This window comes from Borostomias antarcticus (genome assembly GCF_949987555.1).
Source record: "Borostomias antarcticus genome assembly, chromosome: 20".
NCBI lineage: Eukaryota > Metazoa > Chordata > Actinopteri > Stomiiformes > Stomiidae > Borostomias > Borostomias antarcticus.
This window is the reverse complement of record NC_140253.1, coordinates 16,854,317-16,926,405: the sequence shown is the minus strand read 5'-3', so window position 1 is coordinate 16,926,405 and position 72,089 is coordinate 16,854,317. Positions and strand designations below refer to the sequence as shown.

General features: G+C 44.1%; 2 pseudogenes across 2 annotated transcripts; one reads left to right on the top strand and one right to left on the bottom strand.

The window, feature by feature from the left end:
• Positions 1-23,300: 23,300 nt before the first annotated feature.
• On the top strand, positions 23,301-23,900 carry LOC311322616 (N-acetyllactosaminide alpha-1,3-galactosyltransferase-like; annotated as a pseudogene). Its single transcript has one exon. The product of its transcript is annotated as an N-acetyllactosaminide alpha-1,3-galactosyltransferase-like (transcript).
• A 33,128-nt stretch (positions 23,901-57,028) lies between these two features.
• LOC311322615 (N-acetyllactosaminide alpha-1,3-galactosyltransferase-like) lies at positions 57,029-57,652 on the bottom strand (annotated as a pseudogene). Its single transcript has one exon. The product of its transcript is annotated as an N-acetyllactosaminide alpha-1,3-galactosyltransferase-like (transcript).
• Between the last annotated feature and the right edge of the window lie 14,437 nt (positions 57,653-72,089).

Below are 72,089 nucleotides of genomic sequence, written 5' to 3'. Positions count from 1 at the left end.
CACCTGAACACAGGACCACACCGTGTCAGCTGTGGATGTCATAGTATTAAGTTAACACACACACACACACACACGTACACACAGACACACATCAGTCCACATCCGGCTTAGGCCTGGACCTGGGCCCAGTCCCCCTTCCCCTCACCCTAACCCGGGTCCGTATCCTTTTCCCACCCCCACCCTACCCCCGACCCCTGCCTCTACCTGGACCCAGGCACACTCACACACACACAGACATACACCAGTCCTGGGCTCAGATCCCCTTCCCCTCACCCTAACCCGGGTCCGTATCCTTTTCCTACCCCCTCCCTACCCCCGACCCCTGCCTCTATCTGGGCCCAGGCACACTCACACACACGCAGACATACACCAGTGTTTGAAATACAATAAAATGTATGCCAAGCACATCCACCATGCTGGTGCAGGACAAAATGACATCTGATAAAGTAAGGTTGAGGTCCGCACACAGCTACTCCACAGGGCTATTTATTGGGTAAAAGGTGACAACGTTTCGACCCGTGTGGGTCTTCGTCAGGTGATGTTTGTCACTGCCCCAGCCCCTTAAATAGGGTTCCCCTAATTGACACCATGTGTTTTCAAGGTCACCCCTAGGGGTCAAAGTTCATAGTGCAACTATGTACAAATTTGAATGGTTCAGTGTACAAACATTTAGGACTGGTGTATGCATTAGTTAACAGTACAGATAAGGTTTTCTATACACTTCACAAGGTAATGTGAGAAATGACTCATATTAGTTAATCACATTCACAATCGGCCATGCTGTTCCTCTATTCACATTCACAATAAGTGGTCATGCTGTTCGCCTGGAGGTCCAGGGGCTTGTCGTTCTTCATCGCCTGTTTTATGGAGCACACAAGAAGATAGAGGGGTTAGTTCTAGAGGAAGGGAACCACATCATAGAGAAGATAGAGGGGTTAGTTCTAGAGGAAGGGAACTACATCATAGAGAAGATAGAGGGGTTAGTTCTAGAGGAAGGGAACTACATCATAGAGAAGATAGAGGGGTAAGTTCTAGAGCAAGGGAACTACATCATAGAGAAGATAGAGGGGTTAGTTCTAGAGGAAGGGAACTACATCATAGAGAAGATAGAGGGGTTAGTTCTAGAGGAAGGGAACTACATCATAATCCTCATTGAGGCCTCCAGGTTGGCGAGTGCGGAGGGTGTAAATCCAAAATGTCTCCCGCTGTGGAGGAGTGTGGATATCCCCTCCCCTACGCGGAAGATTAACCTTTTCTATCCCTACATACCTCAGTGATGATACAGGATGGTTCAGTCTGTTAAAGTGGACAGCCACCGGGCTCTTGGGGTTTCGGGTCCTGATGTTAGAGCGATGCTCACTGATCCTGGTCTTGAGTGCTCTGCTGGTTTGACCCACATAGGCCAGAGAACAGGGACACCAGAGCATGTAAATCACATTAGTTGTCGAGCAAGTGATAGTTCCTTTGATTTGAACTTTTTTCCCTGTATGGGGGTGGTTCAATGTCTCGCATTTGGTTGTGGATCCGCATTGTGCACAGGAGTTGCATTTGAAATTACCTGATGGGACACTATCAAGGAAGGTCCGAGGTGGAGGAGGATTATGTTCTGATCTCACAATCATGGACTTGATGTTCGGCGCTCTCTTGTACACCACCTGCGGTGGTCCATCAAAGACTGATTTAAAGGCATTGTCCGAGCTGATGATATGCCAGTGTGTGTGTAGGATATTGTTGAATTCCTTACCTAGGGGTGAGTATGTCAGGAAGCACTTGGGTCTTTTCACCATGTCACTGTTCTTTCTAGTGGAGTTGAGACACTGAAGTTGGGAGGTGTGTCCGACTCTGTCTTGGGCATCCTGTATCCATGGTGCTGGATAGCCTCTCTGTGTAAAATTTTGGGACATTTGTTGGCATTGTTGTGCGAATGTGTCTGCTGCTGCATATTCGTCTCACTCGGTTGAACTGACTAATGGGGAGACTCTTTTTCAAAGGTGTTGGGTGATACGAGTCACATCGGAGATGAGTGTTTCTATCTGTTGGTTTTCTAAATAGATCTGTGGTGAGCATACCATTCTCCTTGTTGATTTTGATGTCAAGGAAGTCAATCTCTTTCTGGTTAGCCGTCATGGTAAAGCGGAGGTTCTCATTACAGCTGTTGAGGTACTGATGAAAGGCTTGGAGCTCGGTCTGGCCAGCTGTGAATATGAGACTAATGTCACCGATAAATCTCTTATAGAATCTAATGTGCTCATAGAAAGGATTACTTGGATTGAGTATTGTCATCATCATCATCATCTTCATCCGCTTATCCGGGGTCGGGTCGCGGAGGCAGCAGCTCCAGATTGAGTATTGTCTCATTCTCAAATTTAACCAACAAATATATTGGCTAGTTGGGGGGCCATTTTTGCTCCCATTGCACAGCCTTGAATAAAAAGTAGTTGTGCTTTAACACCAAATCTGTAAGTGTGGAGATGCAGTCAGTGCTGGGGTAAGAACCCTCTGGGCGTTGGTTCAGAAAAAACTCAAAGGCTTCTAGAGCCCCCTGGTGGGGTATGTTGGTGTAGAGGGATTCAACATCGAGGGTCACCAAGATGTCACTCTCACTTTCTGGTCCAGTTTCTTTCAGCTTCTTTAGGAAGTCCCCTGAGTCCTGAATATATGATCCAAGTCCCATTACCACGGCTTTCAGGTGGTGATCTACAAAGGAGGATATGTTTTCTGTTAGTGAGCCATTACTGGAGACTATTGGGTGTCCTTTTGGGTTCTGAAGTGTCTTGTGTACTTTGGGGAGGGTGTAAAGACATGCAATTCGTGGGTGGTTTACCTTCATGTAGTCGTGCTCCCATTTTGTCAGCTCTCCTTTCTCACAGAGGGCTTCCAATGTTCCATGGATGGTTTCTGGAAATCTCTAGTGGGATTTTTTGAGAGAGGCTGGTAGAAATGCTGGTCTGCTAGTTGCCGTTCAATTTCCTTCTCATAATCTCCGACAGATTGAATGACTATTGCTCCGCCTTTGTCAGCAGGTTTTATCACGATTGAGTTGTCAGATTTCAGTTCACTGAGGGCTTTTCTTTCAGCCTGCGTCATGTTGTTCAGAACCCGATATTCTCTTTTCTTTTTCAGGGTTCTATTTACATCACTCTCCACCAACCGGCAGTATGTATCTAAGGATGCATTTCTCCCCTTGTAGGGTATGAATTTGGACTTAGGTCGAAATACCTTATTTGCAGTCGTAGAAGTCACGGGGGTGTTGTCTAGGTCGTCGCCATTTTCCACAGGGTCGTCTGTGTTTGTTGGACATTCTGCGTTCTCCTTTGGCTTGAAGAATTCAGCTAATCTAAGGGATCTAAAGAATTTTTGTATATCAATATGAGTTTGAAAATCATTGCATTCCGCTGTGGGTACAAAGCACAAGCCCTTACTAAGTGCTGAGATTTCTATCCCCGAGACTGGCCTGGGTGAGAGGTTGATTACCGCATCCGGCTGTGCGTCACAGGGCGGGAAGTGTAATCTCTTCTTCTGTCCTCTCCTGCATCTCTTCCGCGTTGGTTCCGGTGGTGGACGCGGCCCCCGCCCCTGACCCTGGGTAGGTCCCTGTCTAAAAAATGGTAGTCGGTTGGTTGTGAGCGCATTGGACCATCCATTATTCTTACTTTAAACGCACCATGCGTTGTCTTCTGACACACACAAATAAACCTAATAATTCTCTCATCATTAGGTGACACACAATTATAACCCAGCATTACGCTCAAAACTGGGGACGTACAGTACGGACCATTATAACCCAGCAATACGCTCAAAACTGGGACATACGAACACATAACCCCAACGATTCGCTCAAGGTTAGGGTGAGATACTGTACTTCAATGTATCTCCAACTAACATAAACACAGTACCCTTCAATTCTCTCAGAGAAGGATGGGATACTTCAATGTATCTGCAACACATTAATAATTTGATTTAGCAGATGTGAGACGACTCCCTTACCTCCCAGAAGTATCACTTTAGTTCTTAGATCTGGTTGATTGAAACCGGTCCCACGGCGAGCCGGCGCCCACGGGGCAAATGATGAGAGGAAATAAAGCTTACCTCTCTTTTGGCTGGCCAGACCAAACTTTGCCCAGTGTTCGCCGACGCACCGAAGTGACAATTAATCAATTAATTCACCAGACCCTGCTCGCAGCGCCAAAAATGTAGTATATTTCGTTTCTGGTTGTAAGGAAGAAGACTCAGATCCGTCAATGCCAGTTTCAATACTTTTATTGAATCTCTGGCATCAAAAATCACACTGCAGTTGTGATGAGTTCACACGCCAATGGTCTAGGATGAACTAACTTAACACAGCGCATCGCTCTTGGTTATACAAAAAGAGGTGTTACCAAAAATGGTCCTGTTCTTCGTTACCTTGTCTAAAGTTAGACAGTTAAATGTCTCAGTTAAACAGATCCTATATGCCATGTCTGTGTGACGGTGTGTGTGTTGTGAGTTGCCTTTGAAATTCAACGCTCTGCTGTGAGACAACTAATCCTATAATCAGAAACTTGACGCCTAGTGAATATATAGATTTCACTAAAAGCCACTAAATGTCATATAGGTGGCAATAGTGAATAAATGGATTTTACTAAAAGGCACTTACTGTCATAGTTTAGATAAGAAGCACTTAGTAAATATATAGGTGGTGCCAGTCTGCCACAGTAACACACTGGAAAATCCCCAGTGTCTTAAAGACATCCTAGGCCTGTCTGTAGTTTTCCATCCCTCCAGTATGTGTGTGCATTTAAAATTCACTATATAACTTGTGATTATACTGGTCAAAATATACTACATTCCCCCCTCTGGGACCAACTGGGGTCCCAGCACAAAAACAACTGAAGGGAAACCCAATTCATCACACAAATATACTACAAATCACTGAAAATAAACATAGAAAATCCCTGAGCTGCAGTCTCTCCGCTCACACATACACTAAGACAAGCCATATAAAAAAACTAAATCATATAAAAAGACACAAGCTACAATACTACAAGATAACTCATAAATGTCAAAATAGGCAGACACCACATAAGATGCAGAAGACGTCCCAAGAAGCAGGCAAGAGTGAAAAAAACAATTATAATCATTTCAATATCACTTCAATATTTAATGGAAAAAGTCTCTTGCGACCCCCATAACCAACCATCCATCCAGGGCGATCACCGTACAAAGTCTGCAACTGGGCACACCTTCATGCATCAACAAAATAAAACAAACAATTAAACAAAAACAAACGAAAGTCCAGGAGATGTTGTCTTCATGTCTTGACATACCATTACCTAGAGGTCAGAGGTTACTAGCACATGACCTCACCGTAGGAGAACAGTATTGTCCACTGTCTCATTCAATCATTGATAGAGGATAGAGAGTAGAGATAGATAGAGATGAAATAGAAGGGGACTGGGGGCATAATCCAACTGTAGGAGACGGCCTTGCCGTCGGGCTACTAAATCCAATCTTCGCCTCACCCAAGATGAGGACTTGCCTTCAGAAAAGTTCATCAATACATTCAAATAGCACACTGTTGCTGCATGATCCTTTCTCTTTTGAATAGCAAAGTCAATGTTTCCTCTGTGTGAAGTTCAATAACGGCATCCTTCAAACTTGAGTATTATGGACTGTTGAAACTGAGTGGTGCGAAGTCAATTGCTTTAAATGTTCCAGGTGAGTGTCCAAGTTTATCACAGTTATTTGGTCCTTTCATCTTCTTCAACCAGGCTCTCTTTAGCTTTGCACAGTTTTCCCCACTGAATTGAGTGTTCATTACTATCAATGTGCTGTCTTTGGCCTTGGAGCACATATAGCAATTTTCTTTCTTGTTAGTTTGCCCTGTATAGTTCAACCATTGATACCAGACGTTTTTCATTGCTTATTTCATCAGTATATCTGTTATGCGATGAGATGCTCGTCTTGTAGTAGAAGGAGTTTTCCTTGAAACAGTCTCATTTGAGTCTTTCCCCTTAAGCACTCTTCTAGTTGATATTTTCCCTATTTGGCTTCCCAGTGTTTGAGCTTGTTCCTCTTCAATACTTCCACCTCCACTCACATAGTCATCCTCATCCTCCGCAAGTTCACCTTCAATTATTCTATCAGTGTCTCTATGAGTAGCAGTCTCTATCACTTCTGTCTTCATTGCTGGGGTTTCAGTTTCGTCAGTTGTAATGTCAATCTTCATTGATATTATTGGAATCTCTGTAGTTTCTTGAGTTATACCAGGAGTTTCTGATTCAAGTACAGTCCTAAGAGTAACTGTCTTTGTCTTAGTCTTAAGTATGGCTGTAGTCATAAGTCCAGAAGTCATTGACTCAGGTACTGGCATTGTGTCCCTGGTCGTAGTTGGCTCAGGTTCTGATGTCATCAGTCTAATCATAGTGAGGTTAAGCTCTGAGGTTATTAGCCTTGTCGTAGTCATTTCACTCTCTGGCGTCATTCTATCTGTAGTCTGTTCAGGTCTTGGAGTCATTCCTTTTTGTGTTATCCTGAAGGTCACACGATGAGGTACGTGTCCTCCTATATCGAAGTATGTTGGGTCATAGTAGATACAGGTATACACCGCTTCATCTTCTTTCTTAACATCATGCATCACAAGTGAACAGTCCTGTTCATCCTCATTTCGAAGGACCTTTGTTATATTCTTTTGTTGGAGGTTTGAGTCTTCATCTTGCTGGCTCTTGGAGTTTACTATAGCCACAGTCTCAGCTTCTTTATTTTTCCATATGGCAGGATCTGTATCCTTCTTGGCTCCTTTAGGACATTGGCATGGGAGTATGGCTGTACTTCCAAGTGTCCCTCTAACAATAGTCTTTGAGTCGAGCTGGCTTAACCCTCTTACGAACTGGTCTATGGCTTTCTGGTTGGGCTGGATCTGGATGGTTCTCTGGCTCCCTGAATTCCGTAGGTGAAGCATCAATGTGGTTTGGATCAGAGTTTGGCTGTTCTGAAGATCCTGGCTTTGATTGTTTTGAAGAGTCTGGTTCTGGTTGTCTTGGTGAGCTTGGTTCTGGTGCTTCTCGTAGGTCAATGGTTTTGAATCTTTCACATTGTTTGTCGTTTGAGACATGGTTCCCAGGGTCATCTGTAACACACATCCCATCATCATCAACCAGTTCATTGTGGTCTTCCAGGTCATGGCTTTCATCCTGGAGATCTTCCTTATTTCCTCTGTCTTGTAGACTCTCCCTTGGTTCTTGTGTGCTCAACTCTGTGGCGTCCTGTTCCGGTGTGGGCGTATCCTCTTCTTCCTCTGGGGCTTTCACGCAGTTGTTTAGATGATGCCAGATGGGGGATCCTTTGACCTGGACTGCTGTTCCAGTAGTGCGGACGACTTCGAATGGGCCTTCCCTACGGGCGTTGAACCATTTCCTCCGGTACACTTTCAAGAACACAGTCCCCTGGTTATATGGATTGGATTTTCTCCTTTTCAGCTCCTCCTTCTCCACCTGTTTCTGTTTTTGGGTGACATAAGAAGAAATACTCCCATAGAGGTTAGTTATATACATCACATAGGCTTGCATGTCATCTTTCAAAAGGGATAGGCTTAGGCCTTTCCCACTGGTGCGCAAACCTGGGGCTGTCATGCCTCTCCCCGTAACACATTCATGTGGGATCATGCGTAACCCATGGAGTTCACTAAAACGACAACCCCATTAATGCAAGCGGTAATGCCTCAGCCCAGTCCTGTGTGTTGACAGATTTTAGTAAGGCGGTTTTTAAGCACCCCATTCATGCGTTCACAGATGCCCTGACTCTGAGGGTGATAAACACTTCCAAAATGCTGCTTAATCCCTAACTTTTGCAAGATAAGCTTTCTCCACAAACTCCTTGCCATTGTCTGAGGAAATTCGATCAGGGATTCCCCAGCGGGGTATCACCTCACGGCATAGGAACTTAGCAACTGATTGTGCATCTTTTCTTTTAGTTGGGCATGCTTCTACCCATCTGCTGAATCTGTCAACCACAACCAACATATATCTTTTACCACCCACAGGGTGGATCATGTCCACATACTCAAGGACCAGTTCTTTCATTGGTCCATTTGGTGTTGGAATGTGGCCTGGAGGAGTCAATATTCCTCTTCTAATGTTGTTTTTCAGATAGATTGTGCATCTACTTATAACATGATCAATTTGGTCCAGTAGATACGGTGCCCAGAAACCATATTCTTTTGTGATCTTTCTGCTGACTTCCCCCCTCGCTACATGGGCCTGGCCATGAGCCTCCTGAATCAGCAGGCATAAAAGGTCTGGTGGTGCCACCGCTAGCAGCTACATTGCCCTGTAGCAAGGCGCGAAGCCCATTTCCACCTCCGAATAGGCTACAGAATAGTAAGCAATGGGCTGGGGACTGGTTCCAGTTCCCGTTGGTTGAGCCAGGACAGCGCAGGCGTGCTTACCCCCAGTAGATGTGGAAATGTACAACACAAAGTTCTTGGAATAATCTGGTAGTGCCAACGCTGGGGCTTCTTGTAATTTGTGTTTAATTGTCTCAAAAGCCAAGTTCCCTTCCTTTGTCCAGACAAGATTAGAATGTAGTTTGTCACATCCTGCTTCCTTAATCATTACTCTTAGGGGTCATGTAATCTTTGTGTAATCATCCCCCCAAGCTGAGCTATATTGTGTGATGCCAATGAATGTCATCATCTCCCTCACTGTTCTGGGTTTTGGAGCCTTTCTAATAGCCTCTTAATGCTCATCTGAGATGCTCCAGTCTTCCTGATCCTGATTGAAAATGTGTGGGCTATGTTCGTACCCTGATCTTTGTATGTGAATGCAGATAAACCCTGACTCTCTGTACTAAGGGGAAAACTAAAGAATGCCCCACACAAATCTATCACTGTGAAGTACTTAGCTTCCGGGGGTATCTCTGCTAATAGGACATGTGGATCCGGGACTTTGTAAAGGAAAAATCTTACTTGGTTTAGTTTAGATTTCAAAGAACACGCTGAGTGGTCGGTCAAGCTGGTTTCAAACAAAGACAATATGTTACGATTTGCAATTCGGACTCGAGCACAGGAAGTGAATCCGGGCACGAGTGAGTCATTTGGGGACGAGGTCGATAGGTTATACCGTGAAAAAGGAAGTGACAAGGTTTCAGGATGAAGAGGACAGGGAAGTAATGTCACACACGAAGAATTTGTAGTTTTAACAGACTGATCTATGAGAACGAACTACAAAGTTAGAACAGTCAAGTAGGAAAACAAAACACTTTGGTGAGACTTGAATTTCATTCACAATTTCCACGGTTTTGTGGGTTTAACATCCACAACTATAAAAAATGAAAGAAAGAATCAACAATGTGGATAATCAAATTATGAAATATCATAATAAATTCAAAAATCTAATTCTACACATATGGAAAGGAAGTAACCTATTCTCCACTAGGTGGAGCATAATAAAGATTAATAAACTCAAGATAATTTTCTTTCCACATGCAAACCATGTACCAAAACTTCTCACAAAATGTGGCATAAGCAAGGTAAAAAGATAACATGATTACTAATCTAATACTCATGAATGTGAAATGTGTGAGTGGGAAAAAACCTCTTTCTTTGTTTTAGAGGAAAACCCTTAAATTAAAATTATAAACATCAGATTATGTATCAAAATATTCCAAATCCCCAATGTCAATGGGACAGACATCATTAAGGTCTTGAATTGAATTAATAGTAAATGTAACTTTTTCTATAATCATTAAGGCAGCATAGGCATATCTGTAACAGCAGTTAAACACTTAAAAACTTAATAAAAATGATACCTATAGATCTGAGAATATTTCCAGAACTTGAAAAAGCATTCCATTTAGGAACATTTAAGATCTGAATACCTTTCTTGTTTGCTTCATGGAACTCAATGTAGCATTTGGATCTGAACTAAAGGAACAGCAGATATAGCCAATATTATCTCTAAGGGAAGTCTATTTTGTAGCACAACCTTTTTCATGTAATTTACCTCTTTAGCCAAGGCTGAAATTACTTTGTATGATGCGTCTGTGTCTTTTCAAGACAGTTGAGAGAAAGAATATACCGAAAACAAATTTGAGATAGCTGTATGGTGTCTAGTTTGATTGCTGATGAATTACCTGCATTTGAGTGTGATCAACCTTCTTAATCCTGTGAATTAAATAAGCAAGATAACATCTATATTACACTGTTGCAATTTTAAGTTGAATAAGCCATTTCCCTATAGCTCAAAAATACACCATTTGGAATTGCGCTCTGAACTTTAATTTCACATCTCATAAATAGGCTTAGATCATTAATTTGTCCTAATCTGTGTGTTTATCTGAAAATCTCAATACATGCTGTGACATATTGAAGAGGTCACTTCAAATTGTTTAAATCGCTTTTGAAATTCAGCCCTATGGGTGCAATTCTGTTAGGCTTAAACGCCAATCAACAATTTTATATTTTAATCCAGAAATAGTAGAATTCCTCTAAGGAACTGTGGTACAAGCTAACCTAGTATTCAGTGTATGATTATCTACTTGGCTTGAATATTGTGAGTATGAATTACCCTTGGTCTGGCTATTTCAGAAAACTGCGTAATCCTTGAATAGAGCAGTGAGAGAAATTATTAGGTTTATGATTCTCATTAACCTCTGGTGTTAATTTGTTTAGAATAGCCTCTTCAATCCCTGTATAAGAGTTACCTAGTCTATCTATTTTTTCATGAAAATGACAAGCAAAGGATTGTCCAGGAGTGTAGGAAATATAAGTAGCTAAACCTTGCCAGTCATAATGTAATTATCTGCTTGGGTTAAAGGAATTGGGTAAAATATAGGTGCAGAGGTACTAAGAGGTATATAATTTTCAAATCCAATAGTTAGAGTAGTTCATTTTAGATGCAAAATCGGATTATAGCCTACTAATAGTTTCATTTGGATGTGTCTTTTCATGTGCAATTTACTTGGTTGATGTAGTTAGGTGCAGAGCAGTTAAACGCAGTTAAACACGGTACCCTGAGGATAGTCTGGAACAGATCTACAAATGTCAACTCCATAATTATGAATTTTCAATACCTGTATACCCACTCTAAACCAAACTTCAGTCACAGTTAAAACAGTAGAACCTGGAAACCGTTTGTTGCTTTCAAATCTTAAATATGCAGAATGTAGTATCTTCCATCCATCTTCGTCTACCGTATAGACCCAACAGTCAAGTGGAGTGCAACGTTCAAATAGGACAAACGAATACTGGGGTGTGTAGATCTTGTTTTTTCCTTCGTTCAATGGCTTCAGTTTCAGGAGAGAAATGCTTTGAGTAACTTTGGTGCCCTAGTGAGTGTGGGGTGTATGTTTATGAGATCATGGCTGTGGAGTTTGTCCACGTTGCCATAACGATCCTGGGAAGGAGGTGACAAGCAAGGTCACTTCTTTCAATAGCTCCTCTTTAGAGGAAGCCACAGTGTGGTGGCCCATGGTGTTGGCCCTTGAAGTTGCATCTGTGGTGGCCCACTGCTCCTTGGTCTGGGACGCCCCGGCAACGGCTCTCATGGACCCACAAAGTCCTCTCTGCTACGTCTGGGTCGTCAGCAGGATCTGGTACAGGCCCAGCCAACGAGCACTGTGGTTTCAGGTCTCGGATCACAACCCACCGGCCTGGTTGGAGATGATGCCGGAAGCCCTCTCTGGTGTCCGCCGATGGTCGCCTTCCCTTAGTGAGGATTTCATACGGGGAGCAGAGTCTTGCAGGTCGGCAATGTCTTTGAGAGACATGGGAGGAGAGACCTGTGAATCCACAGATGAGAGACAGCATAGACAAAACAGGAGAGCAAGAGGAGAGCGCCGCAGCTTTAGCAGCGGAGTTAGCAACCATACTACCTATGGACACAGGATCAGAGGTTTCAACAGGAGCTTGGCCTTTGCCCACTACTATACTAGATCATAAAAAATATTACACATTAAGTTTACCAGTTAACGTGATAAAATCCACTGTCCCTTTTACAGAAAATAACTGAATGAATGACCTCATGTAGAGCCAGTCCTCTGGTCTCGTGTGGTCTCCCTGTTCTGCATAAAACAGTGAACTATGGTGTAAAGCAACATCTGTTAACATCCTTCACTACCCCTGTTTTTTGAAACATGATCTGGTCAGTGTGCTAATTTGAAAACATAATGAAAGCATGGAAGATGCAGTATAGGTTATGCTAATTATGAAATGAGCATTCATTCAAAATCAGGGTGAGAGAGGAGAATATCTGAGAGGTTTGAGCGTGGCTTATTGATTTCCTCTGTAGTATATTTTTATACTGTATCATACTGTATTACATCAATACATTTGTATTACTCTCATGTAGTAATCATTTTAAGAATAAGGAACAAACTAAACTAGGAACTATTAACTTAAGGAGTTTAACATGTGAGCAAAGCAGGTATCCTGTCCTGAGTCAGCATTCCTTTGCCTTTGTCTTTGAGTCAGCATGACCTCGGATGAAGAAGTCAGTTAGCCTACAGTTTGTAATATGATCCTAGGAAGACACAGGAAGGACACAAGCAGCCCCTTTGTCCGGAGGGGGGCAAAGACCAGCTGACACCATTGACCATTTAGAATATCAGTTGACCGTTTGTGACCATGTTTATATCCCTTGTATGCAAATTTGTTTGTCATGTGAGACCTGGCCTGAAGCCAGGACATATGAACTCGGCCCCTCCCTGTGAACCTTAGTGATGCCGAAGATTCGACCCTGTGAGGCATGCTCAATAAATTGACGATTCAACGTATTTGGCCTCCTGAAGTTCTGTTCCACAAGAAGATGATGCATTCGAAATACACTGCACCTCCACTATGTCGACACAGTCATGTCTCTCCGCCTTCTGGAGGAGGAAGCAGAGTTAAGAACAGTGAATCTTTGAAATCTAATGAATCTAATGAAACAGACTCTAGTAGTAGTAGTGAAGAAGAGAGTGAGGAGTCTGACTCGAATGAAGATGATACAACGTGGACCGAGGAAGTACCAGTGGAAGTAGAATTGAAGGAAATGAGGAAGTAGAATTGAAGGAAATTAGGAAGTTGAATTGAAGGTAATGAGGAAGTTGAATTGAAGGTAATGAGGAAGTAGGCTAGTTGAAGGAAATGAGGAAGTAGTTGAAGGAACAAGATGCAGAGCTGAAGAAGAGACTCTCACAAACCCAGATATTGGATGGACAATGGAATGTAATGGAGAAGAAATAAGTTGTTTTGCAGAATGAACAATCACAGTTTCAATAACAACAACAACAACCAATGATGCAATCTTCACTCCCGTTCCCTGTTTTCCAGCAGCCTCAGACATGGAGAGGTGTGGAAAAGGCTTATTATTCATTCTGAAGAATTCAAAACCAATTCAACGTTAAAAAAAAAAAAGAAAAAAAAAGGGGGGGTGAAGAGGAAGTCGAGCATGTCATTGGACAGGTATCATCAGCTCCAAGCAATGCCAAGAGTCATGTCATCAGAGGATGATGAGTTACAAGCTCAACCTAGAGGGTTAAGACCAGCCAGGAAGAAGAAAAAACCCAGATGGCAGGAGGACTATGTCACCTAGTCCACAGGTGTGTCTTCACTGTCAGGAGGTGCAATGGGAAAATCTAGAGATTAGAGGAGGAATTCTGGTCTGTCTACCCCTGTTTGGATGAGTCACCGAGATCAATCACAGAAAGAAGATGAATGGAGAGCAAAGTTGAAAGTGGAAATGGCTATTCATAGCCAGAAGAAAAGACAGCTGAACTCCATTGAAGCTGAGTAGAGGAGTACAGTCTTAATATCGTTTGATAGTACAGTGCCTATTACCATCAAGTGGATAAAGAACAGAGTGGGACTGATGATGATGACAGTCCCCCAGATCGACGTGTGCAGTTGAAGGAAAGGAGAAGTCAAGCAGGAAGTAAGCATGGCTTGAAGGTCAAGGAGGGATCTGTGCTGTGAAATACAACGTCTGATGGACAGTGATGCAGGAGTCTACAGGTGCATGAAGAAAGTAAACAACAAGGAAATTAGTGACAGTGACAGCGATAACCTTGACGGTGCAGAAGAACAGAGAGTTGAACCCCACAGTACAAACCACTACAAGAGTGTTGACGGAAGATGTCTGGAATGGAGACATGGAGAACATGAACTAATTAAGTGGCGTCAGCGATCTATAACACAAGTATTTCTTATGTTTCTAGAATCCATTTTTGAGAAGAGTGATAACGGGACTTTTCACCTACGTTGTCACTTATGAGCCTGAGTTCATTCCTGAAGTTGAAGTGATAAGGAATATTTTTTTTTATATCTGTGACATTTTGGAGAAACACTTGTCTCCAGAAGATTATTAAAGAAGCAAGCTAGTTGAATATGGACTCTGGAGTATGAACCATCTTTTTGTTCAGAAAAACAAAAACAAAAAGTCATGTGTGTTATTGATGTTTTGATGTTTAATTATTGTGTTCCTGTTTAGAAAGAATGTGTGATGCGAAATATTGAAAGAGGGATGAATGTTCAGGTGGATTAGTTTATTACAGGAATTTGTTATGATAGTAGGAGTATTCAGTTATGGTTTCATACAACATCCGTTTAGATAATTGGTTTACAAAGCTGTTTAGTCAATTCAAATGGTTTGGATTCTTGATGAAGTTGGTTACAGTCTGGTATATGGAAAGCTTTGATTTTTAGGATTGCTCTAGCTCTTTCTCTGATATTGACTTATTGTGTGATTCTGACGAGTTATGGTTTAACGGATAGTGAGAAGTTTAACTGGACAGATTATTGTTACATCACCAGGTGAAGGTTTTTAGAGACTATGATGAAAGAGATATAGAGCCTTTGAGTCTTAAGAGCGATGTTGAGAATGTTTCTGAGGATGATCTTTTAGGTATTGGTGCGAACTCAAAAGTCTGACAGGTTTTGAATAGATGATTCAGTTTAGGTTATGTTTCTTACTTTGATTTAGGAGTTTATATGTCTCAATAGTCAATGAATGGCCATAAGCTGTTCGTTTATGCATTCTACATCTAACATGAGGTTACTTGATGTATTCCTTCCATTCCTTGTATGCAAATTTGTTTGTCATGTGAGACCTGGCCTGAAGCCAGGACATATGAACTCGGCCCCTCCCTGTGAACCTTAGTGATGCCGAAGATTCGACCCTGTGAGGCATGCTCAATAAATTGACGATTCAACGTATTTGGCCTCCTGAAGTTCTGTTCCACAAGAAGATGATGCATTCGAAATACACTGCACCTCCACTATGTCGACACAGTCATGTCTCTCCGCCTTCTGGAGGAGGAAGCAGAGTTAAGAACAGTGAATCTTTGAATTGCACGGTCAACAGCACATTCTGATAAAGCAGCAGCCTTGCTGTGTGCAGGTGTGATGTTTCTCCCTGTAAAAGAAGAATAGACACAGTATGCAGGACATGGACAAAACAGCGTGCACAGTGCTACTAGGTCTGAAACATAGCGCCAGTGGTAGCTGCCACTGATTTCAAGTAGGACACGAGTCCTCTTAACAGAGTCAAGTCTTTTTTTTCTTCTTTTTTTTAGTCAGAAATACTTAAGCAGGGTGCGTCTCTGTTTAAGCGTCGTTAGAGCCAGTCGGGCTCGTCAGTCAATGTAATTTTGTCAAGGGGAGCTAGCTTTTGTCCAATGAGGGTTATGTCTGCAAAATCAGGGATAGACTCTGCAGTAGCCTACAGTCCCAAGCAGTGCATTACTCAAATAAAATAACACTAAAATGAACTCGCTTCATTTACAATTAACAAAATATTAATTATCTAAAACTTCCCTCTTCTGCATTTGAGGACAGAGTATTGGGCACGCTTCGGACGAAATGGTCTCTTGGGTTTGACAATCTTCCTATGTCATACTTATCTGTCGCTCATGGTGAGTCGGTGACATGGCGTTGGCCCAGCATCCCACGAACCACAGGTGTCGCCCATCTGTAGGGAAGCAGGCCGGTAACCTCCATCTCCACCTCCAGTCCCGTGCCCGTCTCCTGGTTCGGCATTCATCCGTCACTCCCGGAACGACAGTTGTCTGTAAAAACACTCAGAAAGCACTCCAAACTGATGAATGTGCATCTGAAAACTATAACCATGAGATATTTAACAGCAACATAAAAAAATATATAATTGGGTTGTTAGGTAGTGCTCTATGCAGATTAAGGTATTGACAAATATGAACTTCCTCGAGAGAAGTCGACTCCCAGGTGTGGCACGTCAACCTAACTTGGTCGGACAAAGAGGAGAGAGAGTTATTCATTAACTGTTGTTTCAAAATCTTTTTATAATCGGCGTTCGCTTGGTCCATGTCACTGTGTGCGGCGAAGGCTGATTCTAACCGTTCCCAAAACTTCTCGAACTGTTCATTGGAATTTTGTTTGCAATATGTGAAACGGTCCCAGTCCATTGTTTTTAGGGAAACGAGTTTTGATTCTGTTCAACAGCGCAGCGTTTTGGTCAGCAAAATTGGCATGAGAAAAAGGCAACGTTATATCAAACGGATCTTTTACATCCACCCATTTCAACCTAAGTACTTGTCGCATGATCATGGCGATTTCCTCCGCGTGAGGCTCATACATTCGAACTAAACTGTTCTAAAGATTCTCGAACTCGTCAATGTTTTTGGTTGGATCGGCAAGGTTTCGCGTAGCCAGCTGCATCATCTGCTTGAGACGGGCGGGGAGTAGGATTTGGGCAGCGTACCATTGGGGCTTGAATTTGCGGTCCCTCCAGACTATCTCTAGCCAGTTCCAAATTGAACTTTGCCTCAGATATGGCTCTAGCCAATTCTTCCTTCCTGATCTGTTCTTGTTTAGTGTAATATCTCGTAGAAAGGGGCGCACTTAATTCGTATTGCGGAGGCGCCTGCATGGGCGGGGAAGAAGGATCGGTTGGCGCAGAGGCAATACTGGGAGGGGATACGGCAGAGAGAGAAGGGACATGGCTAATAATGGCGGGAGCATTGAAAGGGGGAAGAACAACAGCCTGGTTGGGTGGTGTGTCAACGAGTCGAGGGGGAAGAATCTATGTCAGAGTGACTCGATGGGGGAAGCGGCGGAGACGCTGTCTGCTGTACAGTTTCTTTGTCTTTTTTTTCTGACCTCAAAAACCCTTCCCGCACTACTGACTCCCAAATTTTAAACGCAGCCCGATCGATAGCATTACAACTTTTTTTCCCCAACTTAGTTTTCTCAAACGCTTCTAGTTGAGCCCTAATGTTGGCCAAGGCTTTAACGCTAAGCGTACTCGATGGAGACGGAAAACTGCTATGCTTATTCCATAGCGGAATCTGCCAACAGGCACTAGCAGAATGCTTTAGAGCAACAATCTTAGCTGGACCAGACAATTTGAGAATATCAAGCGGTAAGCTAGCAGTGGAACCCATAATGCACAAGAATACAAACTAAAATAGCAATGAAAAGCTCAAAACTCAAACGGACAGCAGGAAATAGAACAAAATAATACAATTTCGAAAGAAACAAAGACACATTAAACACCTACGTAACTCACCCAGCATCCGGTCCTTTGTTCTCCCTCTGGCTCGATGGCGGATCACGGGAGAGCGGAGGAGTTTTTTTTTTCTTCTTCTTTGTCCCCCAGACGACCAGCTACCGGAAACCTAGCAGTTACGATTTATGGCAGTCGAAACATTGTTGAAAATATAAACAATACCTACCTGGATAATAGGCGCGCTTAACAAACCATACAAGACAAGACCCGAAGCTCAAACAGTAAACAACAAAACGAACAACCCCGTGCAGGGACACAGAACACAAAGGACGAACAAAGGCCTACATTAAAACAAGCAAAAAAGCATTTGCCTGCCCGGCTGAAACACTGCCCCTTGGTTGGAAGATAAACTCGTTAGGCTACACCAACCACCCGGGATAAATTGGGTCAGGACGCTTCTCCAAGAAACGCGGATTGGACAACACCAAATCACTCCCTGTAGCTACCTTCGTTGAGAAAACCCAACGGCTTGCGGTTTGAATTATACCCGCGACCGGCCAAAGGGGAAGCCCGTTTCTGTGCCAATTTTGGCGCATTGACTCAAACTCAACCGTTCTAAACTACAGCCAATAAACAATCTAAACTGTACATCAACTGCAAGGGAGCAAATGAGTCACAAGACCAAAATCACACTTCTTCTGAAAAGCAAAACCCCTCGGTAAACGAAACAAGAACGAAGTCAAAGAACAATACAATATCACCAATCATACATCGCTATTGTTGAGTTACAACTCCTTAGATCGCCACCACCTACTCCCCCCCCCGGGGAGTTTGTTTTCAACAATACGCCAGAACAACAACACAATCCGAAATGAAAACAAGGCAAATACAACTCAAAACCATAAGAGGGTTCGTTCAAAACGTACCTGTGAGTTCAGGAAGCCAGTGAAAGAACTGGGGAAATAATCTCAGCGTGCGCTCTGGCGCAAGAGAGAAAATTGATTTTCCAAATACCCACTATGGATCCGACACGTCTGCCGACAAGTTCATCCACTCGGATCCCGAAGCAAAACAGGCAGTTCTCCCTTTTCGTCATCCGCGTCGCCAACTGTAATGGATTTTAACTGATCTAGTCAAAAAGGATTTACCAAGATTCGCTGAAACAGGTTAAGTCTGGTTTATTGAGAAAACATACGAGCGCAAGGACTTCCGGACAACGCACATGAGTGGTTTATCCAAAGAAGTGCCGCCTCCTGGTCAGCGTGGCCTTATATTCAAGCAAAACACAGGTATGGCACTTCCAGGATGTGATTGGCTAACCCATTGTACGTCATATTAAATGGCAGGCGTCATCAACAGTGGTCGAGAATACAGTCACGTGACATGAGAAAAGGCGGTCATTTCTTGAAGAGACAAAGGGACAAAGGATGATTATTCTGGAGTAGACAACGTCTAGGTGTGTTGACCTCCTGGAGGTCATCCTGTCATGAATTAGGTTAGCACAGCTATGTGAAAGGTTGAGGGAGGTAGTGAAATACAAAAGGAGGTGATGAAACTACAATTTCTATGACAGTACATAAACATAACAAAATAAATTATAGAAAAGAGTTTTGATAAATTGGAGTGATGTCTTTTTTTTTGTTTTTTTTTCAAGAATATGTCCAATTAGTTAAAGGCCATGAACCAGAATGTAGTGTGTTGGTTTGACCTTCTTAGGCTGGATATTAATTCCGTTGGAGTCACAACACCTCTGAAAACTAGTTAGCAAAGCAGATCCGAGCATATTAGGTTAATATGACAATAATACAGTGAATTGAGTGTGAAGTTAGCCTCATCTAACACAACTTTAATTGGCAGTCATCTCAAATTATTCAAATACTTGCGGTTCCAACCGGTGTGGCATTTATCCGGCAGTCCCAGAACGCCAGTTGTCTGTAAAACTCAGAACCAATGAATGTGCATCTGAAATCAGCTATAACAATGAGATCTTAAAAAAACAATTACAATTAGGTTGTTAGACAGTGCTGTATGCAGATTGAGATATTGGCAAATATGAATGATTTTACCCCGTCACGTACACCCTCACTCACCCTAGATCTCCCTATCTGTCCCATCTAGTCAGAATCCACCACCCTGTGGAGCACTGACATTAGACTCCTGCATTCTAGCGTATAGTCTCTACACTCCCTCTGGAAATGCCCTTCTGCTTTTATTGAAATAATAACGGCTAGTAGGGGTGTCATAACCTGGAGGGGGCAAAGCTTGAGAACCAAAGAGGTTTGAGGGAAGGGGGCTCTAAAGGGAGGTGACACAAGGGATATGGCAATCATATGGTCAACAGGAGAATAAACACCAGGGGGAGATGTGAACTGTGACGCCTGAGGTGGTGTGAGCTGCAGCAGAGTAACAGACTTTCTTTGATGAAGGTATTTCTGACGCCACTAGTTCCAGATTTAATGAGCAGCTTTCCCATGCAGCAAGATAAAACCAATCCTATGGCAGTCTATAATTTCTACTTTATTCTAGTTAATTCAAAATGATCAAGCTGTCCTCTTAACTTAACCCTAACATTGTTTCCATAGTTTAAAAGAAAGAAAATAAAACCCCATGAGTACAAAATAGAGTTTAAAGCAATTTGTAAAAATTACAACAAATAAGACTAGACACGTTCACTCACAATCACTGCTGTGCTGAGAGATTATTATTTTATTTTTTTTCTGTAATTTTTTTTTCTCTTCCCTTCTCCAACAAAATGGCACACTCAGGAGCCAAGAGAGTTGTAGAACCAAAATAGTGGACCCTCAAAATGGAGGACCACGAGGGAAAACAGGAAGTCTCTTTTTTTTTCACACAAGCAGCAAAACCGGAAGTTAACCACGTGTGCACAAAGTTAGAAGGAAGTACTAACACGTGGGCTAATCAACATGTGGATGAACTAGCTAGCACGTGGAAGCTAGCATTGAAACAATAGAACAACGAAAACCATAGCTAACAGAGAAGATAGCTAGCTTGGAGCAGAACAAAAAGCTAGCATAGAAGATAGCTAGTTAGAGCAGATCAAGAACAGTAGCTTAGCCAGAGTGCAGCCAGCATGAAAATAAATCACAGAAACGTACACAAACCAAAACCAGCATAAAATAAAACACCCAGCATAAACATGGGTTTAACAGTAAACAAAACAAAAACCAGGATCTCAAATCCCAATACAAGATCAACAAATACAGATATACCTTGGTGTAGACTCAAACATACAATGGATCCAATAGACATAGAAGCCTCAGCTTCACATAAACCACAAAAGACGCAGGACGCAGCAAACAGCCAAATGTAGCCTACCCGCCGACGAAAGACACCGTCTACCACGAACACACACACATCCAAGTCTACAAACAAAACAAAACAAGGCCTTCACGACTTACCTAGCAAACCACCCGGGGATTTCAAATAAACTCTCAAAGTGTAACAGCCATCTCCGTGTTGTGCTCTTCACAACAGGAGTAGAAAAACAAAAACAACAAGCCTCAGATAACAAAGCTCCATCGAGTCGCGGCAACCCCCACAACGCGGAACACAAACCAAAAATTCAAAAGAGAAGGCTTTTCGAGAGTATGAATTCTGTGTAGTACTTCACAACGTTGCAAATGCTTCGCTAACAAAAACCCAACCCTGGTTAAGTTATATAGATTTTTAAGAGAGCATGCGGCTCAAAAAACCGACTTTAAGCAACCAGGACACACGTGTGCAACAACCGGTGCGAATAAACCTATTGTCCAAGTTATCACAGCTGAACAAATAAAGGGACCACTCTCAACTAGATTCAAACAACGTACCAGATTTCAGCAAGTTCCAGACTGACCAGGGCCCCGGGTAAACCCCACCAGCTACGATAGCGTCCCGAGGTTGAACTCCCGCGTCCTTGAGAAAGCACGCCACGCGTCCGTGTGATCAGCCCAAACAAGTCGAAAACCGAGCAGCCGTCCCACAGAACTCGTCGCCAAAATTGTTAAGGAAAAATCTTACTTGGTTTAGTTTAGATTTCAAAGAACACGCGAGTGGTCGGTCAAGCTGGTTTTAAACAAAGGCAATAGTTTTATTCTGTTACGACTCTGCAGAGTCGGACTCTAGCACAGGAAGTGAATCCAGGCAGAGTGAGTCCGATTTGGACGAGATCGATAGGTTATATAGTGAAAAAGGAAGTGACATAGTTTCAAGATGAAGAGGACAGGGAAGTGATGTCACACAGGGAAGAATTCGTAGTTTTAACAGACTGATCTATGAGAACGAACTACAGAGTTAGAACAACATTCAAGTAGGAAAACAGAACACTTTGTTGAGACTTGAAATTCATTCACAAGAAGGCCGCAAATGAAGCCTGAGCTAAATTCTCCCTTGTGTTCAGTCACCTTTTCACCTATTCAATGTTTCGCTTTCACACACACACACACACACGTGAAATACATATATATCAGTGGAGCTACAGTAGTGAGAGAAAGAGAGAGAGATAGAGAAGGGGAGGGATACAGTAAGTTGTGAGCACACACACACACACCCATATACTGTAAGCATAAAGATTAGTTTGGAGGATGCGTGTGTGTATGTTTGTGTGTGTGTGTGTGTGTGTGTGTGTGTCCTGTACTCATGTGTGTGTCCTATAATCTGAATTCCGTACTCCAGACTGTAAAATGATAGGCTGTATATATTATGTTTTTTTAAATTCTGTTTCTGTGGGAGAGACTCACTGCCTCTGTTCTGACTGTGATTGATTCTGGTTCAGGTTTGGAAATAGTTATTGAGGCTCAGGCCCCGTAGACGCCTGACGGTGGCCACGGTTACAGCCTGAACACAGGGGTGCACCACGAAACCAATGAAGGAATCGTAGCTGACGTGTGATGCAGTAACACAAGTCACGCTCACTTGAAATCAAGAGCGGCCGGATCCGCACTAGCTCCCATAGGGGGAAAAAAGAGGAGAGGAGAGGAATAAAGCCTGTAAGGTCAAGCTTAGAGTACAGGTTATGGTTTGTTATTAAAACTGTAAATTCAGGATTAGATGTTAAGGTTACAGTAGAGGTTTGGGTTAGGGTTAGGTATATTCGCCTGTAAGGTTAGGGTTAGAGCAAAGGTTAGGGTTAGGCTTAGGTATATTAGTGTGTAAATTTAGGGTCAGAGCAGGGGTTTGGGTTAGGTTTAGGTATAAAGACCTGTAAGGTTAGGATTAGAGCGAAGGATTGGGTTGAGTTTAGATATAAAAGCCTGTAAGGTTAAGGTCTGGATTACAATTAAGGTTTAGGTTAAGCTGATATATTAATTTAAAAGACTTGGTCACTAAGCCTTACATTATGACTATGCTAACTGAAATATTAATGGCCTGCTATGAATTTTAGGGGCAATAAGGTCTACAGATTATTATAACAACTAAATATTGGAACACAATCATCAGTAGTTACCCAGACGTCAACCGGTGTTTCGGCCAAACAACTATACTCCCTCGGCCTGGGCAGGCCCACCAGGAGTGATCAAGTCCCAGTGTGTGTTCCTCAGGGTCAATTACACAGTTTTAGGCTTAAAAGGTGTATTGAGAGCAATATTTTAATCTATTTTGATGTGAAACCTGAAAAGGGATTATCTCATATGGTTATACTAACGTTTTAGAGGCTATTGACAAGTAAGGATTAAACAATTAAAATATAATATTGAATATACTTACCAGGTCCAATGGTCCTCATGACTGGCTCCTGGTTCCCTCATGTGTGATGAGAGGTTGGGTCTGGTCCACTGGTCTTCCTGACTGGCTCCTGGATCTCCACGTGTGATGAGAGGTTGGATCTTCAGTGGCATCCCAATGTCCATTCGATGGTTTGAGAAGATGAACTGGTGTCCTTTTGTAGTGGCCCCGGGACGCATGCTGAAGGTTATGAATATCCAGAGGCACGCCCGCTGGCAGGACGTCTCCATGATGCGCATGAGGGCCATCGCCGACGCCATCGACTCCCACATCCAACACAGCAGCAGCCATGTCTTCTGCTTGGACGTCGACCAGTTGTTTGTGGGGAGGTTCGGCTCGGAGGCGCTGGGGACGTCGGTGGCGTTGCTCCATGCCTAATACTACCACGAGCCACGGACAGCGTTCACTTACGACCGAAACCCCGGCTCCAGGGCCTACATGAAGAACGAGGACGAGGACCTCTACTACCACGCGGCCGTGTTCGGGGGCACGTGGCGGAGCGTACGATGGCTGGCGGAGAGCTGCCACCAGACCATCATGGAGGACAAGAGCAGAGGGGTGGAGGCGCCGTGACATGACGAGAGTCACCTCAACAAGTACCTATGGCTCAACAAGCCCAGCAAGCTGCTGTCGCCCGAGTACTGCTGGGCCAGCGAGATCGGCCAGCGCAGCGACATCCGGGTCACACGTCTGCTCTGGGCAGAGAAGAAGTATGACAGCCTCAGGGATAATCTGGAGTAGGGCATTCAGGACTACTGAATTCTACTAGTCATCCACTACTCCGCCAAAGTAGCCGATAGTCGATTAATACAGGGTTTATCACGATTGTTTTTTTAACCCAATAACAACAGTCATAACCTTTTTTTAAATGTAGAATTAAAAAACGCTGAAACGACGAAGATGAACTATCCACAGCAGTGCCCAATGGCACAAAAAACTATAAACATAATTAGGGGGATTTTTCAATTTTATTTTAGAAAATGACCGGCAATGCACAAGGTCAACTAGTGGTTTGATAGTCGACTATTTGACTATCGACTAGTCTGTGAAGCCCCTACTCTGGAGCCACATTTGACTACTCATGGTTGGTGCCTCCCATGCAAATTTAGAAATAAGTGATACCAATTTACAATTAGTAGCCGAATAATACAAAACCACTGATAACATCGGGTTGAATAAACAGATCTGAGACCAGCTGAATTAAGTCTAAATTGTTTGGGAAGCATTAAAATAGCCTGTCCGACACAAACATGCTGGTGGAATAAAGAGGTTAGTGAAGGTTAGCAGGCTGCCACTGGAAATTTTCTTCTCTACGAGGCCCAGCGCCAACTTGTAAAGATTTGACAATTCAAGATTTGAGTGAAGTATAAGAGGTGCGATTCAGGAATACAATATCCACAAGAAAAAATAAGAATGGACCGACTGTGACGCAATCATAGCTAACACAGTTATAGTTAACGCAGTTATAACTAATGCAGTCATAGCTAACACAGTCATAGCTAACACAGTCATAGTTAACGCAGTTATAACTAATGCAGTCATAGCTAACACAGTCATAGCTAACGCAGTCATAGCTAATGCAAGTGGTTTGCCTGTATGTTTTATCCGCAGTGAGAAGTTCTCCCACGATCAGAAGAGCAATATTGAGATACTCCACATTCGCCACAGTTTCTTATCTCAAACTCAGCATTTTCATCATTTTGTGAAAAAATGGCTCTGGACTAGCATTTGTAGTCCAGGAGCCATTGTAATGAACTAGCCCTGGTCCAGGTGGGTATACTATTCGGGGCTATACCCCGGTACACCGCCCTGCCAGGAACCATTCATTGTGCCTTAGACTTTTGTCACTCTGTCTACATTACTGCATCTACAGACAATATAATTTCGTTACTTTCAGTGAAGACATTTTTCAAAAGATGAAAGCGTTTTCTCTGTGGTGGCTACAGTTGTACCAGCCCATCTTTTATATAAAAAGCAACACTTTGCACTTAAATAGCACATATCCACTGATATCCACTAGCCTAGCATGGCAACACTGATCATGTGATTTCTCTCCACTAGACAAACAGCATGTGAGATCACGTGATCAGGGTGTTGAAGCCAGGCTAGTGGATAACATAATAGCTGAGTGGATATTGGTGGATATTTGCTATTTAAGTGCAAAATGTCGCTTTTCAGGGTCTGGGGCTCAAGTTCCACAAGGATGGATACAGTGAGTGTTGAGTGGTCCTGGTAGGGTCTCGCAGTAGGGATCATACCTATGGATCAACTACCTCATCAGATATTACTGTATACTAAGATCATATGCAATGTGCTCAACTGGCTTGGATGAAGGCATTCCTGACTGGCATAGTAATTATATTGATCTATTGAGAAAACATGAGAAGATTTCACCAGAGAGTTTCTATGACTATCTGTGTTTTGGGAAATAAATGTTATGTACTGACATAACGTTTCGGGTAGAGCTAGTTCCCTGCATCTACTGTAGGCTAGATAGATAGATAGATAGATAGATAGATAGATAGATAGATAGATAGACAGACAGACAGACAGACAGACAGACAGACAGACAGACAGACAGACAGACAGACAGACAGACAGACAGACAAATAGGTGTGTGATGGTTGGTGTGATTTTTTTAAAGCCTGGTCCTAGAAACAACTGGACCTTAGCTTTGCTTTGCCTATGCCATGTATGCAATGTGAATGTTTTTTGTTGTTGTTTTTCTTCAAATTTTTAAGTAAATATAGTTTAATATTTTTTATAAAATATATAATCTATAACATTATTTGTGTAGTTATAAAGTAGGCTTCTTTATATTGTATCTATATTCTACACTCTACACTTTATATTGTATAGATTGTATTTCTTGTGTAGTTGTTAATTGGTGATTGGTGTATTGTAACTACTGTATCTGTAACTTGAGCACATCATGGAGCAGGCAGCAACATTTCACTGTGATTGAACACTGTACTGTGATTGAACACTGTACTGTGATTGAATAATGTACTGTGATTGTGCACTGTACTGTGATTGAATAATGTACTGTGATTGTGCACTGTACTGTGATTGAACACTGTACTGTGATTGAATAATGTACTGTGATTGAATACTGTACTGTGATTGTACACTGTACTGTGATTGAATAATGTACTGTGATTGTACACTGCACTGATTGAACACTGTACTTTGATTGTACACTGTACTGTATACTTCCATGTGACATACAGTATGAAGATGTGCATCTCTCCATCATCACACCGTTACTAACTTATCTAAAGTTAGTAACTGCCATAGAATAGCAAGCTCATCTTAAATTATTAACTGCCATAGCCTGAAGAGAACATTAGCTAGGACAATGATTTATGTTTTTATCCATCTCCTTTTATGTAAAGTACCGTGCTAATAACGTAATAAAATTACATTGATTTGTATGAATTGTGCTATATAAATAAAATTACATTGACATTACAGTACTGTATAATACATTTACTCCATGATTAACATTGTTCGTTTCAAGTCCTGGGTTTCTGAATTCAACAAGAATTCCTCACACCTCCCCGCTGTCTGTGCTGAGGGAGTCGGAGGAGCAGGCTCGCTGGGGGCAGGTGAGGTTCAGGTAGCCCAGCTCGGCGGGCCCAGCCCGGGACAGAGAGGGCGCCAGGGTGGAGACGGTAGATGGGTCAGCGGTGTCCTCTGTGGTTCTGGCCTTGCTTCTGTAGATGATGTCCAAAAGGTTCGTTATGTCCTCAGACCCAGGAACCACCCTGTCAACCACAGGACACGTTCTTCAGGGTGGGGTTCTATTGTTAAACACGGTAGGTATTGTTCCTAGCTTGAGTGGATGGTACAGAAAAGCATAAAATAAGGTCCCTTCATGAACATACTGTAAGTGCATCTGTTTTTAAAGGTAGGACAGATAGATACCAAAGAGGAGTTTCTCTACCTGGGGCTGGGTGTTAGCAGGGGATTCTCCATGTGGAACATTCTCTGCAGTTCCTGGTGAAACACAAGCACAAACATAGCATATTTTAAACCAGGGCTCCTTCACCATAAACACTGGCAGTAATATCCTCTGAGCAACTTTTAGGTTCTTATTGATGATTGTTGTATTGTTTGTGTTGTACTGTCTACTATGTCGTATTGTTGTATAGGACTGTCCACCATGTATTGTCTTGTTGTTTTGTACACTGAATGTTTGTTGTATTTTTTGTAATATGCCCCATTCTTTTTCAGAGCTGCAATAACATCTGCCCAGGGACTGCAGTTGAAAACTAGCCACGCTGGCTAACACTGGCACATTTACAGAAATGTCCATTAATGTGCACTGTCCCTGTCATTTTAAAGCAATAAAGTAAAGTTAATATTGGGAGAACAAAACAAGTTAAGTTCTGTTCATCTGTAAACTGACAGTTTCTGTGGGAAGAAACTGGAACAAGCTAGCAGCACCACCTACACACACACCGACACACACACCGACACACACACCGACACACACAACAAGATGTGGTCACAGTACCTCAGTATTGCGCAACGATTGATGGTTACGCAAATTGCGCTCCAGCGCTGCAATCTGATTGGACATCTGAAGCGTAGCATCCTGTAGTTGCCTGTTCTCCTCTTCCAGGAAGTTGGCCCTGGAACCGTGCACACAAGAACAGATTATACACACTGACCAAGGGATTAGCTCAATAGTCATGGGTGTGTGTGTGTGTGTATAGGCTGTGTGTGTGTTTGTGTGAGTGTGTACAGTATGTGCAGTGTATGGTATGTGCTACAGTAAGTAAAGCTCTGCCTCTGCTGTCATTGGCAGCCGCCATATATGATGAAGACGCTGCTACTTGTACCCTTGAAGAATGTCTGAAAATGAATGTATATTAATTGGTGCATGACCTTGTGAATGTATATTAATTGGTGCATGACCTTGTGAATGTATATTAATTGGTGCATGACCTTGTGAATGTATATTAATTGGTGCATTACCTTGTGAATGTATATTAATTGCACCTTCAGTATTTGTATCCCTCTATGTTTTTCTCTGTGTCTGTCTGTGTGTGTGTGCATCTGTGTGTGTGTGTGAGAATGTGTCTGTGTGCGTGTTTGTGTGAGTGTGTGTTTGTGTGTGTGCACATCTGTGTTTGTGAGAGTGAGTGTGTGTGTATGTGTGTGTGAGTGAGTGTGTGTGTGTGTGTGTGTGAGAGAGTGTGTGTGAGTGTGCACTGTGTGTGTGTGTGTGTGTGTGTGTGTGTGTGTGTGTAGGTGTCTGTGAGTGTGTGTGTACTGTATATGTGTGTGTGTGTGTGTCTGCTGAGTGTTACCTGCGTTGAGCATTGCTGGCAGCAAACACACTGTCCTTGCGGAGCTCCTCCTCCTGGCTGAGCTGCAGGAGGAGGCTCCTGGTCTCCCGGAGCAGCTTCTCGTTCTCCTCATGCATGCTCCTCACCGTCCGGCGCTCCTGGGAGAAACCAACATGGCGTCCTTAACTAGCACCATCGCCCTCAACCCGGCCTTTCTCAAACATGTTCTACACAAACAGGGCTGTCATGGGGTTTAAAGAAGTGTGTGTACTCTAGCATGTTACCAGTACAGTTTTTACATTAGTGTGTTTAAAGAAGTGTGTATACAGTAGGACCCCACTCATCCGAACTTCAGAGATCCGAACCTCCCGGTCTACCGGACAGGCTTAAAAAACGTTTTTTTTTTTAGCCTGCTGTCTGGTTACTGGTGGTATTTTCATTACAGTACTGTATCCTACTGTGAATAAAAACAGAACTATATGTAGACCTACATGTTGCCTGTAGGCTGTAGCCTACTGTCACGTTTCATTTCTTTGTTACTCTAATGTCCAGCGCAAAACGCAAACGAGTCTGCTGCGCGAGAGCTGCATTCCTTGGTAGCCAGAAAGCGCGTCAGCAACCTGAAGCAGAGGAGCAACGAGTCATTTTTCGTTCCCAGTTAATGGACTTCAGGAACACAGACGTGTTGTGAGCATGTAGATTAGCCTACTAGACCTACTGTATTTGTTAAATAATAGCCTACAGCCTAGGCCACGTTAGCCTACATCGGTTGTTTTAGCGACTTTCTTTTAGGCTACAATAGCCTAAGACACGACAACTTGTCTGTCATTTTATTTATTTATTTATTGATGATCATTTGCTCTAATTGTTCTAATGTTGGGTTGTTTTTAGGCTATACCATTTTGTTCTGCGAATACAGTAGCCTATCGATGCAGCGTACGCCTCATTTGAGAATAAAGTACTGTATTTTATCAAAGCACGCACTCAAGTGGAAATTCGGTTATTTTATTATAGGCTACTGTAGGTCTATTATAGGCTAGGCTATATGAGTTTAGTTGGCTATTTGATTACAATTTTGATGCATCTTCACAAGTAATTAAGGTTATTTATTGGTCTATTATGAGTCTATATGAAACAAGTATACCACTTATTGAATTTGGTGCATTTTAACCTAAGTTTCAGTCATCCGGACATTTCAGAGATACGAACGACCTTCGGTCCCGTTGGGTTCGGATAAGTGGAGTCCTACTGTACTAGTATGTTACCAGTAGTTTTTACATGAGTCAGCGTTTCCGCTGGTAAGGTTTTGCGCACCGCCACGGCAAGATCCTTGCCGCCACACCAAACATTTGATACAAAAAACAATAATACAAATTAGGCTATATATAAATAAAACTTTCTAAATATTTCTGCCTAAATGCGCTTTCAAAACCACTGTCGCGCCCACATTAGGACTATTTATTTTCAATAAAGAGCCTATAGGCCGCGCGCTCTTTGCCGCTCCATGCTGCTCCTTTCTGAGGTGATCGGAAGACTCGGCGCGTGAAGGGATTTTTTCTTCAGTGAGCGGCATGAGGTTATAACGAAAGATAGGTAGGCTATTGCTGCTCAAATATTACCATAGTGTTAACCAGTGTTTGACTTGGGCCAAACACTGGTGCTGGCACCTAGGCCTACTCCTCAAAATGCCTAGCCTACTGTCTAAAATGCATTTATGTTAGTAATCTAAGTGCCGTTATAGCTACAGTTAGACGTGCCGACAGCTCCTGCCCATCTCAAGCACGTTGGCAAAGCCTTTGGTTTTATAATTCCCTGATGACAACTAGCGGATCCTATAACCATATATATCAATACAATTTTCCAGACAGACATACGACGATTTTTGAAGAGTTAGAGAGAGGAGAATGATGAGACCAGTCAGGTAGGCTAGGTTATTGAAGAGGAAGAGGGAGGAGAATGATGAGACCAGTCTGGTAGGCTAGGTTGTTGAAGAGGAAGAGAGAGGAGAATGATGAGACCAGTCAGGTAGGCTAGGTTATTGAAGAGGAAGAGAGAGGAGAATGATGAGACCAGTCAGGTAGGCTAGGTTATTGAAGAGGAAGAGAGAGGAGAATGATGAGACCAGTCAGGTAGGCTAGGTTATTGAAGAGGAAGAGAGAGGAGAATGATGAGACCAGTCAGGTAGGCTAGGTTATTGAAGAGGAAGAGAGGAGAATGATGAGACCAGTCAGGTAGGCTAGGTTATTGAAGAGGAAGAGAGAGGAGAATGATGAGACCAGTCAGGTAGGCTAGGTTATTGAAGAGGAAGAGAGAGGAGAATGATGAGACCAGTCAGGTAGGCTAGGTTATTGAAGAGGAAGAGAGGAGAATGATGAGACCAGTCAGGTAGGCTAGGTTATTGAAGAGGAAGAGAGAGGAGAATGATGAGACCAGTCAGGTAGGCTAGGTTATTGAAGAGGAAGAGAGAAGAGAATGATGAGACCAGTCAGGTAGGCTAGGTTATTGAAGAGGAAGGGAGAGGAGAATGATGAGACCAGTCAGGTAGGCTAGGTTATTGAAGAGGAAGAGAGAGGAAATGGTTAAGACCAGTCAGGTAGGCTAGGTTATTGAAGAGGAAGAGAGAGGAGAATGATGAGACCAGTCAGGTAGGCTATTGAAGAGGAAGAGAGAGGAGAATGATGAGACCAGTCAGGTAGGCTAGGTTATTGAAGAGGAAGAGAGAGGAGAATGATGAGACCAGTCAGGTAGGCTAGGTTATTGAAGAGGAAGAGAGAGGAGAATGATGAGACCAGTCAGGTAGGCTAGGTTATTGCCGGCTAGCCATGATTAACACCGGGGGATTAAGGAACAAGGCACGCTACCTGTAGGCTAACAGTTTTCCCCGCTTCCCAGGGACCAGTAAACTCTGTTTGGGCAAGAGGAAGAAGCCTCATGCAGTTGTCTGATCGGACAAGTAAAAAATGAATATGATAAATAGGCCTTGTGTTGCTAACGTTAAGTAACGTTATCTGAAAATACAGTTTGAACCGAAGCGGAGCCTGCTCCATTTGAGCTACACGCTGCCAGGGTTGCCAGATTGGTGTGATGTTTTCCAGCCCAATGAGTGCTCAAAATCCACCCAATGTGATAAAAAACCGGCCAAATATTATAGTATATAATATATAGCAGTGCATGCTAAGAAAAATGCCTTTCAGTTGAAATACCGAAAATAATAATAACTCGTGGTAAACTGCAACACACGCCTACACATATGTCACACACGCAGCCTACGACAGAGAGAAAGATGCGTAATCCCATCAAATAGTCAAAGAAATGTGACAGCGGCTGGTGATTTGGTCCGCAACTCGGCAAACCCCGAAATGCGCTAGGGGGCAAAATAACAAAAAAAAACTTTTTTTTTCGTTCTTTGTTTTTTTGTGTATTACCAAAGTTGAAGTTGTGAAAAACCTACTTACTATAACAGACAACAGTTTTAGGTTCACGAAATACGTTTAATTAGTCTGCAAACTAAGCTCGTTTTTAGCTGATTTCGAGCCGGGCTTGGGGGCGGGCAGATCGATTAGCATGATTTGTTTTCATTGGCTATTGCTTCCGGGTTCTCCGCCCCCACCCTTCCCCAACACGCCCGCTTTGTTTACATTCAGTCCCAAGTTAAACGATGGATGCTACAGCTTTTGCTAAAGAGAAGACGGGGATGGCATCCAGGACATGGAAAGAGTTTTAAGAGCAGCTAAAACTCCAGCAGAGCAGGACTCGTTCGTATACGGAGTTTTATTCTTGATGACCTGTGATACAGAGATGACTGTAACAAAGCAAGTTGCTACCAAGCGAAACGTCGAACGACGTACCAGATTCACACCACCGTCAAGCATTCTGCTTTGCTTTGGGGTAAGCTGATCTTTATACTATCTGTGCTGTTTACATTACATTAACATTAGTCGTTTAGCAGTAGCTCCTTTCTAAACAAGTGACTAAGTCTAGCTAGCAAAAGGCACTAGCACTAACTAACAAAGGCTAGCTAGCTAACGTTAGCTAACATGCTAGTTAGCTGAGCTAGCCCTTTGTTCCTAAACTAGCCTGCGAGGCAGCTAATATCGAGCTAGGTAGCTATATTGTAGAGAGAAACAGAATGAGAGAGCATGAGAGCTATGGTAGTCTGACACCTTTTTCTTTGTTTTGGTTACAGGATGAGCAAAAACCAGCTCCAGCTTGTAAGGATTTGCAGCTCTCCCTTCATACCAGCCAGCAAGAAGATCACTATGCACTACAGCTTTGATTTTGCACAACAGGTGAGAATACATTCATTCTATCATGCATTAGCTAGTCTATTTAATCAACACATTCTGGTACTATTTTATCTATATGGAGTGCCAGTACTGTGGGCAATAGTTTAATGTACTTTCTTCCTTCTATTCTATTGCAGTTTTGATGCTGAGAGACCTGGCATGGTTGTGGCCAGAGAACACCGTGATGCACCGGCAGTCGAGTTTCAGCTGCTGCGCAAGCCTGATGTCCAGCCCCCCAGAGAAGGTCTTCTTGTGCAAGCCCCACCCGGACTGGACATGGCCAGACAGACGTATCTCTTTGACAAGATCAGAGAGTTCTGCTCTGATGAGGGATGAGACGTCACATGTCCCCCGCCAAACTCCACAGCAGCTCAGAACAAGACTGTCCGCTTGTAGATTCACTGCAGATCATCAGGACGGACAGCACTGCAGGAGAAAGGCCACAGCCTTTCCTGTTTTCCTCTTTGTATACTGAAGCGTTGCTTGTTCTCTTGCACAGACTTGCCCACACTTGCACAGACTGCATTGTTAGAATATTGAATACTGAGCTGAGTACTGTTGTTATTATCTTGAGTATTGAGCTGGGGACTGTTATTACTTTGTTGTACACTTGATCACAATGAACACTATGCACCTTGTCTATAAAACAGACAACTGACTGTACACTTTAACACTTAGACTGTTGCCTTTTTTTGTACACTTAACTACTTATGCTTGTACTTTATATCATGTATGTGACAATAAAGAACGTTAAATTTGAACTTCATCTTATATTGTTCTTAACTGCATTCACAACACAAGATTAGTACTGACTCAAAGAGTGTGGGGTCATCAGTGAGAGAGCACCTCACTTGGCAGCCACTCTCAGGTAATACCCCAAGTTGACAGCCACTCTGACAGATAATGACAGATCGTCCAGTGGGGGAGTGGCTGGGGGAGGGGTTACCAGGCTATTGTTCACGCCCATTACCTGGCAGTCAGAGGTGTGAAAATGTTGGAGAACTTTGGAGGGAGATTTCTCAGCTAAGTTGATTTGGCAGTACTAGCATTCAAATAAGCATATCTTCTTCAAATATGTTCAGATTTCAATGTATGAGACCTCATTTGAAAGCTTACAATCTGCACTTTCATAATCTGTAAAAAACTGAAAATGCCTAGTTGAGGACCAAATTACCAGCGGCGGTCACAAATGATAATGCAGGCAACAAATTATAATAACACATGAGAAGCATGGCTATATCATGAATAGAGGAACAGCGGTGCTGCGGTCATAGACGAGAGCAACTCAAGATGACAAGCTAGATAACAAGCTTTAGTGGTGACAAGAAACCGCAGAATGTGACAAGTGGACTAGGCTACACAACTTCCAATTGTAGGCCTATATAACCACCTGTATAACCACCCATGAATAGCCTGCCTGCTCGCCTACAATAACCGAGTCAGGAGTGTGATACTCAGGCAGGCAAGCAGGCAGAGACACAAGTAGGCTAATGCATCACTCAATGATGCGACATCCAGAAACACCTGCTGTATAGTATTAAATAAAAATGTCTTACCGTCACGCCGAACAGGCCAAGAGTCCATTCTAACTTCTAACGTAACTTGTCAATGTAAAACTATGTACATGTGGTGAACTTGCTTATTAGCAAGTATTAATAGATGGTTGAGTCAAAGCTCCCCAACAACTGTCGGGGAGGGTGGAACGTTGCAGCCGTCAAACCGCTCCGTGTTAAGACCGAGCGCACGTCCATGCGAGCAGAAAGCAGCAGTAATCCCATGCGATTTCTGGCATCATCTTTAGCGTCACTTGGGAAAATTCTCTCTCCACATGAGCATTTAATATGGGCAGAGTGAGCAATCTGATTGCGCCAAGTGCCACATCCTGAAAGCACAGATTTCCTCCGGCATCTTTAAAGGCCTCTACCTCCAGCCAAAAGGCATCGATGCGGTGATCATGACAGAAACCTGCTGATCCCACATCCCCAAATTGGCATTTTTAGGTTTCTACGGGGGTAGCTAGCTAGATTTGACTCCGACCTCGACCTCGACCTTCTCCTTGACCGTGTGAATCAAATGCATTGAACAGGGAGAGCTCCCTCGCCCCTATTGGACAGGTGCACATCTCCCACCCTATTAACATCATTGGATAAAATTGAAACGTCTGTCCCGCCAGTTTTAAAATATATATTTATTTTTTTTAAACGCCCGCCCAATGCTATTTTTTCCAGCCCAACCGCCCAATGCTATTTTTTCCGGCCAAACGTGATCAAAAGAAGCCCAATTGGGCGTGAACCCGCCCAATCTGGCAACACTGCACGCTGCTGTCTGTCAGTCAGTCAGCCCTTCAAGCGAGTGTTGTCAAGGAGACATACACCACAAGCGCGAGCAGGTTCTGCAACTTTCGTGCGAGTCAGGCGCAGCGCTGCCTGATGGATTGTGCGACGGTCTTTTTGACTGGCTGAACTAACACTAGCTTGCGTTAATGTTCCTCCAGCCACCTAAAAAATGCCAATCAAAATAACAGAAAACAGCAGCTGTTACCATTATAGCAGCTGCTGTTATAATGGTAACCTACAATACATCTGATTAAAATATGTCTATAAACCATATGATTTATTAAGTGCCTGTGTGGTCTCCGATCCCCCGCTTAGGTTTCGAAATCGGACTCTTTTTTTTCACACACCACCACACCAAGAGATCAGTTCCACAGGAAACACTGTGAGTGGTGTTCAAAGAAGTCTGTATACTCGAGCATGTTACCAGTACAGTTTTTACATGAGTGGTGTTTAAAGAAGTGTGTATACTCTAGTATGTTACCAGTACAGTTTTTACATTAGTGTTGTTTAAAGAAGTGTGTATACTCTAGTATGTTACCAGTACAGTTTTTACATTAGTGGTGTTTAAAGAAGTGTGTATACTCTAGTGTGTTACCAGTACAGTTTTTACATTAGTGGTGTTTAAAGAAGTGTGTATACTCTAGTACAGTGGTTCTTAACCTGGGTTCGATCGAACCCCAGGGGTTCGGTGAGTCAGTCTCAGGGGTTCGGCGGAGGTCAAGACACACACCCGACTCATATGATTCGTGATGACACGCCCCGCTTGGCCATCATTGGCTGCAGGTGACCACTCTACATCGCTTGACCTATCTGTGCTGCAGGGAATTTGGTGCGCTCAGTAGTCGACTTGTGACTGTCGTCATGGTACGTCGTGTGATTGTGAAAGGAACAGACTTTGTTGCGAAAATGACATGAGAGTGGCACTTGCCATGGTGAAGCTGCACATTTCTGAACTGGTCTCTGAAAGGCAACAGCAGAAGTCACACTGATTTGCAGTAAATATTCATTATTATGTTTTTGTTTTTGTGTGAAAATCATGTTTTGATGGTTTTGTTCTTTGAACACAGTGATGTTGATGCACGGTTCATTTTGTGCACCAGTAAAATATATACCTATGTTTTGAATTTGAAAAAATCATATTTTATTTTTCCAATTAAGAAGGGTTCGGTGAATGCGCATATGAAACTGTTGGGGTTCAGTACCTCCAACAAGGTTAAGAACCACTGCTCTAGTATGTTACCAGTACAGTTTTTACATGAGTGGTGTTTAAAGAAGTGTGTATACTGGGGGTCCATGGATAAGGAGCTGGGTATACTCCCCATACCCTCTACTACACCACTGAACACAACGGGACCCAGGTCTACTCAGCGGCTCTGTAAAAGTATTTTGGGTCACGTTCTATGACGTTCTGTCGTCACGGCGATAGGAGCTGCGCGGCGGTGGCGTTACCTTGTCCACGGCGTCCACGGCAACGGCCATCTCTCTCTCCAGCAGGTGGATCCTGCTGCCGCGCCGGCTTGTCTCCTGGACGTAGGTGTGCTTGGCTCGCCACAGCTTGGCCTTGTGCTGCTCCCGCTTCTCCTCGTACCTGCTGTAGGGAGGGGATGGGAGAGGGGCCGGCTTACAGGGGCAGCTGTGGCTCAGCGGTAGAGCGAGTCGTCCAATGATCGTAGGGTCAGCGGTTTGAATCCCTCCTTCTGTCCACATGTCGAAGTGTCCTTGGACAAGACACTGAACCCCAAATCGCTCCCAATGAGCAGGCTAGCACCTTGCATGGCAGCTGCCGTTAATGGGTGAATGAGGTGCCTTCATTGTAAAGCACTTTGGATAAAAGTACTATATAAGTGCAGGCGGTGGTGTCTGTTACTGTACTGTCAATGTCTATGTAATGTCCACCTACGATGTCTATGTAAAATGTTGTTCCTTGTTAAATGTATTGTGCTGTAAATGCAGTCCTGTGAAAATGAATTCCCCCTTGAGGGACAATAAATTATAATCTAATCTAGTAGCATAGCTGGTGGTAGCGTAGCTGGTAGTAGCATAGCTGGTGGTAGCATAGCTGGTGGTAGCGTAGCTGGTAGTAGCATAGCTGGTAGTAGCATACAGTAGCTGGTGGTAGCATAGCTGGTAGTAGCATAGCTGGTAGTAGCATACAGTAGCTGGTGGTAGCATAGCTGGTAGTAGCATAGCTGGTAGTAGCATACAGTAGCTGGTGGTAGCATAGCTGGTGGTAGCGTAGCTGATAGTAGCGTAACTGGTGGTAGCATAGCTGGCGCTAGCGTAGCAGATTACTAGAAAAGGTACTACAATACATAATACCTGCACCAGGAAGAAAACTGTGTGCCATCTTTCTTAGGAAGTAGCAAGAATTATTGGATATTTCTTGAAAAGGGTCGTTGTTATTGTCTCAGAAGCAGCCAGACCATGAGCCTGTTTGAAATTCTCTGGTGTGGTCTACCTGCTCTGTGCATCCAGCTGCTGGAGGGCTTGAGTCAGCTCCTCCCTCAGTCTCTCACACTCCTGCAGGCTGGCCTGTAGCCGCCCGCTCACATCAGGGCACATCTGGGGTCAGACAAAGTCAGAGGTTCAACATCTCACTCAAATAAAAAAATATATACAAAAGACACAAACAATAGACTGTGCATGTTAGGCTGGCTGCTGGAACACAAACTCTTGTAGATAAGGAAAAATAGGGTTCCGCACTGGTGTACCAGATAGCTCCCATTAAAAAAAAAAAAACTTTTTATTGGGAGCTATCTGGTGTGCAGAACTCTATTTTTCCATATCAACAACTCACTCAGTCGTGTGTGTATGTTTGTGTGTGTGTGTGTGTGTGTGTGTGCGTGTGTGTGTCCTGTACTCATGTGTGTGTCCTATAATCTGAATTCCGTACTCCAGACTGTAAAATGATTGGCTGTATATATTATGTTTTTTTAAATTATGTTTCTCTGTTCTGACTGTGCATGCTTGATTCTGGTTCGGGCCCTGGTTCAGGTCCTGGTTCAAATTGTGTAGCTGGTTCAGGTCCTGGTTCAAGTTGTGTAGCTGGTTCAGGTCCTGTAGCTCCAGCTGACATTTGCTCCTCTCCTGCTGCTGCACCTCCCTTTGCTCCCACAGCCTCCTAACACACACATACACACACGCACATACACACACACACACACACACACACACACACACACACGCAAAGTAAACACATGCACACACACATATATCATGTGTGTTAGCAAGAGAGGGCCCAAGATGGAAACCAGATGGCCAGTGAAGGTAGAAACCAGACTGACGTAGTGAACCTTGTGTAAGAATCAATGTGCGAAAAACAGGAAGTTCTAGACAGAAAATACTAAGAACTAGAAATGGTGCAGACAGACAGAGAGACAGACAGAGAGACAATAGAAAACCGCAGAGACGCTGAGAGAGCAGACAGACAGAGAGACAGACAGACAGACAATAGAAAACCGCAGAGACGCTGAGAGAGCAGACTAAGCAAAGTTGACAGTTGGCTGAAACCGTGAGGCGACAAGAAGGATGTCACTACGCATCAAAATGAGGAAACGTACGCGCTCACACATTCTTGCCAGAACATAAGAGGACTGTTCCTACTGTGTCTTTGTATTTTGACCCTCCAGTACTCTGGGGATTAGACTATCTGCAAGCGCTTGCATTAAAATACCATTAAGAAGTGCTTTAGTCTCCGGGAATCATTGTGTGTGTGTGTGTGTGTGTGGGTGTGGGTGTGGGTGTGTGTGTGTGTGGATGTGCATGTGTGTGGGTGTGTGTGCGTGTGGGTGGGTGTGTGTGTGGGGGTGTGTGTGGGTGTGCGTGGGGGTGTGGGTGTGCGTGCGTGTGTGGGGGTGTGTGTAGGTGTGCGTGGGGGTGGGGGTGTGCGTGTGTGTGTGAGAAGTGTCTTGGTCTCCTAGCAGACTGACCATCACGGCTCTGACCACAGCTTGACTTAAAATACTTAAAATATGTTAATTGTATGTTCATTCATTAATACATGAATTCCCTCAGTGATCCATCCATTCACCTGTAGAGCTGGTGTTCCTGGGCTTCGGACCGGAGGCTGGCCAGAGACTCGGACAGCTCTCTGTTCTCCTGCTCCAGCCGCTCTGCGTGGCCACAGCGGACTCTCTCCAGCCTCACCTGGTGCTCTGCCCCTCGCAGCTGCTGCTGGACCTGCTTCACCTGGGGGGGGGGGGGGGGTATAACAGAGATAGAAATTTGAGTTCCACCAAAATTAAGCAAACGAGAAATGTACAGTATATTGTTATACTGCTTCTAGAGATCCATCCATACCTCCATCATCCATCCATTCATCCCTCCATACCTCACACCCTCCCTCCCATCTGTCTATCTGTCCATCCATCCATCCATCCATCCATCCATCCATCCATCCATCCATCCATCCATAATAATAATTATAATAATACATTTTATGTATATAGCGATTTTCAATGATCCAAAGTCGCTTACAGAGATGTTGGCAGGAGCCAAAGAAACACAAAAAAAACTAAACAGGCATGGAACAAGCAACAGGCAACAACAACAAACAGAGGACATTTAACAGCAGGGGCATGAGGCAACACAGGCAAGATCAGAATGGACAGACAGCAGTGAAAAGAACATGTATGGTGATGAAAACAGGGCAATAGGGGCAAAAACAGGACAGACAATGGCAGGAGGGCTGGGGCAGGTGGGAGACAGAGGGAGGGCCAGGGGGAGAGAGGGGGAGGGGTCCAGGAGGTGGTCAAGGTTGCGTGCCTGGGGGGAGGGAGTGATGGTTGAGCTGTCGATGTTGAGTGTGATGGGTCCGGTGTTGCTGAGTGTGGATTTTGTGCCAATGAGGAGGAGCTCTGTTTTGTCACTGTTGAGTTTGAGGAAGTTGAGGGTTAGCCATGTTTTTATTGCAGAGATGCAGGTTTCGATGTGGGTGAGGGGTGGGTTATGTGTGGATTTGGTGCTGAGGTAGATCTGGGTATCGGCGGCGTAGCAGTGAAAGTCCAGGTTGAATGTGCGGATGATGTGACCGAGGGGGAACAGATAGCAGACGAAGAGCAGGGGGCCTAGGACTGATCCCTGGGGGACCCCCTGTGTGACAGGAGAGAGGGTGGAGGTGTGACAGGAGAGAGGGTGGAGGTGTGACAGGAGAGAGGGTGGAGGTGTGGCCGGCGAGGGAGATGAACTGTTGTCTGTCGGTGAGGTGGGAGGTGAGCCAGTCCAGTGCGGTGCCCTCAAAACCCAGTTGGCGCAGCCTTTGAAGGAGGATGGAATGGTTCACTGTGTCAAAGGCTGCGCTGAGGTCTCCATCCACCCATCATCCATCCATCCATCCATCCATCCATCCATCCATCCATCCATCCATCCATCCATCCATCCATCCATCCATCATCCATCCATTCATCCATCATCCATCATCCATCCATCCATCCATCCATCCATCCATCCATCCATCCATCCATCCATCCATCCATCATCCATTATCCATTATCCATTATCCATTATCCATCCATCCCTTTACCTGTGTCTCCATGGCAGCGAGATTAGCCCTCTCAGCATTTAGCTGGTCCTGCAGATGGCTGCAGGTGTGGGCGGGGCCCTGGGCCAGCCCCTCCCTCTTCCCTTCTAGCTCCGCCCGCTGCTGCAGGGCCGTGCTCTCCAGTGGGCCAGCCATCTTGTGAGAACTCTCCAGATCAGCGCACACCTAAAGTTCATTTGCATACACACAAGGTGCACTTGCATGAGGCAATGTTGTAAATACATGTAGATGAGAACAGATGAGTAACAACTTGGCTCCACTGGGTCTGTTAGCATCAGCGTCAACCATCAACCATCAGACGCTAAGGAAATGAATCCACTACAGCCGTTGCGTTGCGTTCGATGCCTGCGTCCGACGTTAGAGAATCGCCGAGGTTCATTTCTTGATTTTTGACAGTAGTATGTTGACGCTGACGGTTGAGGCTGATGGCCGCAGTGGAGCCAAGGGGTTAGAAGGCATGTATAAATGACCTGTACCTTGGTGTATTAATGACCTGTACCTTGGTGTATTAATGACCTGTACCTTGGTGTATTAATGACCTGTACCTTGGTGTATAAATGACCTGTAACCAGGTGTATAAATGACCTGTAACCAGGTGTATAAATGACCTGTAACTTGGTGTATAAATGACCTGTAACTTGGTGTATAAATGACCTGTAACTTGGTGTATAAATTACCTGTACCTTGGTGTATAAATGACCTGTAACTTGGTGTATAAATGACCTGTACCTTGGTGTATAAATGACCTGTAACCAGGTGTTTAAATTACCTGTAACTTGGTGTATAAATGACCTGTACCTTGGTGTATAAATGACCTGTAACCAGGTGTATAAATGACCTGTACCTTGGAGTAGTCCAGCTTCAGTTGAGCCTTGGTCCTCTGTAGGCTCAGTTTGTCCTCTGTCTGCCTCTGTAGCTCCTGCTCAGAGGAGCTGAGGAGGTCCTGGGTGTGCTGAGCCTCCTGCTCCGCAGCTGTGAGGAGGTCCTGGAGGCGTCTGACCTCCTTGTCAGAGGAGCTGAGGAGGTCCTGGGCGTGCTGGGCCTCCTTCTGCAGACACACAACCTCCTCCTCCTGGGTCTGGAGACGGGATTCCTGGGTCTGGAGACGGGATTCCTGGGTCTGGAGACGGGATTCCTGGGTCTGGAGACGAGATTCCTGGGTCTGGAGACGGGATTCCTGGGTCTGGAGACGAGATTCCTGGGTCTGGAGACGGGATTCCTGGGTCTGGAGCCACACAGCAACAGCAACAGTCAGAGAAGAGCCACACCAAGGTTGTGGGCTCAAGTCCCTTAAGTCAAATATATACTGTACGCATATATTTGAATACAGTCAAATATATACACATAATAATACAGTCAAATACTGTATATGCACATATATTTGAATACAGTCACTGTTTGATCATCAATTATCTGCCAAAAGGAATGCTAAGATGTGACACTTAAAGCTATGCCCTTGTGTAGGTTATCATATTACCACATTATCAAGTGTGATCTATCAGTTATCAACACACTGGTGGGCAGGTTAGTGTTAGAAAGAGGGACCTGAGTGACTGAGTAGGTCAGGATTGTTCTGTCAAGGACTGACTGTCCGGTGGACTCACTCTGGCCAGCTCTCTGGCATCGTCTAGCTGGGTCTGGAGAGCCTGGAGCTGTTGTTCTCTGGCATCATCTAGCTGGGTCTGGAGAGCGTGGAGCTGCTGTTCTCTGGCATCATCTAGCTGAGTCTGGAGAGCCTTGAGCTGCTGTTCTCTGGCATCATCTAGCTGAGTCTGGAAAGCCTGGAGCTGCTGTTCTGACCTCTGCTGTTCCTTCACTAGGGCAGATCCCATCCTGGCCAGCTCTGCCTCCAGACGCTCCACCTGAGATTCACACACACACACACACACACACACTAGTGACTGTCTGAGGGGGGGCTTAGCACTAGTGACTGTCTGGGGGCGGGGCTCAGCACTAGTGACTGTCTGGGGGCGGGGCTCAGCACTAGTGACTGTCTGAGGGGGGGGCTCAGCACTACTGACTGTCGGGGGGGCTCAGCACTACTGACTGTCGGGGGGGGCTCAGCACAAGTGACTGTCGGTGTGAAAGACTGGGGAGAGTAGGGCTTGTTTTGAGACGGAGACATTGAGAGAGTTCCCTCCCCTCAGCCCTCTTGACCCAGGGCGTTTGACCCAGCGGGAGCAGCTTCAGAGCCCCAGCTGTCCTCACCGTGAACCCTAGTCTCAACGCCAGTCTCAACCCTTGACAGTTCTTTCGCTGATACACTACGTAAGCTACGCTAACTACGTTACTGCATGCTGAAGATCTCTCTATGGGTCTGGGACACTTCATGCAAAAATCTGGTGCTCAAATCCTGGGAATTCATTGGTAGCGCCGGAATCCCGCCGAATTTTTTCAGCTTCTCCACTTCCTGTCTGAGCTGCTCTACTTCCTGCTGGGCACCTTGAAGCTCTGGTTCTGTGAAACACACATGTACGCACACGCAGATACACACACATGCGCAAACACGCAGACACACACACACATTTACACATTTTGTGGGGCGGCTGTAGCTCAGTTGGTAGAGCGGGTCGTTCAGTGATCGAAGGGTCAGTGGTTCGAATCCCAGCTCTGACTGTCCACATGTTGAAGTGTCCTTGAGCAAGACACCTAACCCATAATTGCTCCCAATGAGCAGGTTAGCACCTTGCATGGCAGCTACCGCCATTGGTGTGTGAATGGGTGAATGAGAGGCCATTGTAAAGAGCTTTGAGTGCCGCTAAGGTGGAAAAGCGCTATATAAGTGCAGTCCATTTACCATTTACAGTAACTCACATGCAAACTGCTGCTTTGTGGGAAATATCAACTGTATGGCTGTTTGTGACTGTGTGTATTTCTGTGTGTGTATGTGTGTGTGTGTGTGTGTGCTCACGTGGGTGTGTGTACATGTGTGTGTGTGTGTGTGCTCACGTGGGTGTGTGTATTTCTGTGTGTGTGTGTGTGTGCGCGTGTGCTCACGTGGGTGTGTGTACATGTGTGTGTGTGTGTGCGCTCATCTGGGAGTCTGCAGTCACACCGGGGGGGGGTAGATAGAGGAGCCCACTCATCGGACAGCACATGGCTGCTATGTATTTGATTCTGGCAGCTAGGTATTTGATTCTGAATGGTAAGTATTTCATTCTGGCTGGTAGGTATTTGATTCTGGGTGGTGAGTTATTTGATTCTGGGTAGTCAGGTATTTGATTTTAGCTGGTATGTATTTGATTGTGGTCGGTATGTATTCGATTCTGGCTGGTAGGTATTTGATTGTGGGCTTTCCGGTATTTGATTCTGGTTGGTAGGCAGGGGTAAAAATTAACTTTTTGGCTCACAGTGAGTCCCCTGCCAAGGGGACTGTAGATGAAAAAAATTGAAATTTTACCTGCATTTGGCCGGTGGCAGGTGTTAATTTTCAGCCCTGTTGGTAGGTATTTGATTCTGGACAGTCAGGTATTTGATTCTGGCTGGTATGTATTTGATTCTGGCTGGTATGTATTTGATTGTGGGCGGTAGGTATTTGATTGTGGGCGGAAGGTATTTGATTGTGGGCGGTAGGTATTTGATTGTGGGCGGTCAGGTATTTGATTGTGGGCGGTAGGTATTTGATTGTGGGCGGTAGGTATTTGATTGTGGGCGGTCAGGTATTTGATTGTGGGCAGTCAGGTATTTGATTGTGGGCGGTCAGGTATTTGATTGTGGGCGGTAGGTATTTGATTGTGGGCAGTAGGTATTTGATTGTGGGCGGTCAGGTATTTGATTGTGGGCGGTAGGTATTTGATTGTGGGCGGTCAGGTATTTGATTGTGGGAGGTCAGGTATTTGATTGTGGGCGGTAGGTATTTGATTGTGGGCGGTAGGTATTTGATTGTGGGCGGTAGGTATTTGATTGTGGGCGGTAGGTATTTGATTGTGGGCGGTAGGTATTTGATTGTGGGCGGTAGGTATTTGATTGTGGGCGGTAGGTATTTGATTGTGCTGGTGTTTGAGCCCCACCTTGCAGGAGCGTCATGCGGTCCAGCTGGGCCCTCAGCTCCTCGTTCTCCCTCTCCACCTCCTGGGCCACGGCATCCCGCTGCTCACACAGGCTGCGGATGTGCTCCAGGTACCTCTGCACCTGTAACACACACACACACATATACACACACAATGTAATCAGCTATGGTTTGACAGACACACACACACACACAAATGCATGCTCGCTCATTCACTGACTCACTCACCCACTGTCACTAACTTACATTCATGCACTCATTTGAAATCACTTTCTGTTCAAGTTGAATCTGAATGGACCTTTCCAGCCTGTCAATCATGCAGAGAATAATAACCAATAAGGTTGCCTGATTTCTTAAGGCCGCGCCCCTTGCGATAGTGCCGCCATGATGTCCCACAAGCAAAGCTTGTCTCGCGTTGTGTGCTATCTTAGCCATTATTTTGAAGAAAATGGTTCTTAGATGCTCTTGGGGATTGTGCAATGCCGATGGGAGACATCCAGAGAGACTACAGGGAGCTCGTCTGATACATTTTCCAAAGCCTAAAACACAGTCGGAAAAATGTTTAAAGTGGATTACTTGTGGAAGGCCCCACATACAACTGAATGTGAGCAACATCAACAAGTACAAGGCTGTATGCTCAAAGTTAAACAAGCGAAAAATATGCTTCAGTAGGCTACCAACTGTTTATGTAACCTTATTCTGTAACATCTGTGGTAAACAGAAGGCATAACTTATCTTCTAGATAGATAGATGTCTAGCCGAACGTTAGCTAGCCAGCTAAACGTGTAGTCAACAAAACAGTCCCCTAAACATTCCGATCAGTTTATCAGCTGAAGGAAAATAATATATAGCAACTTACATTCAACACCCTTGGAAATTATGAATTGGAAGTTGTCCGGTTGATGTAACAACTGAGCTAACATTAGCTAGCAAGAAAAGTAACCTGAAAGCCTTAACTACAATCTGTGACCCACTTTGACTTTCTCTTCACTGTCATGTCTGCTGCAGTAACACTAGCTAACCTACTCTGAGTAAAAAGCTCTTCACTTCTCACATAAGGGATTTCATTAGTTTGTGCCTTCCTCATAGATCACTAACACCTAGCATCAGCTCTGATCTTGTCACCGGCTCCGTCCGAAATCCGAATGTCACAGATAACTCCTTGGGTAAATAGTTCAGACCTTTCTGTAGAACTTTCTTAGACCATATAGTGGCATTTGGCAAATAACACACAGCAATATTGTCAGGAATCCTTGAGAGAATCATCTCAGTTCAGTGGACATCTTGGTAGCATGCTGCAAAGCTTGTGGGACATAGCAACAGTAACTAGGGGAGGTGGGACTTGCTGCCTGAATAGGAAAGGTGTATTGCGGCCCCCTGCCCCAGCTGTCAGTAATCACAGTCACATCCCAGCCCAGGCCGGCATCTCTGGATGGAGGACGGCTCACCTCGCTCATCTCTGCTATGTGGCGTGAGCGCAGGCTGTCCAGGTTGTGGGTCACGCTGAGCAGGCGTGCCTGGCTCTCCTGGAAGAACCGCCACAGGAAGCACAGCTGCTCGGTCACAGGGACCCCAGAGCTCAGCCCCTCCTCCTGCAGCCAGCGGACTACATCTCCCAGAACCCCCGGCTCCAGCTCCTGATGGCAACACGGCACATTATAATTATGACGTGTGTTATGGAATACAGCCAATACCACTATGAAGATGTCTAATCCAGGACAACCTGTAACACCACTGTAAGGCCCATGGGGGGCAGTACAGGCATGTCTCTTTGTGACCAATGTACACTTAATTTAAGGGAGAAGAAGAATGCTGAACTAATTGGATGACCTATCTGTGTGTGTGTGTGTGGGGGGGGGGGGGGGGGGGGGGGGATGCGTGCGTGCATGCATGTGTGTGTGTGTATGTATGTGTGTGTGAATGCTGTCTGACGTGTTCGAGGAAAATGGAAACAGAGAGATACAGAGGTTTGCTCATTTATGGGTTAGACTTAAAAAATACAACTGTATAATGTATAGCTAAATGATAACTAAACTCTTTGACTATATCAATTGATAAACTGATGCGTACACATTGTGGTGGTCAAGTTATTATGGTTAGCCTATCCACAAACAACTGTTTCTCCCAGGCTACAATTGAGAACTCTTGTTTGCGATGTGCAGCTGTTGAAATGCCACTCATATTTGAGGAAACTGAATTCACCATATTTTTAGTAGGCTATGAATGAACCTAAATAATGATAAAGTCCCACCCCCAACTATGCTGTTGATGAGAAGTTATCTACGCTGTCAAATGTATAATAATGGTTTGCAATGGGCTTTTTTAAACCCCCGCTTTTACACAGATTTGCATGAAAAGTTCAAAAGTATTAGCTCAAACATTCAAAAGGCAAAAAGAGTGATTTACCGCTTGCTGCTCCATCCTGTAAGATTAGCTATTTAAAGTATTCTGCGAGAGAAACCGTTATCTGCGCCAATTTGGTCCGAAATAATCCGATACTAGTTGAAAACAAATCATCTGTAGAACACATTCACTTTCCGCGTGGAACACAGACATTATTGTTCTGCGACGCAACAGTGTATCGCATCCCACTGCCTTATAGCGTAATAATGGGCTGTTTCAGGTGGGTTCAGATCGCTACACAACAAAAGCGTCCAGTGAACGTGAACGGACCAGAGTGGGCTACATCTAGCCTACATACATATGGAGGTTGATGAGTCGGCCCATTTTCCCAAAAAGGCGAATTTCCTACATGGTGTCTATACATGATGAAATATAGACACTTTCAATAGTAGCATACGTTATCTATTTAAAAAAATATATAATAATAAATATTATATATCGTTTGCTATTTGGCAAAATGTTTCCAGATAGGTAGTTACACAGAGGGCAAAGTTGCGAAGCAGCGTACAGACGGTCTCGCTTGCCTTTACTATACTATTACTATACTATTACATTCACTACAGTAACACTAGGGGGCGCGAGCGCAACACACATTTTAGGATGTAAGTCTCATGATAATGTAACCCTGGGTTTAGATTGACAAGCTGTTTGAAATAGTGTCAATAGGTACACTGTCTCTTTAAGATTTTACGATCGCAAGTACAGCTTTACGGCACTAGAGTAAGAGCTCCATAGAAATGTATTGGCAGGGGATTTCGCGGGCTCACTTGACCATACGCTACTGAAGAGAGAGGTCAAAGCTTCATGCTTCTAGACTCTTAGCTAGCTACTCTGATCGTCGAGTGCACCACTGACCCACTCATGCAATATTCTCCTGCTAGGTGAGCACATATATTGTGTAGTTTATTACTATTACACTAGCTTATTACTAATAATTAGCTAACTACTGTCTACTTACTTTGGACTAGCTAAACCAAAACGTAGCTACTAGTTGTAGAGCTATTTGTGTGTTTTATATTTCGAATGCTGTACAGTATGTACTCTAGTTGACTTGTACTGTATGTGTAAGTTATACATCACTCACTTGACCATACGCTACTGAAGAGAGAGGTCAAAGCTTCATGCTTCTAGACTCTTAGCTAGCTACTCTGATCGTCGAGTGCACCACTGACCCACTCATGCAATATTCTCCTGCTAGCACCCTGGATGAGACTGGAGCTGAACAGAGACTGTCATTCTTCTGAGAGCTGAAGATTAGTCAGCAACTATCATCCACCTACTACTGGATCTCTTGTTGAGTACAAGACTTTTCTTTTTCTTTATAGAGCTCTATAATATTTTCTGGGTACCCAACTCTTTTCTATTTTTTCTATTTTATCTTTTTGCTTGAACTGCCTATTGGGACTGTTAATATGGACTGAGTCGTATGGAATATCAAGTTCCTTTTTCAATTGTTCGTTGTTCAAAAGAAGAGGACTCACACAGCCTTAGAGGTTTATTAAAGTGACGGTTACTTTGTGATACTATCGATTCATACCTTTGAGTTAGAACCTGAAGAGAAGGTAACCTTATTTTGAATGTTTATTTTATTTTGAGTGTGACATAAAAGGAAGATACGTTCCAGTCCTACTTTAGTTTATGGACTTAGGTAGCATACTACTACCAGCCCTGAACAATAAAACACTTTTAGAGTACAACTTTATTATAGTCTCGGTTTGACTCATTTATTTTAGATAGTTGGTTACATAGGAAAAATGGCGCCCGAACAGGGACTGGAGCGTATCTAACTTTTCAAGATTTATTTTGTGAGACATACTTATATAAGCACACAGAATGGAATTTTGTAGAAGCCATGGGTTTGACCCAGAATGCACAGTTGTGATCAAAGGAGCCAGTACAGATGTTGGCCTAGAAAATGTACAGGAGGAATTTGCCTTAGTAGATGATGTAGTGCAGATTCACCGTCTTGATGGCCTTTCCAACACACTTTTCTGTCAGTTTAGGGAGACTATAACCCCAATGCTTGTAGAAGGTCAGCACTCTAATAAGGATGGTTCTCATTGGGAGATTGTTTTGGTAGAAGGATACCATGCAGATAACGTAGATGAGGTATCACTCAATGATAAGCTAGTGCCCCTTGCTCGTGTGATGGAGGATTTAACAGTCAGCTTTAAAGAGCAGATCAATGAGTTGGCCCTTACCTATAATGTCAGCCCTACTAACTTGAGCCAGAGTGCAGCAAGTTATATATGTGAGAAGGTGGAACGAAACAAGGGCCCTGTAACATCAACTCCAGCCTACCGCCTTAAATCACAATCTTATTCTGACTCTTCAGCTGAGGCTATCAGTAATACTGCCAATGTCTCAGGACAGACACAGCCTCCTAAAGGCGGCTCCTCTCTCATCATCCCTGTGCCTGCAGAGGTTCAACGTGTTGTCGTCGAACACGTTGTGAAAAGTGACACTCCGCTATATACATCAGTCAAAGAGCAGCGCCTGTTTTCAGGCAATGTCCCGAAACCGCCCACGGAAGTAGACTACAATGTATGGAGGCTTCGTGCTAAACAAGTGTTAAATGACAGCACTCTTTCCGAGGGGCAGCAGCGTAGATTGTTACTTGACAGCTTACTTACTCCTGCTTTGAATGTAGTTCTTGGCATTGGTCTTCAAGCACCCCCACATGCATACCTGCAGGAACTGGACAATGCCTATGGTAATGTCACAGGCGGGGAAGAACTGTACATCCAGTTCTTGGAGACACACCAAAACGATGGAGAGAAAGCTTCAGAGTATCTGCGACGCCTGCAGACACTACTACAGGAGGTAATAGAGAGGCATGGCGTGGTCAAAGAAGATGAGACTCAGTTACTTAAACAGTTCCTTAGAGGCTGCTGGGAGGATAGTTTGATAACTGCACTGCACCTTAAGGAGCTGCTCAGCAAGCCCTCTGGAGTGACACCCACCTTCTCGGAGTTACTTCTTAAAGTCAGGACCTATGAGAAAGAAAGTCAGTTAAAGGAAGTGAGAAGAAGGAGACATATGGGAGTCACGTCAACAAAGGTCCATACCAAAACTCTAGTGGCCATTGATGAGCCTGAGGCCACAAGCAGTAACGTCTCAAATGTCCTAGACACTTCGACAAGAGGACAACTGGAAGAAAGGATCAGACAGCTAGAAGCTGAGCTCAAGAAAATGACACAGCGTCCCAGGAATGGAAAGTATGGGCAGAGGTCCTCAAGCGGATCTCAGAACACTGATATGGCATCACCAGCTCCGGAGTTGTCCTCAGAATACAAACAACTCAAGAAGTTCTGTTACAAGTGTGGGGAGGACTCCCACATCCTGCCCAAATGCACTAACCAAGCCAATGCTGATTTGGTGCAAATAAAATTGCTTGAGAGGCACAATAGTAGGAAGGGACAACAACAGACAACCCCACAGTCAAGCCTATCTTTAAACATGTAGGGGCTCCTGCTGGGGAACAGGCAGGAGCTCAGAGCCAAAGTAGTTCCATCTGTGCTGGCCACTGTATGAATGAGATCCCACAGTTGCAAACAGGAGTCACTCAAATCCCCAATGGTCTGGTTGGAAAACCTTGTGAAGATGAAGCTTGGATGGATGGAGTTCACTGTTTTTGTTTGATGGACTCTGGGTCTCAGGTCAGCATTGTATCTCAATCCTTTTATTCACAACATTTATCCCATAGACAGCTGTACACAATCGAGAGTGTACTTGACATTGAGGGGGCAGCAGGACAGAAGGTCCCATACTTAGGGTTCATTGAAGTAGAGCTTCAGTTTCCCCAGCATACATGTGGCACTGACAAACACATTTATACCTTAGTACTAGTGAGCCCAGATCAGCCATACAATGAGAGAGTCCCTCTCCTTGTTGGGACTAATGTTCTACGTCCGTTAGTACAGGACTGCATGCAGAAGGGTGGAACGCAGTTTCTTAAGAACCTAACAATCCAGTCTAACTGGGGCCTAGCATACTCCAAGTACTGTAAAAATGCAAAACCTCAGACAGAGAGTGTTCATGTCCTACGTGTGACCCTCTGTAGTAAAGTACCAGTGCGGCTAAAGCAGGGTGAGACAGGGGTGTTGAAGGGCATCTGTCACACCAAGCCCAAAGGTGATCTGTTTTAAGCTCTTGTCAGTGGTACAGAGAAGTTTCCTACTCCTGGGGGCTTGATAATTCATGATCAGATAGTAGATGTGAAACCTGAGTGTCATAATAGATTCAAGCTAACTGTTAAGAATTTGTCTCAGCATGACATCATACTGCGTCCAAAAGCTGTCATAGCAGAGTGCTCTCCCATTGACTGGGCCATACCAGTAGCACCATCAGCTCGTAACGCCACTCCAGATGCTGACACCCTCCAGGCGCACTCACTCTTGGTCTCTACTGTTGAAGTGGCCTCGCATACTGATCAGACATTGGAGCTGGATTTTGGGGATAGCCCTATATCATCACAGCTGAAAGAGCACATACAGCATAGGGTTGACAAAGAAGTGCCACTTGCATTCTCTAGACACGAGCTTGACGTTGGTGGTATCTCAGGTGTCACTCATCGTATCGAGTTAGAGCCCCATGTGCCTTTCAAAGAACGAACAAGACGTGTCTCGCCAGCAGACTTTAATGACCTGAAGAGGCATTTGCAGGATCTATTAGCAGCGGGCGTTATAGAGGAATCTGCCAGTCCTTATGCATCCCCGATTGTGCTCGTTCGAAAGAAAAACGGGGACCTGCGGATGGTTGTAGACTACAGAAGGCTGAACAACCTCACTAAAAAGGACGCCTACCCTTTGCCTCGTATTGAGGAAACATTCGCCTTACTGTCGGGCTCGAAATGGTTTACGGTCCTTGATCTTAAAAGTGGATTCTATCAGCTAGAAGTAGAGCCATCTGACCGGCCAAAGACAGCTTTTACAACCCCCTTTGGAACATGGCAATTCCGGAGAATGCCACAGGGCCTGACTAATTCACCGGCAACATTTCAACGCACAATGGAAAAAGTAATGGCTGGATTAAACCTTCAGGAAGTTATCACTTTTCTCGATGACCTAATAGTCTTTTCAGACTCCCTAGAAGAACACGAAGAGAGACTGATGAAGGTACTGAAACGCATTGCAGACTTTGGACTAAAACTATCCCCGTCTAAGTTTTTCCAGACAAAGGTGAAATACCTCGGACATGAGATATCTGCACAAGGGATTCAGCCTGACCCTGATAAAGTAGCCGCTATCAAGGAATGGCCACGCCCTCAGACTGTTAGAGAGCTTAGATCATTTCTAGGGTTTTCTGGATATTATAGGAGGTTTGTCCGTGATTATTCCAGAATCGTCAGGCCTCTCAATGACCTCTTGAAAGGAGAGTTTGCTCCCAGACACAAAAACCAGAGTCACTGGAAAAGAACAAAGTCTTCGTCTCTCACAAGCATCTGGACTAGTGAGTGTCAGGAAGCATTCAAACTCATCATCCAGAAGTTGACATCTGCACCGGTCCTTGGCTTCGCAGACTGGCGTCTGCCATATGTGGTACACACTGACGCTAGCACGACAGGGTTAGGCGCAGTCTTGTATCAAGTCCAAGCAGGTCAGCCTAGAGTGGTTGCTTACGCTAGCCGTGGGCTGTCTAAAAGCGAGAAAAACTATCCTGCCCATAAGTTAGAGTTTCTTGCGCTCAAATGGGCTGTAAGTGAGAAATTTCATGATTACCTGTATGGGGCTACCTTTAAGGTGTTGACTGATAATAACCCTTTGACGTATGTCCTCACTAGTGCCAAGCTAGACGCCACGAGTCACAGGTGGCTTGCCGCTCTGTCTGTGTACAACTTTGACATACACTACAAATCAGGCAAGCTAAATATTGACGCGGATGGGTTGTCACGTCGGCCTCAAGGGCTCCCACAAGAGGATGAAGAGTCAGCGGAGCTGGATCGGAAAATATCCACTCTTATGGACTGTGCTAGCCTGTCCCCTGAGGAATTTCATGTCTTGGATAGAGAGGCTGTGGACACTCTGTGTATGAGTCATCGTGCTAAAGTCTTTGCCATCTCAGAGGAAAATGCAGAAGAGGAGTATGATACACCTGCCATTGAAACACTCTTATGTAGTGAAGATGCTGTTCCTGACGAACTAGAAGAACCACTCCATTGGCCTGGTCAGCCTGTACTCCCCGGAATGTCTACAGAGGACTGGCAGAAGGTACAGAGAGAGGACGAAAATCTGGCCCGTGTTAAGGATATCCTAACCAGTGATCTTGATAGCGACACAATAGATAAGCGGCTCGAGCAGCCAGAGGTGGCGTTACTCCTAAGAGAGAGAGCGAAATTGATCTTAGTAGATGGGGTGTTGTACCGCAAAATCCTTAACCAGAGAGGTGAAGCCTTTCATCAACTTGTCATACCTAGTTGTCTCAGAGAGCGAGCTTTTCAAGGGGTCCATGATGAGACAGGGCACATGGGAATAGAGAGAACCTTGGAGTTAGCCAGAGCTAGGTTTTACTGGCCAAAAATGGCTCAGTATATAGACGAAAAATGCAAATCATGTGAGCGGTGTGTGAGGAGAAAGTCTAGAGCACAGAGGGCAGCCAAGTTAGTCAATATTAAAGTGAGTGGCCCCCTTGAACTTGTATGTATAGATTTCCTGGGCTTAGAACCCGACTCCAGAGATACCCGAAACATACTGGTCATAACAGACCATTTCACGAAGTACGCTCAAGCCTACCCAACGAAAGACCAGACAGCCAAGACTGTTGCTGTGGTGCTATGGGAAAACTTCATCAGTCATTATGGCTTCCCTCGTAGGATCCACAGTGATCAAGGCGCTTGTTTCGAATCAGAGGTAGTGACAGAGCTATGTAAACTTTCTGGGATGAAGTCTCGCACCACTCCATACCACCCGAGGGGTAATCCTGTAGAAAGATTCAACAGGACGCTACTGGACCTCTTGGGAACCTTGGAAGACAAGAAGAAAGAGGAGTGGAGGAAATATGTCCGGCCCCTAGTGCATGCATATAATTGCACCAGAAATGATTCGACTGGGGAAGCACCTTTCCTTTTGATGTTTGGACGAGAGCCTCGAGAGCGTCCTTTTGGCATTAGTCCACAGGGCCACAATCCCACCACACATTCACATTATGTGCGGGAGCTCAAGAAGAGACTCAGACATGCATATCAGTTGGCTTCTAGAAATGCGGAGAGAATGCAGCTGCGGAACAAAAGACGTTGGGATGCCAAAGTGACCGCTCTACCCCTGGAAGTGGGTGACAGGGTCCTTGTGAGAAATCTGAGCTTGAGAAAGAAGCATAAAATATCTGATAGATGGGAGAGTGTCGTTCACATTGTGGTCAAACAGCCTGATGATAATATTCCAGTCTATGTGGTAAGGCCTGAGGATGGAGAAGGCAGGGAACGAGTCCTGCATCGTGATATGCTTCTTCCGTGTGGATTCTTGCCCGCGGACTTGGAAGTACAAAGCGAGGATGCTGTTCATGGTGTACCTAGTCGGGTTTCCGAGACAACTGAAGAGGAGCAGGAAGTCCAAGAATCCGCACTTACAATGGATGTGGAGGGAGAAGAGGACTGGGAAATTGACAATATGCCATCTCAGGCTCCTGACATTGAGATGTGGGAATCACTAAGCGGACATCAGTTACAGAGTTCTTTGAATCCAGATGCTTCTGAGTTTAGTTCGGATCATTCAGGGTTGTTAGAGCCTGAACATTGTTCACCCCAACTACAGGGTAGGCCACAGAGGAGGCGGAATCCCCCAGCTCATCTCAGAGATTATCAACTTGATCCCAGGTTTACTTGTAGTCAACACAGTGTCAGTTTCTCAACATGTCAAACGATGCTGTATAAGTTCCTTATGTCCTTGCAGGAGCAGATTTCAGTATTAATACATTCCATAGAGAGACAGACTGACGGGGTCGTCAGTGTTTAAGTGGGGGAGGATGTAACCCTGGGTTTAGATTGACAAGCTGTTTGAAATAGTGTCAATAGGTACACTGTCTCTTTAAGATTTTACGATCGCAAGTACAGCTTTACGGCACTAGAGTAAGAGCTCCATAGAAATGTATTGGCAGGGGATTTCGCGGGCTCACTTGACCATACGCTACTGAAGAGAGAGGTCAAAGCTTCATGCTTCTAGACTCTTAGCTAGCTACTCTGATCGTCGAGTGCACCACTGACCCACTCATGCAATATTCTCCTGCTAGGTGAGCACATATATTGTGTAGTTTATTACTATTACACTAGCTTATTACTAATAATTAGCTAACTACTGTCTACTTACTTTGGACTAGCTAAACCAAAACGTAGCTACTAGTTGTAGAGCTATTTGTGTGTTTTATATTTCGAATGCTGTACAGTATGTACTCTAGTTGACTTGTACTGTATGTGTAAGTTATACATCACTCACTTGACCATACGCTACTGAAGAGAGAGGTCAAAGCTTCATGCTTCTAGACTCTTAGCTAGCTACTCTGATCGTCGAGTGCACCACTGACCCACTCATGCAATATTCTCCTGCTAGCACCCTGGATGAGACTGGAGCTGAACAGAGACTGTCATTCTTCTGAGAGCTGAAGATTAGTCAGCAACTATCATCCACCTACTACTGGATCTCTTGTTGAGTACAAGACTTTTCTTTTTCTTTATAGAGCTCTATAATATTTTCTGGGTACCCAACTCTTTTCTATTTTTTCTATTTTATCTTTTTGCTTGAACTGCCTATTGGGACTGTTAATATGGACTGAGTCGTATGGAATATCAAGTTCCTTTTTCAATTGTTCGTTGTTCAAAAGAAGAGGACTCACACAGCCTTAGAGGTTTATTAAAGTGACGGTTACTTTGTGATACTATCGATTCATACCTTTGAGTTAGAACCTGAAGAGAAGGTAACCTTATTTTGAATGTTTATTTTATTTTGAGTGTGACATAAAAGGAAGATACGTTCCAGTCCTACTTTAGTTTATGGACTTAGGTAGCATACTACTACCAGCCCTGAACAATAAAACACTTTTAGAGTACAACTTTATTATAGTCTCGGTTTGACTCATTTATTTTAGATAGTTGGTTACAATAACAGGCCCTATTACAACTAATTCCATAAAGTCCTCATCGGGATCAATGGCAGACACTCTGTCCTCTAAGTAACAGACTAAACAGTTTTATGTTTTAGTGTTTAATAGTTTTTAGAGTGTCTGACAGTGTTCTCTGTGTGCAGCACTTTGTCAACCGTGTGTTATTTAAATGTGCTATAGAAATAAAGTGGATTGGATTGAGACTAAGCCTGTTGTTTGTCAGGTACTGGGATGCCATGTTGAATTGAGTGGTTAGACAGGTAACTATCACATTATAATACAACATGATATGAAGTTTCAAATTCATATCACAAAAGTTGAAGATATCTAGGTTTGTTTCTTAGGCAATGTAGTTGAATGCAATTGAGCTTATCTATATGTTCCCAGGGTCAACATAGTCATCCATGGTCGGATTGGATAAGTAGATGAGGATGATACTGATAGATTGATAGACGACAGATAGTATAGTAAATTGCCAGTTTGGTAACCTTTAAATGTCTAGCTGAGTATCTAGGACTGGAAAGAGGAACTGATTAGCACTGATAAGATACTGTAAGGACAGGCATTTACAAAAATTCCAATGTACCGGTACCCATACTTGTTACACATGGCAAATAAACTTTCTATTCTATTCATGTGCCAAGGGTTCTATGATCCCCAGCTCTATATAACAGATCGCGCTCACGCCACATATCGTCAACCCTGAAAATGAGGGAAACCTCAGTGTTTTTACGAGTCAAAATAAAGGTTTGAAATTAAATGAAATGTACCCATATTCCCGCATAAAAAGGTTATGACTGTTGTTATTGGGTTAAAAAAAACAATCGTGATAAACCCCCAATTAATCGACTAGTCGACTACTTTGGCGGAGTAGTCGATGACTAGTAGAATTCAGTAGTCCTGAATGCCCTACTCCAGATTATCCCTGAGGCTGTCATACTTCTTCTCTGCCCAGAGCAGACGTGTGACCCGGATGTCGCTGCGCTGGCCGATCTCGCTGGCCCAGCAGTACTCGGGCGACAGCAGCTTGCTGGGCTTGTTGAGCCATAGGTACTTGTTGAGGTGACTCTCGTCATGCCACAGCGCCTCCACCCCTCTGCTCTTGTCCTCCATGATGGTCTGGTGGCAGCTCTCCGCCAGCCATCGTACGCTCCGCCACGTGCCCCCGAACACGGCCGCGTGGTAGTAGAAGTCCCCGTCCTCGTTCTTCATGTAGGCCCTGGAGCCGGGGTTGCGGTCGTAAGTGAACGTCGTCCGTGGCTCGTGGTAGTATTAGGCATGGAGCAACGCCACCGACGTCCCCAGCGCCTCCGAGCCGAACCTCCCCACAAACAACTGGTCGACGTCCAAGCAGAAGACATGGCTGCTGCTGTGTTGGATGTGGGAGTCGATGGCGTCGGCGATGGCCCTCATGCGCATCATGGAGACGTCCTGCCAGCGGGCGTCCCTCTGGATGTTCATAACCTTCAGCATGCGTCCCGGGGCCACTACAAAAGGACACCAGTTCGTCTTCTCAAACCATCGAATGGACATTGGGATGCCACTGAAGATCCACCCTCTCATCACACGTGGAGATCCAGGAGCCAGTCAGGAAGACCAGCGGACCAGACCCAACCTCTCATCACACATGAGGGAACCAGGAGCCAGTCATGAGGACCATTGGACCTGGTAAGTATATTCAATATTATATTTTAATAGTTTAATCCTTACTTGTCAATAGCCTCTTAAACGTTAGTATAACCATACGAGGTAATCCCTTTTCAGGTTTCACATCAAAATAGATTAAAACATAGCTCTCAATACACCTTTTAAGCCTAAAACTGTCTAATTGACCCTGAGGAACACACACTGGGACTTCATCACTCCTGGTGGGCCTGCCCAGGCCTAGGGTGTATAGTTGTTTGGCCGAAACACCCGTTGACGTCTGGGTAACTACTGATGATTGTGTTCCAATATTTAGTTGTTATAATAATCTGTAGACCTTATTGCCCCTAAAATGTATAGCAGGCCATTAATATTTCAGTTAGCATAGTCATAATGTAAGGCCTAGTGGCCAAGTCTTTTAAATTAATATCTCATCTTAACCTAAACCTTAATTGTAATCCAGACCTTAACCTTACAGGCTTTTATATCTAAACTCAACCCAATCCTTCGCTCTAATCCTAACCTTACAGGTCTTTATACCTAAACCTAACCCAAACCCCTGCTCTGACCCTAAATTTACAGACTAATATACCTAAGCCTAACCCTATGCTCTAACCCTAACCTTATACCTAACCCTAACCCAAACCTCTACTGTAACTTTAACATCTAATCCTGAACTTACAGTTTTAATAACAAACCATGACCTGTACTCTAAGCTTGACCTTACAGGCTTTATTCCTCTCCTCTTTTTTCCCCCTATGGGAGCTAGTGCGGTTCCGGCCGCTCTTGATTTCAAGTGAGCGTGACTTGTGTTGCTGCATCACATGTCAGCTACGATTCCTTCATTGGTTTCGTGGTGCACCCTGGTGTTCAGGCTGTACAACCGTGGCCACCGTCAGGCGTCTACGGGGCCTGAGCCTCAATAACTATTTGCAGACCTGAAACAGGGCCCGAACCAGAATCAAGCCTGCACAGGCACAACAGAGGCAGTGAGTCTCTCCCACAGAAACAGAATTTAAAAAAACATAATATATACAGCCTATCATTTTACAGTCTGGAGTACGGAATTCAGATTATAGGACACACACATGAGTCCAGGACACACACAACCACACACACACACACACACACACAAACATACACACACGACTGAGTGAGTTGTTGATACGGAAAAATAGAGTTCTGCACACCAGATAGCTCCCAATAAAAAGTTTTATTTTTATCTGATGTGCGGAACTCTATTTTTCCTTATCTACAAGGGTTTGTGTTCCAGCAGCCAGCCTAACATGCACAGTCTATTGTGTGTGTCTTTTGTATATTTTTTTTTATTTGAGTGAGATGTTGAACCTCTGACTTTGTCTGACCCCAGATGTGACCTGATGTGAGCGGGCGGCTACAGGACAGCCTGCAGGAGTGTAAGAGACTGAGGGAGGAGCTGACTCAAGTCCTCCAGCAGCTGGATGCACAGAGCAGGTAGACCACACCAGATAATTTCAAACAGGCTCATGGTCTGGCTGCTTCTGAGACAATAACAACGACCCTTTTCAAGAAATATCCAATAATTCTTGCTACTTCCTAAGAAAGATGGCACACAGTTTTCTTCCTGGTGCAGGTATTATGTATTGTAGTACCTTTTCTAGTAATCTGCTACGCTAGCGCCAGCTATGCTACCACCAGCTACTGTATGCTACTACCAGCTATGCTACTACCAGCTATGCTACCACCAGCTATGCTACCACCAGCTATGCTACTACCAGCTATGCTACTACCAGCCCTACTACCACCAGCTATGCTACTACCAGCTATACTACCAGCTACGCTACCACCAGCTATGCTACTAGATTAGATTAGACTTTATTGTCCCTCAAGGGGAAATTCATTTTCACAGGACTGCATTTACAGCACCATTCATTTAACAACGAACAACATTTTACATAGACATCGTAGGTGGACATTACATAGACATTGACAGTACAGTACAGTTACAGACACCACTGCCTGCACTGCACTTATATAGTACTTTTATCCAGGGTGCTTTACAATGAAGGCACCTCATTCACCCATTAACGGCAGCTGCCATGCAAGGTGCTAGCCTGCTCATTGGGAGCGATTTGGGGTTCAGTGTCTTGTCCAAGGACACTTCGACATGTGGACAGAAGGAGGGATTCAAACCGCCGACCCTACGATCATTGGACGACTCGCTCTACCGCTGAGCCACAGCTGCCCCTGTAAGCCGGCCCCTCTCCCATCCCCTCCCTACAGCAGGTACGAGGAGAAGCGGGAGCAGCACAAGGCCAAGCTGTGGCGAGCCAAGCACACCTACGTCCAGGAGACGAGCCGGCGCGACAGCAGGATCCACCTGCTGGAGAGAGAGATGGCCGTTGCTGTGGACGCCGTGGACAAGGTAACGACACCGCCGCGCAGCTCCTATCGCCGTGACGACAGAACGTCATAGAACGTGACCCAAAATACTTTTACAGAGCCGCTGAGTAGACCTGGGTCCCATTGTGTTCAGTGGTGTAGTAGAGGGTATGGGGAGTATACCCACCTCCTTATCCATGGACCCCCAGTATACACACTTCTTTGAACACCACTAATGTAAAAACTGTACTGGTAACATGCTCGAGTATACACACTTCTTTAAACACCACTAATGTAAAAACTGTACTGGTAACATGCTCGAGTATACACACTTCTTTAAACACCACTCATGTAAAAACTGTACTGGTAACATGCTCGAGTATACACACTTCTTTGAACACCACTCACAGTGTTTCCTGTGGAACTGATCTCTTGGTGTGGTGGTGTGTGAAAAAAAGAGTCCGATTTCGAAACCAAAGCGGGGGATCGGAGACCACACAGGCACTTAATAAATCATATGGTTTATAGACATATTTTAATCAGATGTATTGTAGGTTACCATTATAACAGCAGCTGTTATAATGGTAACAGCTGCTGTTTTCTGTTATTTTGATTGGCATTTTTTAGGTGGCTGGAGGAACATTAACGCAAGCTAGTGTTAGTTCAGTCAGCCAAAAAGACCGTCGCACAATCCATCAGGCAGCGCTGCGCCTGACTCGCACGAAAGTTGCAGAACCTACTCGCGCTTGTGGTGTATGTCTCCTTGACAACGCTCGCTTGAAGGGCTGACTGACTGACAGACAGCAGCGTGCAGTGTTGCCAGATTGGGCGGGTTCACTCCCAATTGGGCTTCTTTTGATCACGTTTGGCGGGAAAAAATAGCATTGGGCGGTTGGTCTGGAAAAAATAGCATTGGGCGGGCGTTTAAAAAAAAAATATATATATTTAAAAACTGGCGGGACAGACGTTTCAATTTTATCCAATGATGTTAATAGGGTGGGAGATGTGCACCTGTCCAATAGGGGCGAGGGAGCTCTCCCTGTTCAATGCATTTGATTCACACGGTCAAGGAGAAGGTCGAGGTCAGAGTCAAATCTAGCTAGCTACCCCCGAAGAAACCTAAAGATGCCAATTTGGGGATGTGGGATCAGCAGGTTTCTGTCATGATCACCGCATCGATGCCTTTTGGCTGGAGGTAGAGGCCTTTAAAGATGCCGGAGGAAATCTGTGCTTTCAGGATGTGGCACTTGGCGCAATCAGATTGCTCACTCTGCCCATATCAAATGCTCATGTGGAGAGAGAATTTTCCCAAGTGACGCTAAAGATGATGCCAGAAATCGCATGGGATTACTGCTGCTTTCTGCTCGCATGGACGTGCGCTCGGTCTAACACGGAGCGGTTTGACGGCTGCAACGTTCCACCCTCTCCGACAGTTGTTGGGGAGCTTTGACTCAACCATCTATTAATACTTGCTAATTAGCAAGTTCACCACATGTACATAGTTTTACATTGACAAGTTACGTTAGAAGTTGGAATGGACTCTTGGCCTGTTAAGCGTGACGGTAAGACATTTTTATTTAATACTATACAGCAGGTGTTTCTGGATGTCGCATCATTGAGTGATGCATTAGCCTACTTGTGTCTCTGCCTGCCTGCCTGCCTGAGTATCACACTCCTGACTCGGTTATTGTAGGCGAGCAGGCAGGCTATTCATGGGTGGTTATACAGGTGGTTATATAGGCCTACCATTGGAAGTTGTGTAGCCTAGTCCACTTGTCACATTCTGCGGTTTCTTGTCACCACTTAAGCTTGTTATCTAGCTTGCCATCTTGAGTTGCTCTCGTCTATGACCGCAGCACCGCTGTTCCTCTATTCATGATATAGCCATGCTTCTCATGTGTTATTATAATTTGTTGCCTGCATTATCATTTCTTTGACTATTTGATGAGATTACGCATCTTTCTCTCTGATGTAGGCTGTGTGTGTGACATATGTGTAGGCGTGTGTTGCAGTTTACCACGAGTTATTATTATTTTCGGTATTTCAATTGAAAGGCATTTTTCTTAGCATGCACTGCTATATATTATATACTATAATATTTGGGCGTTTTTTTATCACATTGGGTGGATTTTGAGCACTCATTGGGCTGGAAAACATCACACCAATCTGGCAACCCTGGCAGCGTGTAGCTCAAATGGAGCAGGCTCCGCTTCGGCTCAAACTGTATTTTCAGATAACGTTACTTAACGTTAGCAACACAAGGCCTATTTATCATATTCATTTTTTACTTGTCCGATCAGACAACTGCATGAGGCTTCTTCCTCTTGCCCAAACAGAGTTTACTGGTCCCTGGGAAGCGGGGAAAACTGTTAGCCTACAGGTAGCGTGCCTTGTTCCTTAATCCCCCGGTGTGAATCATGGCTAGCCGGCAATAACCTAGCCTACCTGACTGGTCTCATCATTCTCCTCTCTCTTCCTCTTCAATAACCTAGCCTACGTGACTGGTCTCATCATTCTCCTCTCTCTTCCTCTTCAATAACCTAGCCTACCTGACTGGTCTCATCATTCTCCTCTCTCTTCCTCTTCAATAACCTAGCCTACCTGACTGGTCTCATCATTCTCCTCTCTCTTCCTCTTCAATAACCTAGCCTACCTGACTGGTCTCATCATTCTCCTCTCTCTTCCTCTTCAATAACCTAGCCTACCTGACTGGTCTCATCATTCTCCTCTCTCTTCCTCTTCAATAACCTAGCCTACCTGACTGGTCTCATCATTCTCCTCTCTCTTCCTCTTCAATAACCTAGCCTACCTGACTGGTCTCATCATTCTCCTCTCTCTTCCTCTTCAATAACCTAGCCTACCTGACTGGTCTCATCATTCTCCTCTCTCTTCCTCTTCAATAACCTAGCCTACCTGACTGGTCTCATCATTCTCCTCTCTCTTCCTCTTCAATAACCTAGCCTACCTGACTGGTCTCATCATTCTCCTCTCTCTTCCTCTTCAATAACCTAGCCTACCTGACTGGTCTCATCATTCTCCTCTCTCTTCCTCTTCAATAACCTAGCCTACCTGACTGGTCTCATCATTCTCCTCTCTTTTCCTCTTCAAAAATCGTCGTATGTCTGTCTGGAAAATTGTATTGATATATATGGTTATAGGATCTGCAAGTTGTCATCAGGGAATTATAAAACCAAAGGCTTTGCCAACGTGCTTGAGATGGGCAGGAGCTGTCGGCACGTCTAACTTTAGCTATAACGGCACTTAGATTACTAACATAAATGTATTTTAGACAGTAGGCTAGGCATTTTGAGGAGTAGGCCTAGGTGCCAGCACCAGTGTTTGGCCCAAGTCAAACACTGGTTAACACTATGGTAATATTTGAGCAGCAATAGCCTACCTCTCTTTCGTTGTAACCTCATGCCGCTCACTGAAGAAAAAATCCCTTCACGCGCCGAGTCTTCCGATCACCTCAGAAAGGAGCAGCACAGAGCGCGCGGCCTATAGGCTCTTTATTGAAAATAAATAGTCCTAATGTGGCGCGACAGTGGTTTTGAAAGCGCATTTAGGCAGAAATATTTAGAAAGTTTTATTTATATATAGCCTAATTTGTATTATTGTTTTTTGTATCAAATGTTTGGTGTGGCGGCAAGGATCTTGCCGTGGCGGTGCGCAAAACCTTACCAGCGGAAACGCTGACTCATGTAAAAACTACTGGTAACATACTAGTACAGTAGGACTCCACTTATCCGAACCCAACGGGACCGAAGGTCGTTCGTATCTCTGAAATGTCCGGATGACTGAAACTTAGGTTAAAATGCACCAAATTCAATAAGTGGTATACTTGTTTCATATAGACTCATAATAGACCAATAAATAACCTTAATTACTTGTGAAAATGCATCAAAATTGAAATCAAATAGCCAACTAAACTCATATAGCCTAGCCTATAATAGACCTACAGTAGCCTATAATAAAATAACCGAATTTCCACTTGAGTGCGTGCTTTGATCAAATACAGTACTTTATTCTCAAATGAGGCGTACGCTGCATCGATAGGCTATTGTATTCGCAGAACAAAATGGTATAGCCTAAAAACAACCCAACATTAGAACAATTAGCGCAAATGATCATCAATAAATAAATAAATAAAATGACAGACAAGTTGTCGTGTCTTAGGCTATTGTAGCCTAAAAGAAAGTCTCTAAAACAACCGATGTAGGCTAACGTGGCCTAGGCTGTAGGCTATTATTTAACAAATACAGTAGGTCTAGTAGGGTAATCTACATGCCCACAACACGTCTGTGTTCCTGAAGTCCATTAACTGGGAACGAAAAATGACTCGTTGCTGCTCTGCTTCAGGTTGCTGACGCGCTTTCTGGCTACCAAGGAATGTAGCTCTCGCGCAGCAGACTCGTTTGCGTTTTGCGCTGGACATTAGAGTAACAAAGAAATGAAACGTGACAGTAGGCTACAGCCTACAGGCAACATGTAGGTCTACATATAGTTCTGTTTTTATTCACAGTAGGATACAGTACTGTAATGAAAATACCACCAGTAACCAGACAGCAGGCTAAAAAAAAAAACGTTTTTTAAGCCTGTCCGGTAGATCGGGAGGTTCGGATCTCTGAAGTTCGGATGAGTGGGGTCCTACTGTATACACACTTCTTTAAACACACTAATGTAAAAACTGTACTGGTCACATGCTAGAGTACACACACTTCTTTAAACCCCATGACAGCCCTGTTTGTGTAGAACATGTTTGAGAAAGGCCGGGGTGAGGGCGATGGTGCTAATGAAGGACGCCATGTTGGTTTCTCCCAGGAGCGCCGGACGGTGAGGAGCATGCATGAGGAGAACGAGAAGCTGCTCCGGGAGACCAGGAGCCTCCTCCTGCAGCTCAGCCAGGAGGAGGAGCTCCGCAAGGACAGTGTGTTTGCTGCCAGCAATGCTCAACGCAGGTAACACTCAGCAGACACACACACACACACACACACATATACAGTACACACACACTCACAGACACCTACACACACACACACACACACACACACACACACAGTACACACTCACACACACTCTCTCACACACACACACACACACACACACACACACACACACACACACACACACACTCACTCACACATACACACACACTCACTCTCACACACACACACTGTAAATACTAACATTCAATTTAATCAGAAATAGTAAGTGGCTTTAACTTAGTTTTGATCAATCTTTCAAGAACACTTACTTAATATGAGTTACCAGTAATATGGGATCGAAAATACAAACCAACTAAGTAATTTTAAATTCAGGTCACTAACAAAACACTAGTACAACACTTGGGCATGCGCAGTAGCTTCTCTGATATTCACGCGCTCGACCATTTTCAACAAGCCACATTTTGGAGGGATTGGATCGGAGGTTCACAGAGTTGCAGCTGCGTTCCTGTGACACGCTACACATTGATTTTGGTAAGTAAGCGTTTAAAACGGATTGATTTATTGTTAATTGAGCACAAGTTTGAGTTTTGTTCGAAATAGACTAAGGCTGTGTGTCCACTGGCGAGCTGTGTGTAGCTGAACAGCACCAAGATTACAGCTGCTTAGAGAGCGGGAGTTTAGAGTTGGCTAGGCTAACGTTACCGATGTGTTACAGCTAACCCTATGTTAGCAACTAGCGTCGTGTTTTGCAGACTGTAGATCAACTAGCTAAATTAAGATGGCTAGCTAATATTAGCTAGGGCTAACGTTAGCTGTCTATGCATGTAAAGTAAGTTAGGCTACCTAACTGGTGTAACGTTAGCATCTAGCTAACCACCTCGTATTAGCACTAGCCTGGCTAGATTCACAAGGCACAAAATGCACATTTCGTTCTGAGTAATTATTTGAACTGTTCCGATTAAAAACTGACCATGTAAATGAACGTTACGAGAGTAGAAAGTTCTACGGATGGGATTAGTTTGACGTGGTGTAGCACCAAGTTATTTTTCACCCGGGTTTTTAGTCCCGTCCGAATCCGACATGTCAGTAACTTTTGCGCGGTTTTTCTTGTGCATGGACAAGCTGTGATGACAACTGGCGGATCCTATAGCCTCATGTCAATTAGCCTACAACTTTTCGTGGGAGTCTGAGGCGCTGCCCTGACTGACTGACTGAGCAAGCTTCTTTTTGCCTGGCTTGAACGAAGGTTGAACATACGCTAGTTAGCTTGCGTTTATGTTCCTCCAGCCACCGAAAAAGTGCCAGTCAAAGCAACAGAAACTTGAAGGCATAGCCTAATCTATTTTATTTTAGGCTTTTTGTGTATAGCCTCCTTTTTCATCTGATTATATACGTCTATAATCCATAGGATTTATTAAGTGCCCTTGTGGGTTTACTGTTTTCTCCTGTCTAGTTACATGTATTTAATTATTATTAATTATGTTGATTTGCTCAATCATCTTTTCCAAGGCATTTTCAGTGACATTGAGAACTCATGAGATTTCCAGAAATAGAGCAGCTACATTATTTGTATATATAATGATGTAGCTGCTCTCTATATATTTAAGACTACATTGAGATCTTTTAAAATTATTACTATTGTCTAATGTTTACATGTACATTACATAACACGTACATGTATTACATTTAGTAATTTATCCCAGTGTGCTTTGCTGTACACCACGGTGGGCGCCAGAGGCGACTGAGGATCCACAACCTGGGTCTGAATTGCAGCAGTCACCTGTCCGAACTCTACAAGAGCTGCGAGACGGACGCGCTCACGAGCTACTTCAGGTACTTCAGCCAAATCATGTACACACACAGACACACACACACACACACAGAAACAGACACACTCACACCCAACACAGCTGCTATATCGCTGCTCTCTATATATTGACAACTCCATTGAGCTATCTTTTAAAATTATTACTATTGTCTGTTTACATTTTTATTGCATAACATTTACATACATTACATTTAGTCATTTAACAATTTCTTGGATTGGGGAAATGTTGGGAAAATGTTTAATTCTATTCCTATTATAATTGAGAGATAACATTGTGCTTGTTGCTAAAATGATCCTTTCTCCTTTCCTAGATTTTGTCAAGGAGACCAAATCCTTGAATGCAGTGGACCTGTAAGTACTGCACTTTTTGTGCAGATAAGAGAGGCTATTTGCTAAAGCATTACCGCCTGAAACATGGGTCCCACGCTCATACATCAGCTATGCCATGCCTTCATAGGGAATGTCCGTGTACATTTAAAACGTTTAATTCACTCAAAGTACATCTAGCAAAATGTCACACTCCAGATCCAGAGAAAGTAGGTCGACTTGTATTTCAGTGTCAGCTGTGTGACTTTGTGGAGCCTTGCATTGGGAACGACTTTTTTACACATTTGCGAAGACATTTAAAGCTAAATCAAATGGTTGATTGTCCACATCTAGACTGTCACTTTCGGAGCAATGTTTATTCCACCTTTAATGCGCACAGAAGCAAAGAGCATCAAAATGAGAGTCGATTCAAACCCGAAATTGTTTCTGTAATTAGAGACGGTGTACTTTCTGAACCTTCTGGTAATTTGGATGTTCAACCTGTAAATGATGTTGCTGAAGCTGATGTTGAGTTGGAGGTTCCTGAGGTTGGTGAAGATGTAGATGACTTGGAAAGGCAGTTAAAACATAATGTAGCTGCCCTATTTCTGAAAATGTCATCAATTCTCAATGTCACTGAAAATGCATTGCAAGAGATGATTGAGCAAATCAACCAAATGCATTTGCTGTCACTGCCCTTGTTGAAATCTTCAGTTCAAGGAATAATACAGCAGCATTGTGGAGATGTGAATGACTCTTTAGCCAGTGAGATAGTTAAAGCAGTTACTGAGAGAAATGTATTCCTCAAATACACTACTTCTGGAGGCTCACTATCAACTGCTAGCAAGCGTGCATCATTCATTTTAAGGGAGTTCTCTGTAGTAATGCCTGAGGAGCGTCTCCTAAAAAACAAGGAAACCTTTGTGTATGTTCCCATTCTCAAAATGCTTCAGACGTTGCTTAACAATGGTGAGGTTTTAGACAAAGCTAAGTCAGCAGAGACAAACGCGTCAGAGGGATACAGGTCTCACAGGGATGGTTCCCTATTCAAAGAGAATTCTCTTTTGTCAGAGGAAGAATTCAGAATTTCTCTATTCTTGTACATCGATGACTTTGAGGTGTCAAACCCTCTAGGTACATCAAGAAAGAAGCACAAGCTATGTGCCATCTATTGGGTGCTGGGCAATCTCCACCCAAAATATCGTTCCACGCTTCACGCCATTCAACTTGCACTCCTTTGCAAGGTTGATGCCATTAAAGAATTTGGCTATGATGAAATTCTTCGTCCTCTTGTTCAGGACCTTGTCGCTCTTGAGCGTCAAGGTGTGTATATTGAGCCGTTAGGAGCTAGCATTAAAGGCACTGTATCATTTGTTGCTGCTGACAATCTTGCTGCTCATTCTTTGGGAGGATTCTTTGAAAGTTTCACAGTGAGTCACATGTGTCGCTTTTGTATGGCTACGCGGGAAGAAATACAACACAAAGAAGTGCAGTCAGGTGCATTCCAACCAAGAACCAAAGAAAGCCATGATCATCATGTGCAAGAGGTATTGCAGGATGCAGCCATGGCTCAGCAGTATGGCGTAAAAAGAAGCTGCTTGTTGAGTGATAGCTTGGAACACTTTCATGTTGTTGGTGGTTTCCCTCCAGACCTTTTACATGATCTCTTGGAGGGCGTGGTTCCTTTTGAGTTGGCCTTGTGTTTAAAGGCACTGATAGCAAAAGGATACTTCTCAATTCTTCAGCTGAATATGGCCATCAAACAGTTTCCTTACTCGTTTTCTGACAAAACGAATCAACCTCAGGGAATCGGAAAAAACTTTGCCTCCAAGGAAACAATTGGGGGTAATGGCCATGAAAATTGGGCACTTCTTAGACTGCTACCTCTCTTGATAGGCCATCTCGTCCCAGAGGGCGATGAGCATTGGGAGGTGTTGATGCACTTAAAAGATGTAGTGGAGTTGTCTGTGTCCTCAGGCTTTACTGAGGAGTCTGTGTACTTTCTGCAGTGCAAAATTTCTGAACACAGAGGTGCATTTCAAAGACTGTTCCCTAACAAAAGACTAAAACCTAAGCACCACTACGTGGAACATTACCCTGGGCTAATTCAAATGTTTGGACCTCTGTCTCATGTGTGGACAATGCGCTTTGAAGGAAAGCATAAATTCTTCAAAAAAGCTGTCCGTCACACCAACAATTTCAAGAACATAGCCCTCTCTTTAGCTGTGAGGCATCAGAAAATGATAGCATTCCATCTAGCTGCCACATCCTTTTTTAAGCCATCCATCCAGCTTACCAAAGTGAAGTCTGTGATGGTTTCTGTGTTTCCTGAAAATGTCCAGAACTCACTCCATGAACTGAATGCCCGACAAAGCACAGTCCTTGTGGCGTCTTCTGTATGCTTAGACAACATTAAGTACAGTGTGGACATGGTGGTTTCTGTTGGTTCTTGTTCTGGGCTCCCAGATTTCAGAATGATAACAAAGATTGTGGTGATCAACTTTAACATTGTGTTTGTCTGCAGACTAATGACAGCATGGTACGACGAACATCTAAGGGCATACGAACTGTGTAGGGGTCATATATCCACATACTTGGTCACCCACTTGACCGAACTGAATGACCTTTTCCCCTTGTCAGTCTACAGCATTAGGGGCAGGCAGCTAGTTACACTGAAAGGATATATCTTGTGCTAACTGATCTCATCTCATTAATTATTTTCTGTTTTTCCGTTTTTTTTCCACCCTTCAGAATGGCTCAAAGATTCTTAATGCGAGTCATCGTTAGCCAAGATGACATCCGTAAGGTCATTCTCACTGAAAGACCAGGCAATTTGGAGGAACTAAAAAGCCGGTTGAACGACAAACTACAACTTCAATATGATTACGATCTGCAGTATGAGGATGCTGAATTTAACGCTCTGTGTAATTTAACTGACGTGACAGAGTTGTACGACAAGGTGACACTGAAAATAATCCCTGTCGTCACACTGAATCTAACACCCCTTACATCACCTGTGTTGTCATCGGTTTCTGATAGTGAGGCTGACACTGAGATATTATCACCACCTGGATCACCCAGTGCAAGGCAACAATGGCCAGAGATGTTTGCCATCCCAAATTTTTCTGTCGACGTGAATTTCAGATTGAGGCAAGCAGACAATCCGTGTATCATTCGTTCATTTCATATCCGATTTAGAATCCAAAATCAGAAAACCAATAACGACCTGTTATTTCATTATTCGTTTACAAATCCAAAATCAGAAAACAAATAACGGGCTATTTTTCGTTAGAAAAATAGCCCGTTAAAATAGAACATGAAAAAATTGGATATTTGTTGTCTTCGATTTTGTCATTTATCATTTCCGATTTCTTGTGACCCGGAAGTTATTGTTTTTTTCCCCGCCGCATCCCCAGCGTGCGTGTGAGAAGGTCACGTAAGGTCTTTTTTTCCCGCATTCTTTTCCACACGTGGATCTTGGGACTTGGGAGCTAGTGATTCTGCCAAGACCAAGATGGATAGCTTCATACTCTATCGAGAAGCAAAGCGTGTCACATTGAAGGTGGAAGATATGACAGTTTCGAAAATCTCCCGTATTTTCCAGGTATGCAACTGTATTTTGTCTAATTTAGTGAACTAGCCAACTTAAGATAGCTAACGTTAATGTTATAGTTTCCTTTGGTAACTTAACTGGTAAGGATGATGCAGCTAAACCCTATAGCTAGCTAACGTTATTCACACCGATTTAGCCTGATGTGGAGTTAAGGACGGGAGACGAAACATGAATACTGTTTTATACCAGCATCACACCCGTGGCCTATGCCAACTCCAAACTGACATTATTGCCATTCTTTTTAGGTGAACAGCGAGAGCCTGTATTTGACAGACCACACGAACGTGGCGATCTTCCCAGGTCCTAGTGGGTCCTTCAACACATGGGAGCTCAGCAACCTGTCCCATTATGAGGTGCAAGGCGATACTGACCAGAGCCAGTCCCAGTCAATCCCAGGCCCAGCTCATGGTCACCGATTTTCCTTCCATCGGCCAGCCAGCGCCAGTGCAGGTTCTGCAACCGGGGCTCCTGCTCCAAGGGCCTCGGTTAAAACATTCCAAAGGTGATGAATTGAACATGTTATACCTGTCATACAATATTTATACACTAGCTACACCAAAGTTAGAGTAGACATAGGCTATATTAAATAATCCCTCCATTCAATAAATAAATACCCTTTCATTCAAGTCTTTGGTAAATGCTATAATTCTAACCATACAGTTAGACATGTGCAATATGTATACAATGTTTAATCCTATTTGACATTGATGATATCAGAGTACCTGCTTTCAATTGGTTACTTTGTCATTCAGTTACACATTAATGCATCATGCTACTTGGCTGTATTTATGCGTCTGGCCTCGCACCTTTTGATGACTAAATCATACAAATTGTAAGTATATGTAATCTCTAATAACTATTTTTGTGTTAGCTAATATAGCTATATGTGTAAAACATGATGTGTTTATATTTATTTAGGAACATCTTCATGGCGGAGCTGGTTGATGGCAAGCTGGTGACCAGCCAAACATTGGCAGTCCGGTTCTCAGAGTTTGAGGCCTCTGTTGAGGGCATGATTGCCAAGGTCAAACAAGCCCTCAACAGTGAAGAGTCACTCATCATTACGGATTCCCAGGGAAATAAAATTCTGGACACAGAAGGAACCAAAGGTACAGTTGAACATTCTGCAGTGTTTGTATTGTAATCCCTTTGTATGAAGTGCACTTACTTTTTGTTGTTGTATTTTTACACTGACTCGTTTTAGTGTTTGTATTGGGTACCATTGAGCTGTTCTATGTTTTCCTTGAGCAAAACACTAGCTGGAGCCTCTGC